The 72,089-nt window shown below is 42.1% G+C and overlaps 2 protein-coding genes across 3 annotated transcripts; one reads left to right on the forward strand and one right to left on the reverse strand.

Moving 5' to 3' along the window:
- Nucleotides 1–11,245: 11,245 nt before the first annotated feature.
- timm29 (translocase of inner mitochondrial membrane 29) lies at nucleotides 11,246–19,180 on the reverse strand. The gene is made up of 3 exons (XM_080447348.1): nucleotides 18,844–19,180; nucleotides 13,446–13,859; nucleotides 11,246–12,214 (listed from the first exon to the last, which is right to left on the reverse strand). Exons 1-3 carry the CDS (start codon nucleotides 18,956–18,958, stop codon nucleotides 11,952–11,954), a joined length of 792 nt encoding a protein of 263 aa, XP_080303474.1. The 5' UTR covers nucleotides 18,959–19,180; the 3' UTR covers nucleotides 11,246–11,951.
- Nucleotides 19,181–21,878: 2,698 nt separating this feature from the next.
- yipf2 (Yip1 domain family, member 2) lies at nucleotides 21,879–53,401 on the forward strand. 2 transcript variants are annotated; one of them, XM_080447759.1, is made up of 10 exons: nucleotides 21,879–21,936; nucleotides 27,855–27,920; nucleotides 32,918–33,078; nucleotides 33,830–33,910; nucleotides 34,512–34,599; nucleotides 39,975–40,091; nucleotides 42,648–42,814; nucleotides 48,463–48,645; nucleotides 50,155–50,210; nucleotides 50,250–53,401. In XM_080447759.1, exons 2-10 carry the CDS (start codon nucleotides 27,890–27,892, stop codon nucleotides 50,269–50,271), a joined length of 906 nt encoding a protein of 301 aa, XP_080303885.1. In that variant the 5' UTR covers nucleotides 21,879–21,936; nucleotides 27,855–27,889; the 3' UTR covers nucleotides 50,272–53,401. The 2 variants fall into 2 exon arrangements, with proteins under 2 accessions (XP_080303885.1, XP_080303884.1); XM_080447758.1 differs by having other exon boundaries at nucleotides 50,155–53,401.
- Nucleotides 53,402–72,089: the final 18,688 nt, after the last annotated feature.

The raw sequence follows: 72,089 nt of genomic DNA on the forward strand, positions 1-72,089 counted from the left end.
TGCAAACGTATTGTCATCAAAGTGGTACTTAAAGTACTAAAAGTAAACATACTCATTGTGCAGAATGTCCCGTTCAAGTTTTAAAAATGTATAAAAGTCTTTTGAAAATAGCAGATCTATAAGTTCACAATAGATCTCGATGCCACCCGTTGTGAGCTTGTAGATCTGCTATTTTCAAATAGCCAAGTATAGTATACTGTATAGTGGTTAATGAATGTTTTGTAATAATAATCTATAAAGTAACTGTAACTAAAGTTTTCAAATTGTAGTGGAGTAAAAAGTACAATATTTGCCTCTGACATGTTATGGAGTAGAAGTAAAAGTATTGAAAATCGGAATTACTCCACTAAAGTCAAAATACCTCAAAATTGTACTTCAGTACAGTACTTGACTACACATACTTAGTTACTTTACACCACTGGATACTGTGTAAATTAACATCCAAATAGATAAAATATGCAACACAGTTAAAGTGTTCATAATCGGATGTTAATGACGTGAAGTAAAGGCCTTTGCAGACAGGGTCCGATTTTTATCGTTGCGTCCTTTTCGTTTGCCGCATGATTAAAACATCATCGGATTTGGTGTGCAATGCTGTGCATATTCCGAAAAAATATATCTCACTTTAAATAACAACAGTCACCCCCCCCCCATATTATAATTTTTTTAATTGTATGGCATATACATACACTGAATAATGTCTGACACTTTCCCTGGCGTGGCTTGTACAGTAGAGTGCCGTGCTCGAAGCAGTGAAGCAGCCCAAAGACGTTCCACCGTGGTCTGTGCGTATTTGGCCACCACCTGCATTTCTGCATTGTTTGCCAGTGGATTGCCATGTATTCAGTGATGGGGTAGGCTTATCTTTATCATGCACACCAAAATGTTTGTCATGATTGGAATATAGCCTACCGATATGCATTTAACAAGTAGTTAATTTCACTGAGGACATTTCCTACTCCAGGGGTTCCCACTCCAGAAGCTTGCCACTTCTACAATTGAATTATACAAAATTACTGTAAGTAACCCCTTTGTGTAAAAACAAAACAAAAACCAAATAGCTTTATAGGCTCCACAAAGAAATGGACTTAGGTTAGCTTAGCTGCTATGGTATCCAGGACTATATCATTTATTAAGGGTTAATAACAGTGTGGGAATTTGCAAGTGAGGCTCTGACCTTTTGGAGTCAAGAGGATGAGACAGCAGGATGGCAAATCTATTCAAGAATGACATTGTTTCAGTAGAGTGGGGAGGAGGCCGGAAAAGTACTAGGGTTGAGAAATAGACTGTGAGACCATATAGGGTAAGAAAAGAAGCAGTGAGACCTTTTGAACAGGTGTCCCTATAGGAAGATCCCCCTTGAAGCTGCAAGGTAAATAGGGAATGCCCAGAGTCACGAGGACAGCTGAATTTGGGGGGAGCAAAACCAGATGCTCTTGAATCTAAGAATAATGTCACATCTCTTTTTGTCTAAATCATTCATACAAGGTTGAATACATATATGTGTGGTCTTATATTGAAGCTAATAAGATGTTAAACAATGATTTCATAATATGAGCTTGTGTAAAAGTGCAGTTTGATAGATAAATGTTCTGTGTTAAAACCAAGACAGATTGTGTGATCCATTATGCTGACTGAGAAGGTCCACCCCAAGAAGCCTGTTGTTTCTAAAAGCTTGTTTGTGAGTGGTCAGGAAGGAGGACTGGGAGGATGGTCCTATTTCAAATGTCCGTCTGTATAAAGTGCAATGATGTTGTGATTTAAGTTACACTCTGTGGATTGGCAATGCAGGTGTCACGTCTGTGGAAATAAATACATTTCTATGGACAAACCCTCTTTCAAACTGGATTCTTGTGTATTCTTGCACTCGGGAATAGTGTTGTTACCGCCTGATCATGGCCAATTTACGACACTGCCTTAGTGCGTTTATATTTCTGAGAACATGCCACTTCCAAAAATAAAATTAAACAAATACAAATATACTGTCATTTCTATTTTTTCTTAACAGCAAATCACAAAAATTCTTGACACAACTTTGTCAATGTGGGATAGGATTTTTTTTCCATCATTCAGTAATCTGTAGGTTTTTCTGCAGGAAAATAAGCTGATCTACATGTTCTGAAGCAAGACAGCTCCGCTGCGCTGTCACTACATCTCCAGCAGTGGAGAATACTCTCTCTGCCGCAACACTTGTACCAGGGATACATAGATAGTGTTTAGCTAATCTGGCTAGTAGAGGGAAATCTCTCTCATTAGACTTCCACCACTGAAGTGGGTCTTCTGTGAGAGAGAGTGCCGGTTCCTCCAAATACTTTTTCATCTCTTCCTCTGCCCTGGTGCTGGCAGATTTTTGAGCAACTCTGACCTCAGTGAAAGTCTTGCCCAGCAGTTTCACCAGTGCAGCAGATGTTGTTCTTCTTTTAGGGGCAGGGCCTCTCCTGACCTCACCTTGTCCTGCAGGAAACAACATGTTTGGTTTTATTTTTGGTCCCTAAGATTCTGTTATTTGTCTGTTTTATTTCAAAGATACAAAGTATTTATTCTTCTTATTTTCTATTCTCTTAAGATTTTTTTTTTCCCCATTTCCTTTCAATGTGTTTCTTTACACTTGTTTTGTGTTATTACTAATAATAGGCATGACATCACACATTATACACAGTGTAGGTTAACATAGAAATATAATATACTGTACACACACACACAGGTAATATGTTTTAAAAATGTGTTGTGTATTAATAATAAATAGTAGGTTAATACAATTTTACCTCAAGTGCTGCAGCCTCTTTTCACTCCGGCATGGATGTCCAGTTGGTCTTCTCCAGCAAGGAAAGGCAGTGCTTTAAACCTGGGATCGAGTGCAGAGGCCTTGTGGAGAAGGGTTTTGGTCTTCTTAGCGCTGTATCTCTTAGTCAGATCCTCATGGATCACTCGTTTGATGTCCCTGACAAATGTTGAGTCATCAGGAGAGACCCCCTCTGTGTCCTCAAGCAGCGTGGCAAGCAATGGAGCGATGAGAGACAGTGTAGGTGATGAATCCTCTGACATGATGTTGGTGGCGTCTTTCATTGGCCTGAGTGACATGGCTAATTCTTCAGCACTCTTGATTTCTGCGTCACTTAGTGTGGACGTGTCGGGTGTATTATTTTTTCGCACCCCAGGAGAGACGAGAGCTGCGCATATAGCAGGCTGCTGCTCCAGAAAGCGTTCGATCATATCGTGCGCGCTATTCCATCTGGTCGCGACGTCAATGGTTAACTTGTGCTCGTCCAAATCCGGAGCCTTCTGACTCACTTTCAGGGCATCAGACGCATTGGTGTTCCTATGGAAGTATCCAGTGATTCGTCTAATCCTCCCTAGCACCCGTGACGCAGTATTGAGCTTCAGAGCTCGCTGAGCTGCGAGGTTGATTGTGTGTGCAAAACATGTTACCTGCAGCAGTCATGTTAGATGCGTTATCAGTTACAATCACCAAGTCCGCGAGCGATAGGTTCCATTCTTTTGCGACCGAGTGAAACGTTTGATTAATGTTGACAGCAGTATGACTTTCATGCATCACCCTCGTTTATAAGACTTTAGACTCGAGCTGCCATTCATCTGTGATGTAGTGGGCGGTGAATGTACCGAAGGACTCTGTTGCCCTAGATGTCCAATGATCACACGTAAGAGCTACTCTGGTGGCTTTGGTCACTGCTTCCCCGACTTTAAGCTTAGTCTCTCTGTAAAGTTGAGGTACAGCAGTATCCGTAAAGTAAGTGCGACCTGGTATGACATACCGTGGCTCCATCGTCTTCATCAGGAACCTAAAGCCTTCTCTCTCCATTACGCTGTATGGGCGCAGATCTTTTGCAATGAAACAAGCGATGGATCTACTTATCTTCTTTGACCGTTCAGAATTGTGTGGTAACTTTGAACAATCCTCGATTGTGCGTTGACCAGCTGCTGTTGTTGGTGCCGGATCCGATTCCTCTGTCAACAACTCTTTGTGATGTCTTTCCAGATGAGCTTTTTGATTGGAAGTATTCCTGAAATACTTTACCCTACCGTTGCAAACTTTGCAAATCGCATGAGTCATGTCAAGCTCTTTCTTGCCCGGTTGATGGTAAAATCCAAAGTGTTTCCAAATGGCTGCTCTCAAAGACCGCGGAGGCGGCTGTATTACTTTTTCCTCGCCCATTTTTAGCCGCGGCCAACAACAACAGCAACATGTGTTACAAACACACTACACGCGCACGCCCCTTTGTAGCGCGCACTGTCGCGCAGTAGCTACGGGGGCCGACAAAGCACAATAAACATAGCCAGCATGCCCAGCGGCGGATTATTATTATCTTTTTTAATCGATTCTTGGGAAATGAGAATCGATTCTGAATCGTCCAACATGAGAATCGCAATTCGTATTCGAATCGATTTTTTCCGACACCCCTAGTAGTCGCGCATTAGGTGTGATACCAGCCGTACCAAAACACAGAAGTTGTCTAGGCCTGCTATATTTTGTATTTTATTCTATCACTGCATCATGTTATATCATTGACCTATATATAGTGTTATATTCACAAGGATAGGATGATTGCTAAAGGTTACTTATGTCCGTAGGCTATCAGAAATGACTTTGGACAGGTGGAAAACCTTAGTTAAACTTGAGTGACACATTACTTTACCTGGGTTACATCTTCTGATAGTTGTACTTGAATGTTGACATGAAATAATAATCCCTTTTAGTGTTTCAGTGGCACGAGCGTGACAAAATACAGGTTGTAATAATAATAATAATAATCTTTATTTATAGCACCTTTTTAAAAAATGTTACAAAGCACTTAACAACTTAAAATCAAACAGTTAACAATAAAACAATTACAGCAATAAGAACAACACACAACAGTATCAGTCCCAGTGAGTATACAGGAGATGCACCAAATTCTGCTGTTAGGAGGATAAAAAGGCCTTTCTATAAAAATTGGTCTTTAATTTGGATTTAAAAATGGCAATGGAACTAGCTACTACTAGCTATTGAGGTCCAATCGGAGGCTGTTCCACAGTCTAGGGGCCCTGACGGAAAGGCCCGATCACCCTTGGTCACCAGCCTAGACGTAGGAACATCTAGTAGGGCCGAATCAGAGGACCTTAGGCGGTGGACAGGCACATGGGGTTCTAGCATGTCAGCTAGCTTGTGGTGCCAGGCCATTAAGAGCTTTAAAAGTTAACAATAAAATCTTAAAATCTATTCTAAAAGTTACTGGCAGCCAGTGCAGTGCAGCCAGTAATGGGGTTATGCACTCTGATCTCCTAGTCCCAGTAATAAGTCTGGCGGCGGCATTCTGTACTAACTGCAGGCGGTGTATGGATCCTTTGCTGAGAGTGGAATATAGGGCATTACAATAGTCCAGGCGAGATGAAATTAGGGCATTAATGACTTTGTGAAGGTTAGGGGTGGAAAGGATTGGTCTAATTCTGTGTATGTTCCTTATGTTGGGAACCTCTGACCTAGGCTACCCCATCCTTTCTTGCACCCTGAATACGTGCTCAGCTGTTTTCCAAAATCACTTTTGCCCAAATAAGTTGTGCACCCCTCCTTGCCCCACCACCTTTAGGATAGATACTGGAAAGGCTGGCATGACAAATTACCTGAACATTTATGGAGTGATAGTTTTTATTGACAATGTGTAAACAATAATGGAGGTGGCTGGTGGATGTGACCTACTACAACCCAATCTCTCGCAGTCCGCTCAAGTCCAGTAAACCCCCAACGAGAACACCTGTGCTGGCAAAGGTATGGCATTTGAGCATTGGGTTTCTCTCTGAGGTTCCTAATTATGACAGTTGATGCCAAGTTGGGAGACGTCACTCTCCAGGAAAATATTCCAGCGGTCCCGAATATCTCACGTGTGCAGCCGAGTCTACACGCTGTTTTATGCCAGAGGAGCCAGATGCCATTATATTTGGCTACAGAGATCTAAACGATTGTCAATGCTCTTGTTTAAATGTGATGGGGATATATATTGTAAATGTTGTCTTTGTATTCGCTATGCTGTCATACTGTAGAGCAGCATATCTATGGGTGCTCAGATATAAATGTCAGATCATTACGGGGCCAGCCTGCCGCACCCGATACGTATGTTCTCATCCCATTGAATGGGGCCGTTATCACCGTTCTCATGCCATAGCTAGGGTCCAGTAGGTCCCTACTGGCCTACCAGGAGGCTCTGGTAGGCTGTTATCAGCCATTCTATGGGTGATTCAATGTTGTGATAGTAGCCAACTCTTTACTATGGAGTGTTTGTTCAGTAACAGTGTTAAATATCTCTATATTCTGATCGTACTCATTGTTTGTTCAGTAAAGGACCTTTTACTGAACAAACCAGCATGGCAGCGGGCCCTGTTTTAAGATTTGCATTATTCTGTCGAGTCTGCCACTTTTCGCAGTTCTGGCTGAACCGCCATATGGTAGATGGTCATGAAAAACTATCAAGAAATAATTCTCACAATCTTTCGTCCAAAGGTGGCGTTATAGCACTCAATTGAAAATGCCAACTTTGAACAGGTACAACTCATGCCCTGTTTGACGTAGAGCCATGAAACTTTTGACCTCTGACCTTTAGATCTCCCACCATTTTGAATTATATGAAAAACAGTCATTGGCTCCTAACTTCTCTCTCTCGCTCTCTCTCTCTCTCTGGCCCCGTATTATCGCTGCTTGCAGCTATATTTACGGGGCCAGAGCTCAGCTCTGGACCTGTTTTAAGATTGGCAGTATTCTTCTGTTTCTGCCACTTTTCGCAGTTCTGGGTGAACCGTGCAGTCGCTTTTTACGAAACTCGGCCATATGGTAGATGGTCATGAAAAACGATCAAGAAATAATTCTCACAATCTTTCGTGAAAAGGTGGCGCTATAGCACTCAATTGAAAATGCCAACTTTGAACAGGTACAACTCATGCCCTGTTTGACCTACATCCATAAAACTTCAATACACACATGCGTCTTCTCATGATGAACAACTTTTACCCTCTGACTTTTGACCTCTGACCTTTAGATCTCCCACCATTTTGAATTATATGAAAAGCAGCTAAAACCTATCTCCTCCTGGGATTTTGGAGCAATCTGCACGAAACTTTTTACACATGAACTTTGGACCTATGCCGACTCAACAAAAAATGAAGCTTTAATGAGCCAATGAATATTGCAGTTTTATGACAATTATTCATCTGCCCCTACCACATAGGCTACATGCAGACTCACATTTCTTTGAAACTTTGCGGTAATGTTGAGGGTCATTCCAAATATCACTGAAACCGATTTTACTCCAATTGGTCAAAGGGGGGCGCTATAGCGATTTTTTGAAAATGCAAACCTTAAACAGGCCTCACAACACCAAGGTTGCCAGTTCAAACCTCACTTGATGCAGGCTTCATTAAAGTTGCATTGCACACAACATGACTGTATCAGTGAATACTTGTGCAATTATATTTGTTTGTCAATTTTCTGACATAATTATGTTCTTGTAGAAAGTGAGCAACAGCAACAGTCCACCTGGCCTATTCCCATGGATTGGATCTACCCACCTCACCTGCTGTCATTCCCTCTCAATCCATAATCACACCTTGTTGCATTGCACACAACATGATTGAGTCAATTAATGCAAGTGCAATTGTTAAAGATAACCTGAAATGCTTATTTGAGAGTATGTCTTTTCAATGTATGACATACTTCATTCTGAAAATAGCCGATCTACAATCTCAAAACTTTTCAGATAGCAACGTGTTTCTGAGCTTGTAGATCGGCTGCTTTCACTGGTTCAATTTCATCTTCAACAGACAACCTCAGCCTAGACAAAGCTATAGCACTATAGGTAGTGTTGCAGCCTGTCAATCCGAAGGTTGAGGGTTCGATTTCTGTTCATGGCAATAGCTTGAGACGTCCAATCAATCCATTCTGCTTCCATCTTTCTCTCTCTTCAATCTATTATGTTTCCATGTCTCTCTCTCTTCAATCTATTCCGTTTCCATGTCTCTCTCTCCGCCCTTAGATTGTCCGCAATTTTGAGCAGTTTGAAAAACACTTAAACCCAGGATTTTTCAGTTATTTGCGTGAAATGGTATCATCAATCCTCCGTTTTCACTGGATCAGGTCTGTTGGTCCAATGGCTTCCCGCTTAAGTGAATGTTTCACAACATCAAGGTTGCCGGTTCAAGCCTCACTTGGTGGAGACTTCATTTAAAGTGCATTGCAAACAACAAGACTGTATTAATGAATACATATGCAATTGATAAAGATAACATGAAATGCTTATCTGAGAAGGTATGTTTTTGCAATGTATGACACTTCATTCTGAAAATAGCCGATCTACAATCTCAAAACTTTTCAGATAGCAACGTGTTTCTGAGCTTGTAGATCGGCTGCTTTCACTGGTTCACTTTTATCTTCAACAGACAACCTTAGCCTGGACAAAGCTATAGCACTATAGGTAGTATTGCAGCCTGTCAATCCGAAGGTTGAGGGTTTGATTCCTGTTAATGGCAATAGGTTGAGATGTCCAATCAATCCATTCTGCTTCCATCTCTCTCTCTCTCTTCAATCTATTATGTTTCCATGTCTCTCTCTCTCTTCAATCTATTCTGTTTCCATGTCTCTCTCTCTCTCTCTCTTCAATCTATTCCGTTTCCATGTCTCTCTCTTCAATCTATTCCGTTTCCATGTCTCTCTCTCTCTCTCTCTCTCTTGAGGGGCGGCCATAGCTGAGTGGTTAGTGAGCCAGCCTAGGGAGCCAGATGCCCTAGTTGCCCCAGGTACGATTCCAGGCCAGGCCAGCAAATGAAATTTGTCCCTGAGCAAGACTCTTAACCCCTAATTGCTCACAGGCCCTCATTGGAAACAAGACCGCAAGGACTTTCATGAACGGACCTGTTAAAGGAATTATCCTTATCTCTTCAATCTATTCCGTTTCCATGTCTCTCTCTCTCTCTCTCTCTCTCCGATCTACAATCTCACAACTTTTCAGATAGCAACGTTTTGTGAGCTTGTAGATCGGCTACTTTCACTAGTTTTCGTTCCGAGGAGACACAAAAATGCCTTTATTGGTAAATGGTATGTGAACCAGTGATCTAGAGTAGTTCGGGACACAGAGGCTTGGTTCATAATGGACGGAAATACTTATAAATATCAACAGACACTACCAGGGAGGCCATATATCTAGCTCAATGAGAAGAGAGGTAACCTCGGAGTCCGTAGATCGCTGGTTCGATCCCTGTCCACGACAATGTATTGAGGTGATCATGATTTGGCATTCTTGGGTTTACACATAGTATTTCTTGAGGATAGGCTTTGGCGTTGTTTTAGTGAGGGTTTAAAATGCTCATTTGTTAATTGCATGGTCTTCTTTCTCTCAAGTTCATTCTTCTATGTTTCAATGGCTTATTGTGAATATTACTTATCATTGCTTCTTTCTGTTTTCTTTCTGCATTCCCTGGCCCCGCTTATCGCTGCTTGCAGCTATATTCTTATTTATAATTGTATTGATATGACACAAGAGTCATATTTGTATAGTGTTTTTGATATGGCATTGGTCAAATAGCATGTAAATGAACTGATTTGTTATTGGTCAGTTTTAAAAAAAAACACATGTGAAAAGACACACGAGGGGGTCCCTGGCATAAAATATTTTCAGATGGGGGTCCGTGTCCAAATACATTATTAATTGGGGGGTCCTTGACATGAAAAGGGCAAGGTGCAAATGCAAGTGCAAATGCCTCCACCTAGATAGCATGTTATGTTGTAGACAGATGCCAGGTCATTGTTGACCTGGCATCCTATAGTGTGTATAGTTTCAATGTACAGATTATAGACATTTTTGGATATTCTACTGTTAGATGATAGGTTCTTGGTTTACTTATGATCCTAGATTACCATTTCTATGCATTTGATGTATTACCTTGTGTTGTCTTTGCTTACTGTAAATCGCTCTGGATTAAGAACGTCTGCTAAATGCCTGAATTGTAAATTGTCCAACTCCAATTGTGCTAGTTAAAATGGCACTTTACCTGAAAAATAAATAAACACATTTCTATATAGTCCTTTAAAGGGAAGAGGGTAGACTAAGTGGAGTAGATAATGCCAGAATAACTTTATGAGTAAAATGCCATTTCAAATGCTTATATTTCAATGTCACCATGACAAACAACTCAGAAGTCACAGTGCCCTCTATTGGCGAAGGGTAGATACTGCATTTTGAGAGTACAGAGGTGTTAACAGTGAATTAATGAATTAATGAAGGTGTCATTACTGTAGCAAGTGAATGGCAGAGCCTTTCTGGTCGTTCCAAAGTCTAAATCAGTGATACTCAAACTTTTCAATTTCAAGGACCTCCAGTTTGATATGCATTCAACCACCGACACCCGTCCCGTTCCCTCAGGTCCAGTGATGCTGGCCTCCTGGAGCCTGGAGGTCCCCAAGACCAGGCTCCGAACCTGGGGTGACAGGGCTTTCTCTGTTAATTTGAATCAGCTGTGTGGAGGGAGATCTTATAGGTTAAGTAGGCAGACTAATAATATGACCCTTTTTTATTTCTGTCAGGTTGTGTTCCCACATTATTGTTGACTGACACAACAATATTGACTGATCACTCAAATTAATTGAATGACTGATAACAGGAAGTGGTGCCCATAATTGACACAACCCCTTTTCCAGAGTAATCTCCTTTATTGGTATTTGACCATCGTACTATGTTCCATGCACTCTCATATATGCTTTTTTTTGGTGTATCCTTTAATGCTCTTTTCATGTTTCTCGCAATTCTTTTTTTTTTTTAATGCTCCATGAAGCAAGTTGTAACTCTGTTGTATAGTGTTTTTAAAAATAAATTGCATTATCATTAGTGTATATGAATGTATTAACAGACAACACTTCATAAAGAAATGCACCTGTTGACATAGTAACTGCCATATTCCCAACCTCGTAAAACTACCCCTACTACTATACTATTACTACTAATAATAGTAACTAATAATTTAGTCCCCTCTCCTTTGATATACGTTTTCTCACTGTACATTTGCAGAAACCTTGTATCTCCACATTTCAACTTTTTTCATCACTTCCAACGCCCTACATCGTCATACAAGGGTGTCAAGCAAAAATTTGGCAAATAGTCGATCTACAAGCTCACAATGCTTCACGTTGTGAGCTTGCTTGTAGATCGGCTATTTTCACTATTTAAGTAAGTATTAAAAAAAGGGTTTCCACCGACAGCAACAATATGTGAAATGTGTCCTTTGCATTTATAGTTAGTAGTGTAGTATTATTTTTATTTAGCAAATTCATGACTTTCACTCTGCTAGATTTCACATAGAAATATTCTACTTTTGTCGCCACTCATTTCTAGGACGGGACTCTTGAGACCCAAACTTACAAAAAATATGAAATAACACCCATTTCAAATATAGCAAAAATAATATCTACAAGCTATTTTCACTATTTTTGAACATTTCTGAAAATGTTGGACATGTTTTGTTTGTTTTTAAGTTTTTGGGGGAAATGTTCTAAATGTCAATACAGTGATGCATTGATATTAAAAGGAAAATGTACTTTGTAATTTGTACTTTTGAATACTTAATTGACTATTTACTAGGAGTATATACCTCGTCCACCACTAGCTGTAACACAAATAGAGGTCCACCCTGCATTGTCCTTGATTACTATGTTCTTTTACTTATGATCAAGTAGCCAAAATCACAAGTTGAAATATATCACAAATATACATGATGCAGATAGTCATGATAAATATATGAGTCCGGTACCAAAGTATTTGTGGAGATCTCACACACCCAGTGGGACGAGAGCCCTGATTGGTCAATTCACCACATGGACCCTAGCCTCCCCGTTCTGGCCACGCCATGATAGGCAAACATTCGCCGAAAATAACAACGCGGCACTTTAATGTTTGTTTGTTTTAGATTTTTTTTTCTTGTCACTGTGCTGTGCTTTCTTTTTGCTCCTCTTCCTCTACTATTTCCGGGACTACAGCAGCATCCTGACGGCTCTCTTTTAGCTCCACCTCTTCCTCCTCCTCTATCTTCAGAGGCAGCCAGGACGCCTTATGCAAGCTCTCGTTGCGTTCCACCTCCTGGACAGTGGGGGGCAGTGTGGCTTGCATGTGCGTCGGCAGGCTCTTGAACTCTTCCTCGTTTATGTCGTAGTCCTTCATCTTGGTGTCCAGTACCCACCAGTGTCCTGCGAATAGAATATGTATTTTTTTCATTTATATCAGTGTTAATTTCGTCGACTAAAAATATGACAAAAAAACGTTTTTCCCTCACGAAAACTAAGTAAGAACTAAGCTATGATGACTAAAACTATGACTAAATATACTGACAATTTCATCCAAAAAAAATAAACTAGGGAGGGACTAGTGGAGAAGCGATCCAGTAGAACTAGAAGTCATTTTATGCTTGGTTGCACTCCGGAAATATCCGTTCTACACGCTCACAACACGTCGTGAGCTTGTAGATCGGCTATTTTCAGCAGATAGCCAACAGCCAAGTAAAAATCAGGAATTACGACGCCATCACGGCCCGCCAAAATATTTTTTTGTCAACTAACTCAACTGTAGATTTAGTCGACTAAAATCTTATATTTAGTAACTAAAACTAGACTGGAACCAAAACATTTCAAATGACTAAAATGTCATCTAAATCTAAATTTGCGGTACAAATTAACACTGATTTATACGTTTCAATGTTCATGGTCAAATAAAAGTAAAAACATAGGCTAATTGTTCTCATGACAATTAGTCAACCGATTTTTCATGATCATGACAGTTGCCTTTTAGGCTTTGTAAACAAAAAATGCTAAATACTTAAATGACAAATAACTTAAAAACATACAAATAAATGACTGACAATTAATGTATTTCTTTTAGTTTTTGGCCATGGCCTTTTAAAAAGTGATAATCTTATCCTGTTCTTCTCTGCCATGTAATTATTAAGAATGCATTAAAATAAATGTATAAATAAAGCTGCATTTAATTGCTGATCTAGGACCAGTGTCAATTACCCTAAATGTAACTTTTAAAAGGACCAGCTCAACATAATCTACCATTCAGCAAAAAAAAAATATCCCATTGCTGAAAATACTTTAAATGTTAAATAAAAACAATAAAGCTACCCTTGCAAAGTCAAAGAATACAGTTGAGCTGCAAAGCTACCTTCAAGAGAAATCGCTGATAGATTATTGCATAATATTCTAACCCTAATCTCTCCTCCTGTGTGGGGAGAGACCACACGTGCGTTCAGACACAAACACAAACGCACACACACAAATGACCTATTTTGGATTCAAAACAGCGATTTTCACCAAAAAGCAATACGTTTGCACGCATGTGGTAACTATAATGAAAATAGGCCAGAACAAGCCATGCATTTAATCATTTTATACCTTCACAAATAGCCGATCTCAACCCTACCTGCGAAGCCCACGTCCAGCACGCGCTGATGCAGCTCCCGCCACGGTACCGTCAGGTATGTGCAGCTGGACTCGTACAGACTGACGCCCGGGTCGTAATCGGCGCGCCACGCCAGCGAGGCCACGCCCAGGCTGAGGTGACGCAGTCGTCCCTCGTTGTGCAGCTTGGCCAGGCTCTGCACGTGCCCGTCGGAGGTGCCACTGCGCGTCCACGGAGACAGGAGCCCCAGCTGATTCGAGGATTCGAGGAGCGCGCCGCGGAGGGAGTCCTCGCCGGGATTGGCGTAAGCACAGGCGGAGGCTCCGCCCAGCAGGCCCAGGTAGGTCAACGCTTTGAGCGGTCGCTCCCAGGCGCCGACCACCACCTCCCTGCACGCCTCCTTGTAGTCCGACACCAGGGTGCGACACCACACACCTACCAATACACACAAATGGCACAGAGACACGCGGGCAGGTGAAAACCACACTCCTACCACCCCGTAGCGGACAATAGACACACACATGTAGAGGTCGCTTTGATTGCGTGGCGCTCTGACTGGTTCTCACAGGTTTCATTTGAGAAGCAGTCAGTTCATTATAGTACATACCACTATGACGTCAGTGATCTATGATGTCACTACCATGATGACACTCACTACTACGATGATGTCAGTCATCTCCATATTTGGGCATATGTGGTACACAGGTCAGTAAAGCCGGACAAAGCCAGATGTTTGGGTCTGATGCTAATCCCGATTTTGGTGAGTCCTCGACCAGTGATTCTGAACGTGTGGGCCCGGGACCACTGGTGGCCCATGAGGGTATTGCACGTGGGCCCCCAAATAATTGGCAAAATACTAAGATTGTAATGATAATGTAACATTATAACATACCTAAAATATGTAAAAACAATGACGATTCTTTAAAACCTGGAAAAATGACGTCATTGTGATACTAATAAATTGAATATGAATACTGGGTTAGTTCCATAGATTCAAGGAACACGATCAATTGTTTTAACCTTAAAATAAACAGGATCTGAAAATGCACGCGGCCCACCCATCTGACCACTCAGCACAGCCGCGCTGAATGGTCAGATGGGTGGGCCGCCATCGCTTTTGAGATTTTAAAGTGAGCCCTGATCCAGAAAAGGTTGAGAACCACTGATCTAGACTAGCCTGGTAAACCCTCCCTCCGGAAATCTCATTTCCATTTGATTTCAGGAGTGAGTCTGGCCTGATACGCCTTTCTGCAATATTGGCTGTGTATGCCAAACGGACGAGCCTATCAGCGTCGTCGCTCATTGTTCTGTGATTGACAGCTTACGTCGGCCAATCAGGTGGCGAGTTCGAGTGAGCCCAAAACACGAACGGCAGCCATCTTTTTCTTGTCCGCTATATTCTCCGCTATTTTTTTACTTCAAAAAGCTCTCTAACTTCTATTTTGAGGCACGGAATTTACTTATAAGATATCGTTTGGATAGAATGTAGTTGTTTAACTTCATATGTGGTCAATTAATCATGACAAAGCCTATTTAAAAATAAAAATTTAGAGAACCGGTAGGGGCAGGCAGTGACACCCATGTATCCGAATAAGGCAACCCATTTTGGGCACGGCCGTCTCAAAAGTCCCGTTGCGTCACATTAGACTGGTGAACTGCTGATTGGCTGAAGGGGAAAAATTATCATTGGCTGAAGGGGTTGTCAGTCAACGGTATTACTCCCGCCCAACTCCAGCACAGCCAATATTGCAGAAAGGCGTATCAGGCCAGACTCACTCCTGAAATCAAATGGAAATGAGATTTCCGGAGGGAGGGTTTACCAGGCTAGATCTAGACCACCATTACTGATTTCCTGACCCAGGTTTCTAGTTTAGAACATTACATTTATTTACAAAAGAATAAACAATGAACACATAATAAAACAAAAATAATAAACTAACCATTTATGCCCTATTCAAAGTTTTTCCAAAAATTGCACATCTACAAGGATAGAACGTATGAGCTTGTAAATCAGAAATGTAGATCACCTATACATGGCCAAATTGGGTAAACCAGGTTGAAAGTGGTTAGAAATCAGGACACATGGGCTGCCTAAATTCCGATACCGATTAGGGCTGTCATGATTACAACATTTAAGTTGACGATCCATTGTCATACAAATAATTGCAATTAACTATTTTATTGTGTTTTTGGCATTGAACATTGGAACATAATATGATTAACATAACATTTGCCTTTTAAGCTTTGATAATAAAAAAATCCACTGGGCATATCTGACGAATCCTATATAAAATTTGCCTAGTATTTTTTTTTTACTTTCGGATTATCTGAAAAGGGGCGGAGTTTGGGTGTTATCGTTTTGTCTTATTCTTTGTCTCTGCTACGTTGTAGCTATGTTCTAGCAGACCATGCATACTCAAGTTCCCTCGGCCTTATGTTCCCTCAGCCCTATGTTACCCCCATTCCAAATTAGACCCTACGTTCCCTCAGCCCCATGTTCCCTCAGCCCTATGTTTTCTCAGCCCTATGTTCCCTCAGATTGGTAAAATGGGGTAAAGTTTTTGCTCCCGTCTGTCATGAGATCTTTTTTTTAGCAAGACACCTAAAAAAGTGATACAGATTTTTAAGATGGGCCATGGTATGGAACTGTTTAAAATCCTACGATATTTGTCAAAAGGAGTGTGGCAATAGACATGGCATGTCACAAAAGGGTACATTTTTGATATCTCAAAATGGACAGGTTTATACATAAAGGTGCTCTAAGTTACATTTGTTCGCAAAAACATTTTTTTTTGGTTAAAGGTTAAAGCACTATTGAGTGTTTGTTCAGTCTCTCCAGCTCTTTAATAAACAGAAAATACAATTTCAGGTGGGCTACCAATTTCACCTTATACCAGGAGAGAGAACCCATTTATCAGCTTCAATTTTATATTGTGTTCTGATTCCAATTTGTGTTCTGCTCAATGTTTATCCTGTACGTATCCTGTGTGAGTTCTCTTTCATAATTGGATGACATTGGTATCTCAACATGAAAATGTATTTCCTGTTTGCTAACGAGCTGGAGAGACGGGGAGACCCGTGTTACTGAACAAACACACTACACCAATGATAACTATCAGAATATAGTGCCCAAGTTAACACTTATTTTAACAAAGAATTATAATAATATATTTCAAAAACTCACGATTTTAAAAAAAATAGCAGATCTACAAGCTCATGGCGCGGCACTCGGTGCCGCGCTATGAGCTTGTATATCTGCTATTTTTGAATAGCCAAAGAAATCTTAAAATTAAACAGACGCGTTCCCGGTCTTAACACATTCCCTGCAATATACGGAGATCTCCGTCATTTCAAATCCAACCGTTGACCGCTATTGACGGAGATCTTTATTTGTTTTGGAAAATTCCATAAGAGGGCGCTCTAACACAACTTAGGAATGATCCCTTGACTCTGAGAGAAGGAATGGACGGATGTGACGTCATCCCAAATAACGTCACTTCCGTCACTTGTTGTGAGTTGTAGAAAAACACATCTAGCTCGGATTTCTTCTTTTTTGCCAGACCCAAGGGGTCGGGCTTACATGAGGCTTTGTACCCGTTTCGTCCATACATGGGCATGGTCACTTTGTCCTCCGGCCCCAGCCAAAAAAAATTCTGTCCCCCAAAAAAGTCTGTCCATACATGGGCATACACGTCGTGCAAAGCACGACGTGTGTCCCAGCCATAAAAGTCTGTCCCCCTTTCATCCATACATGGGCATAGACACAGGCTGACACGTCATGTGAAGTCTGGGTCTGGCAGAACCAGGTCTCCTGGTATTGTTTGGTGAAAACAAGCATTGTTCAACGGCTGATAGCAACAAAATGGCCAATCGCGGTAAACACATTTTTGTTCTGGTGGATAGACGAGACCCTCCCCCACCCCCCAGACACCCTTTATTTACATCTGCGTGCACATTGTGGCTTAACGTCAACATAAGGTAAAAAATCACACCCAGTGTGAAGTGGGCGGTGTGGTCACGGGTCATCACAGTGATGGAAGTTCACTTAAAGAAAGAAAGTAATATTGTGGACCAACCATTGTACACCCCTAACTTCAAAAAAAAACATAAATATGTTTTTTTTTAAGTGCATAGTCCTATAGAGCATCGCAGTTCCCGCCCACTTCCTGGTTTTTCGTGGTGCCGGAAGGAACAACTCAATGCATTTTTCCCATTGACATTTCCAAAAATATTTATATCTATTAATTTAAGCCTTGAATCAAGCCATCATGACATGACATGAATCATGACCATAAAACGTTTTTTTCTGTGATTTATTTTATTTTTATATTTAATTATATGATATACTATATTTAATAAATACCCTTTGTTTTGCCGTTTTCAAAAAAAAATAATCACAGAAAAAATCAGGGATGCCGGTGCCCACATAACAAACACATTGGGTGCATTCGGAAATTGCGCACCGGAGCGCACTCGCCCATTAGTTTGTATTGGCCAGTGCGCTCAGTGCTGTATTTCCGAACGCACCCATTGTCTCAGGGGCGGCCATAGCTGAGTGGTTAGTGAGCCCGCCTAGGGAGCCAGAGGCCCTGGTTGCCCCAGGTTCGATTCCAGGCCAGCCCAGCATATGTGTCGATGAAATTAGTCCCTGAGCAAGACTCTTAACCCCTAATTGCTCACAGGTTCTCATTGGAAACAAGACCGCAAGGACTTTCATGAACGACCTGTTAAAAGGAATTATCCTTATCAGTAACACAAATGTGCCGCGAATCTCTCCCTCACGGATTAAAAGGACAATATCAGTCACCAGAACCAAGTACGGGTGTTTTAGATGATTCTATCATGATTAAAATGGAGTTTGAAGTTACGAGTTTGAAAAGGGGGTCTGACTAAATTAATATCAAATATCTTTGCAACTGAAAAACTGTCTGGGGTGCTCACCAAAGCCTGAGTAGACGACCAGTCGGCACACCCGTAAGGAGCCATTTGGAAACCTCTTAAGGAACCACTGGGAAACACTGCTACTGGTGTAGCAGTGTTTCCAGTGAGTCAACATGCATAATATCAACACCCTGACTCTGTTTGACCAGAATGGAACAGAGCCTTCATTAGTATCATTGGTAACACCTGTTAATTACTTCACAATATGGCTGCTGTGCATAGATAGAGCCTATGACCCAAGAAGTAAATTAATGTACTGTGCTTTCCAACTGCTCACTCACTCACTGACTCTCTCTCTCTCTCACACACACACACACACACACACACACACACACACACACACACACACACACACACACACACACACACACACACACACACACACACACACACACACACACACACACACACACACACACACACACACACACACACACACACACACACACACACACACACACACACCTCTCTCTCTCACCTGCTCTGCTGTTTTTAACCCTTTCCCAGCGTGTGGCTGTGACCTCCGCGGTGACAGCGGTACACAACGACCTCCTCTTCATCATCATCACCTTTATCACCCATGAGCTGCTCATTGTGACACAAACACAGTGAACTACATCAATGTCAGCTCATGTGCAGCCAGGCAAGATGGCGCATGATGCAGTGTGACTGACGAAGATGGTGGAGGAATGGAAAGATGTGCTACTTGCTACCAGTGTTGCCAGGTTTTGCGAGAGATATAAGCAACCATGTCTATGAAAACGAGCCCAAAAGAAGCGACCACATGGGCGCTTAATTAAACCTAACATGTCATGCATTGGCTATTTTTTAAATATCAGATCTACAAGCTCACAACACGTCGCAATGTGATGCGCTTGTAGATCTGATATTTTAAAAAATATATTGGACAAAGATTTGAAAAAATGAGTCCCTGGCATAACATATTTTCAGATGGGGGTCCGCAGACAAATACATATTAATTTGGGGGTCCTTGACTTGAAAATATTTTAGAACCACTGGTTTAAACAACATTAAGAAACAAGCCCCAAATAAGCAAGCCCAAAAAACTACCAATAATTGACAAGCAACTTGACAGAAAAACAAGCCCTAAGTCGCTCATAATAAGCAGACATGGCAACACTGGCTACGACCTCTCCGCCGCAGTTACTCGCTGTCAGAGCCTTAAAGAGAGTTCTGACACTAGCGTCGACTCCCATTGTAAGAATGGAAAAAGGAAGTGCTCTGTCTATCTCAATGAGATAGTTCCAATGTTTGGAACTATAGCATAGGAGCCCGCTTTGCGGCGAGATCAAAGCGTGTCGTTACTCTCTTTTCTACACTCTGCTCGCTCGCTGTTACCCCATAAATCAGTGTTGCCAGATTTTGCGAGAGATATAAGCAACCGGGTCTTACGAAAACAAGCACAAAAGAAGTAATCTCTCAAGAACAGATTCTGCTCTGCGTTTGTCAAAAACAGCAGAGGGCGCTGTTTTTCCTTTTCATTTGGCGATGGGTTCTCAGATTGCAAAAGAAGTGATTATAATTATGCATCGGCTGTCGCTTGTAGATCTGATTTTTTTTTTCTTTTTTACGTTAAAACATTTTTTTTTTTTAACATTAATTTGGGTATCAAAATTAACACTCATTTGCGTGTCAAAATTGACGACTTCATTTGGGTGTCGATCCGTGCTTGACATGAAAATGTTTGAGAGCCTCTGGTTTAAACAACATTTAGGAAGCACGCCCAAATAAGCAACTACACTTTTGAAAAAAATGAAAAAGAAACTGATACAAAGAAAAAAACGCACATTCCAATGACCTATTTACAAGCGACTTTACAGAAAGCAGACATGGCAACGCTGAACCTGTTCTACCCACTGGTAGCCTCGATCTCCAGGCTTTTATTTTTTTGTTTTTCTCAAAAATAAAAGCCTGGACCAGCGTGTTGACGTCCCTGGAATAGGAAGTGTTTCATTTCCCCAACCACCAGAGTGCAGTGGGCGTCGCTCCAAATGTTGTGACGTCAGAGCTCTCATGCTGCACATTGAGGGAGGAGGCGGGGCGGGGGCTGACGGACAGATCGGTGAACCAATGGGATCAAGGAGATTTTGAACCCGCCCCTCTAGACCCGATATCAGACACGCTAGGGCAGTTTAACCCACTGGGAGTTTTAGAATCCCCAAATTTGACATTACTTTTCATCTCTGGGACTCCAACTACATTTGAAATATCACATAAGTGATATATTATGATATCACTTAGGCTATACATAATATACAGTGTAGCCTACAAAATGGAACCAAATGGACCTGTGAGGGTTCTTTTGGTTACACTTGTATACTGTCTCAAAGTTACAGACAGTCCATTTCGTTTCTAACTATCAACCATTTAGCTGGGGACCCCCTGGAACCCCCTCAAGGACCCCTGGGGGTCCCTGAACCTCACGTTGAGAACCAAAGTTCAACCTGCTGGCAATAAAAAGCGGTGAATGGAGCTTAATGCTCAGACATCCCACCTCTCCCTTAAGTTGCAGGAGTCTCCCGGAAATGGAGCCCACCTACTAAATATATGAACATGTGCCAATATATGGCAATTACATTCAAAATATATGCTGCATATATGCCATATTCTGGTTCATGTGCATGTGGATTTATAGGAAACATATGTGTCATATATAGATCATATATATCCACATATATGTTAAACACATATGTGGCATATATAAAAAATATATATATATTTATATGTTCATATATTTTCTTGAACTCCCTCAAAATGATTTGTTCCAGGGTGGAATGTCTGAATGCTAGAAAAGATTACTATCACAATATAGAGCTTTAACCTTTTTAACAAAAATTGAAAGAAATGAAATGAAATAAAGAAAATAATAATGAAATCAAATAAGCTGCTCTCACTGATACATAAGCTGTTCAACCAAATGGCATACACATGTATTTATTATTATTTCATTGTACATGTGATTTTACTTAGCTGTCTCATCTCTTCTTGGTTATCTGCTATCTCTCTCTCTCTCTCTCTCTCTCTCTCTCTCTCTCTCTCTCTCTCTCTCTCTCTCCTCTCTCTCCCTCTCTCGTGCTCTCGGTTACCACCTGCTGGTAAGAGCAGGATGCCGTCCAAGTGTCACATCTCTACACATGTGCACCAGCTTTGATACAAATCCCATCGCTGATTGGACCGTGGGATGTAAGCATTAAATGGTTTCTATTTGCTGTTCATCGCTCATGTCCGGTATAGAACCCGCCTACTGTATCCGGTAATTTACAACCACACATTTATTGTCGCACACTGACCTTTTCCGTATCCGCTCTAAGCCGGATGTGCAACCTGCAAAGTAGATTGATCTCGCACTACAAAAAAGTTCATACGCATGCGCAATGAAGAATTAGGATAACGTCAGAAAAATAGCTTATTTTTGTTGCGACACATTGCGCATGCGCCACGAAGACAGCAGCCAATCACGGTTCGCCTCGAGAGCCCTTTTCGACGTGTCCAGATCACGTGACCGCGTTGTGTACATCCGCGTTGAGCTGCTGTTACCCGTGATGTGAAGGTAACCTGTCAATAATATTATATATCATATCATAACATTATACATGTTAACAGCTTGATAGCGTTTAGTTCCTGTATTAACGCTAGTTTGTCATTGTTGTAGCCGTAGAATACGACTCTCGTAGATGTATTTTATGATTCTGACATTATCTAGGATAGTCGTAGGGAATATCCCCCATGACCAACTGGACTTTCAGCTCCTAGCCCGTACGGTCTCCAAACATGTACAAACGTAAAAAGAAAAAAGTGCTTACTCATTACCCCAAATGTTAACTCATTTTACGGCGTAGTAGTGCAATGTAATAATCCATATTGTTCAATAAAGAAGTGTTTTAATGCCGTCTGTGGCCGATTCTGTCGGAAATTCACAATGGGCGGTAGTGACGAAGCAGCATCCGGAATTACGAAAAATGTACACAGGAAGTAAACGAGGGGGGAAAAAGACAGACGGGATTAAAACTCTTCTTTATTGAAAAATATGGATAAATACATTGCACTACTACGCCGTAGAATGAGGAAACATTTGGGGCAAAGAGGTAAGCACCGTTTTCTTTGCATTTGTACATGTTTGGAGACCGTACAGGCTAGGAGCTGAAAGTCCAGTTGGCCATGAGGGATGTTCCCTACGACTCTCGTAGATTGAAAATGTCAGTATCATAAAATACATCTACGAGAGTCCTATTCGACGGCTATCATTGTTGTGTGGAAGTCCAGTGGTTGAAATGTGAATGAACTTTAACGTTAACACTCACATTTTTAACCGGTGGTTCTCAAGTGGGGTCCGGGGACACCCAGGGGTCCTTGGGGGGTTCCATTAATATAGGATCACAATCATTTTAACCACTTTAACCTTTTATACTTTGGCTATTCAATAGCCCCTTTCGGGACCCTGTTTACCTTTTTTGTATTTGGGAAGGCGGTATCCAGGGTCCCTTGTTGGTTAGAACACGCTCTCTCGTACCGGCGGCTACCACTGTCTGGTCTCGGGCGTACAGCTCGTCGCTTAGAAGTTGCAGAGATTTCTCAAAGGTACCAACAAGAGCAATACTAACACGCGAGAAAGCGGCATCAAAAAGCGGGGATCGGCGATGCCGTTTAACATTTTTAATAATTTAGTAAACCTTAAGCTCATTTCTCACACTCTGCTCCACTGCCCATGTTCCGCCTCCCCGCGGTGACTGACAAGCTGCGCGTCCTACGTTACTGCCTCTGATTGGCGAGCTCCTACACGCTTGCATGACAATCACAACGCGGGGAGGCGGGACATGGGAAGTGGAGCTGCAGGAGCAGAGTGTGAGAAAGGAGCTTAAGGTTTACTAAATTATTAAAAATGTTAAACGGCATCGCCGATCCCCGCTTTTTGATGCCGCTTTCTCGCGTGTTAGTATTGCTCTTGTTGGTACCTTTGAGAAATCTCTGCAACTTCTAAGCGACGAGCTGTACGCCCGAGACCAGACAGTGGTAGCCGCCGGTACGAGAGAGCGTGTTCTAACCAACAAGGGACCCTGGATACCGCCTTCCCAAATACAAAAAAGGTAAACAGGGTCCCGAAAGGGGCTAGCTATTCAAGAATAGCAGATCTACAAGCTCATGGCGCGGCACCGAGTGCTAGATCTGCTATTTTTCAAAAATCGTGAACATTATTGAACATTCTTTAACACAAATCTTTGCTTCTGGGGGTCCCTGGCACAAGATATTTTCAGATGGGGGTCGGCGGCCAAATATTTATCAATTTGGGGGTCCACATGAAAACCACTGATGTAAACATTTGAAACAAGCTGTTTTTCAGCTCAGACTGTAGTGTTTGGATTCTAATTCTAATATTTCAAAGAAAAAGCAAGGGACACCCAGAAAATTGATCTGTACATATAATACTAATCACTGGAACTCCAGCATCCTTAGTCTGGGGGGGACATTAGCCAAACATAGCAGATCTACAAGCTCTATTTCTTATTTTTCATACCAGTGACCTTAAAGCTGATTGTATGACGGTCTGCATTGTAGTGTATATCAGTCTGTTTTCATAAATGTCATCATGATTTGAGTGCGTGGGGATCTCATTTTAAATAAGCCTTTGTGCTTTTTTGAGCGATCCAGGAGGACCGCCAACATGATATGTATTTGACCACGATTTGTTCAAATATTTAAAAATAAATAGCAGATATACAAGCTCGCAGCAGGGCACGAAGTGACGCACTGAGATAATAATGCAGTGCCGGCTCCAGAGAATTGTGATTGGGGGAGCTATGGAGGGGTTGGATTGTTTAGAGAGACATTACACTAATAGAGATTCAATGATCCTAGTTTAACCCATTAAGACCTGAAGCCGATTCTACAAATGTCTTCTAAATCCCAACAGTATTCTGAAAAACCTATGTTTGCCAGACCCAAGGGGTCGGGCTTACATGAGGCTTTGTATCTGTTTTCTCCATACATGGGCATGGTCACTTTGTCCCCCGGCCCCAGCCAAAAAAGTCTGTCCCCCTTTCGTCCCCTTTCGTCACGAACTATTCATGACATCATTATTATGTCACAAAAATGATAAAATGATTTATGCTTTTCAGTTATAGGCCTAGGCTACACGTACATGGATCTTTTTCTAAACGCACATTTTTGTGTGCGTTTGGGCCCAGCCACATGCAAACGGTGTTTTTGGTCGCTAAAACTGATATTTTTGTAAACGGATAAATAAGTGAAGGTTTTCCAAAACATGCGTTTCAGTGGATCTGTGTGGACATGTAATCCGGAAATTTTGAGAAACGATGACGTCATCGCGCATTCGCACATGGTCATTATAATAATAAATAATATAATGATACATAAACACCAGACCGCTCATGGTCATTATAATAATAAATGAAGAGAGAGAGAGAGAGCAACACTTACAGTCTATGAAACAAGGCACGCTCATTTATGGCAAAATAATGTCATAATTAATAATAAGACATTGGTGGGAAAAGTAGCTCATTCACTGTGTGACGAAAACCCTCTTTCTCTGCGCCGAGTAGCGCACACGGCACGCACACGGGTTGAATGTGGGGTCTGTCGTCCTAAAACACAATCGCCCCGGGTCAAAATCCAGCGACCATGGAGCGGCCGCGGGTGGCCCGCTCAAAAGGTGCGTGGGGCGGGGAGTTTTGGGACGATGGAATGAATTGATGAAGTAAAACTCATCTGTTTGCGTAGCCCCTACGGAACCTCTCCCTCCGCTGTATAGCTCATCTCGGAGCTACTGTATACAGCGGAGGGAGAGGTTCCGTCGGAGCTACTGTTTGCGTAGCCCTGAAACATGACTGTCATACCATGACAGTCATGGTGCTTAGAGTCCCTGCTTTATGGTGGTGTTCGATTTTTTTTTACATTGCCAACTCTCACATGTACATAAACGTTCAGATTTCAAATATAAAGTGCTTACCCCTGAGCCACGGACGTTACAAGGCGATCCGGACCGCGATAAGTACCCGTATCTCCCGTAGTGTGCAATAAAAAGCATTTTAATCCGATCGCCGGACATTTTCTCAAAATTTTCTCCGACGCTTTCAACCATGCGACACTAATGGTTGGGGGGTGTATTGCACTCCGATACATTACAAAAAAAAGGAAAAAAAGAAAAGAAAATGTCCGGCGATGGGATTAAAATGCTTTTTATTGAACAATACGGGAGATACGGGTACTTATCGTGGTCCGGATCACCTTGTAACATCCGTGGCTCAGGGGTAAGCACTTTATATTTGAAATCTGAACGTTTATGTACATGTGAGAGTTGGCAATGTAAAAAAAATTGAACACCACTATAAACCAAGGACTCAGCGTCATGTGAACCATGGCTACTGTTTGCGCTGCAGCTGCGCCCTAATAATGTTGTTTTCGTTTATGTTCACGTATGCTCAGTGGTGATGCTATTAAAATAATGCAGCTATTGCAGTATTGGGCCTTAACATGTGATTAAAAATATGTATAGGCTATATGTATTTGGCCCCTCATATATAAAATAAATGTAGATATAAAATCTGATATAAAATTGAAACTTGCAGCTGATCAATGCGTTTCTGCGTCTACGTGTGGACAGGGATTTATTTAAATCTTTGTCATGTGGCCAGGGATTCTTTTTAAAAACGGAGGACTAAAATATCCGTTTAGTAAAAGATCCATATACGTGTAGCCTAGGCTATAAAGTGGTTTGTAGGTGTGTTACATACTAGGACTTCATTCTGGGTCTGGCAGAACCAGGTCTCCTGGTCTTGTTCTATAATCAGTGGTGCTCAAACTTTTTCATGTCAAGGACCCCCAAAATGATATGTATTTGGCTGCCGACCCCCTTCTCAAAATATTTGGTTCCAGGGACCCCCCAGAAGCAAAGATTTGAGTTAAAGATTTTGCTTTAAAAGAATATATATATTCAAAGATTTTCACACATTTTCAAGATAAAAAAACGAGCTTTAGCTTTTGCTTTTTTTTTTTGCTTTTGCTTTTTTTTTTTTGCTAAAAAGCTTTTTTAGTGTGGTTGCCCTAACAACTTTATTTTGCCGTGCTACTCCTCCCACAGTTTATTTTTGCCAATTTAGTGCCATATGTCAAAACATGCCACAAATGCTCAAAACGTAACCATTCGATGCAAAAACATGATTTTTTGGGGGATCAATCCTCTCAAAATGAAACGCGAGTGATCTCAGGAGTGACGTGACAATACAATTGAACCTAAGAAGTGACGTGACTATATAATTGGCCCGCTACATTTGTGGGAGGGGCCTGTTTCTTTAGTGGGAGGGGCCTATTTCCTCAAATCAAAAAGGCACGTGTCACGAACGCGGGATCCGACCGGCACCGAATTCGAATCGCACGTCGCGCGGCCTCCGTCAGTATTCCTCCAGGCGTATTCCTCGAGTCCCAGCGGCCGCGACCGGCGTCGGCGCAACCACACTTTGCAATTACCCAGAATTGTGACGCGTCTAGTTTTATAATGCTTTTTAGCTCAAATAAAAAAATGACACAGATGCGTTCCAGTCTTAATGGGTTAATAGGGCACATAACATAAATACACATATTATTAAATGTTAAGTGTCACCCAACGAGGCAAACACATAACATAAATACACATATTGCTAGATGTGTAGTGTTACACAACGATGCAAACCATTCTGTGAAGCAGAAAAAACATTATTTCATAGTTTAGTTTGTTACTTAGAAGTCAGTCATTTGTGAAGTGACAGTGTAGGATATGTTGAAAAATGTGAGAGCTTGTAAACTTGAGTTGAGCACTCGTAGAAAAGTATTCACAGTTCAACTTGCAATTTACAATGTAGGCATTTAACAGACACTCTTTATCCAGAGCGACTTACATTAAGCATAAATATATTGAGATTGACAGTTACAGCCTTGTATTCCATCATTTACATGTATTGTTTTTTTTATTACGAATGCTCGAATGTGTTCTGCGCTTAAAGTTTTGCTACACTGTAACCATAGGACCTGTAGAACAGTGGTTCTCAAAGTGGGGTCCTTGGTGGGTGGGGTTGCAGGGTGTCCCCAGCTAAAGTAGTTAATGTAGCATCACAATCATTTTAAACACGTTATCCATTTATATGGTGGGCATTGGTGGCTATTTAAAAAAAAGCAGATCTACAAGCTCACGTGACGCGCTGTGAGCTTGTACATCTGCTATTTTTTTAAATATCGAAATGGTTTGGAAAAGTTAGAATTTTACATACATCTTCTCTTCTTGGGGTCCCTGGCACAAAACCATTTCAGATGGGGGTCCACGGCCACATATACATATCAATTTGGGGGTCCTTGTTTGAGAGCCACAGCTGTAGAATCCGCAATGATTTTATTTCCCCCTTCATCAGAAGGGGCGCTGTTCCGTTCATATGACATAATATTATGAATATTGAATCTAATCCTTCAAATTGTTCCCTATAGGTCTTGCATGAGGTTGCAGTTATTCCACAATCACAATGGCAAGTCCAGATGATCTGAAATTCCAAGGTAGGCTTTCCACAAATACTCCCTGATTAAAGTATTCGTATTATCGTCTCTTGTCGGGTGGAAAGCTTGCATGTCCAAAACCGTTAATTTTCAGCAGTGGAGGAAAAAGAGCCAAATGTTTTACTTAAGTAAAAGTATCATTACTGCAATGTAGAAGTACTCTGTTACAATTTTACTTGAGACACAAGTATTGGTATCAAAATGTACTTAAAGTACCAAAAGTAAAAGTACTAAAATGTTTAAAAATAGCAGATCTACAAGCTCACAACGCGTCGCGTTGTGAGCTTGTAGATCGGCTATTTTCAAATAGCCTAGATATAAAATAGGGCTAAAGTGGTGTATGCTTTATAATGTAATTATTATAATCTTCAAAGTAACTTTTTACTCGTATTTTCTTACTAGTATTTGCCTAGCCTGGGCAGCATTCCTTTTCGGGTATATGATCCGGTCGGGAGCGGAAGTAGCCCTACGTCACAGCTGACCGGATCGCGACAAACCGGAAAGACGTCTCACCCCAAAACAGGTCCGTCCTAATAAAATCCTTGATGCGGCGTAGTTTAGCTTATTTTTTAAATATAAATGTGAGTGTACTTTCCGGAGACTATTTAGCGTCTGTATTAGGGCTGCCAACCAATATTCCATATTCGAATATTAATTCGAATATAAAAAATAAAAGAATGTTCGACTATACAAAATTAAGGTTCGAATTATAATAATAAATTAAAAAAAGTCGCGTCGGGAGTTCTCGCGAGACTTGGGCCGCCTGTAACGTTACTCAGCAGATGTTGTCGCGAGATCACAGGTTCCTGCTTCTGTGTCAGGTGGTCACATGACTTAAACAGGCACAGCACACGTTGTTGTTGTCGTGCACACACAAGGTACAAACTAAATCTCAGCCTGGAGTCAGGAGTCATCAGTCACGCATTATTTAATTGAAAACCAAGCGACCAATGCATAAATGATGGCAGAGGCAGACAGTTCACATGAGGAGGAAGGAGGAGGAGAGAACCGAGTGATTTTAACTCCGTAATTTAAAAAGCACTGTATGGAAGTACTTTGGGTTTTGGTCTGTAAACGGCGAAGTTTAGGGGGAAAAAAAAGTTGTGTGCAAGCTATGTAAGGTAGAGCTAGCCTACCATAGCACAACAAGCAACATGAAGAACCACCTTGAAAGTACACATCAGAAAGAGAACAACGCGTTGACGGGGACTCCAGCAAAACAACCAAAATTGGACGCATACTTTCCACCGCCTGAAGTTTCTGCAGCAAGACAAGAGGTTTGCACAAAAAAACTTGCTATGTTTATAGCCAAGGACATGAGGCCAATCTGTATGGTTGAAGGGACAGCGTTCAGGGCGTTCTGTCGGGAACTGGACCCTCGGTACCGTGTACCTTGCCGTACAACAATCACCAGTAGAATTGTCAAGCTGTACGACAGCACCGTGGAGAAGATCAAGGGCTCAGTTAAAGACAAGGATGTGGCTCTTACAACTGACGGTTGGACCTCGCTTGCAACAACAGCATATGTAACTGTAACAGCCCATTGGATTTCAGACGAGTGGGAGATGCAGGACATCGTTCTGAAAACAGCTGAGCTTAAGGAAAGCCACACTGCAGAAAATGTTGCACGATGCATTCAAGGCATTTTGGACACATTCGGCATAAAGGCATTGAAAGCCATTGAAATCCCCGTGGCCAGGCTAAAATTGGCAGCAGCCCATTTTAATAGGTCTCCCACCGACGGCTACCTACTCGAGGCCAAACAACAAATGTTCGAGTTGCCCAAAGAGAAATTGATCAACGACCGTCCGACGCGTTGGAACAGTACATACGAGATGATCAAGAGGGCTGCTGAGCAGCAAGCGGCTGTGTCAGCTGTAGTCTTTGATAAGAAACTGTCCAGAATGGAGCTGTCCACAAGTGAATGGACCCTCATGGAAAAGGTGAGCACAGTGTGTATATTCTGAAATCTTTTTAAAATAGGTACAATTGTATATTCTTTCCGTGAATGTTAATGGAATGTATAAATACAAACCTGCTTTAATAATGACGCATAATGTTATTTATTTACAACAGGTGGAAAAGGCCCTAAAACCATTCAAAACGGCAACAGAAGCATTGTCGACGGACAACTATCCAACTGCTTCGGCTGTACTGCCGACACGACACGTCCTGCTCTCCCAGCTAAAGAAGACGCCAAACGACGATGACGAACCAGAACCTGCCGCACTGAAAGAGATGAAATCAAAGATCATCACAGACCTCGACGATCGGTATAATCGAGTGGAAAAGCCCGGATTTAAGCTGCTGATCAAAGCCAGTTACCTGGATCCACGCTTCCATCGCTTCGTTCACTTAAACGTGGGACAAAAGCGGGAGGTAGGCCTTGCTATATCTACGTTTTTATTTTTTATTTTGTATCCGTCCTGTCTCCTTTTATTGTTGTAATTGTCTGCCAATGCCATTGACACTGAATCCCCCCCCCCCCCCCCGATCTGTCTTGTCTTGTCTTGATCTATATAGGTGCAGGCGGCTATAATGGAGGAGATGAGACAGAACCTGGAAGGCGGCACAAACAGTGAGAACGAGCCCGGTACCGGAACCGGACAACCCTGTGATGATCAACAAGCCACTCGGAAAACCGCTCTGTCTGCAATGGGGGATCTCTTCGGGGGCACTTATTGCATCGATCTGCCAGACCAGGACAACGCTCAGCTGCTTCAAAATGAAATGATGTTGTATGAGCAAGAGGCCTGCTCAACAAAATCCTCTGATGTGGTGGGGAAAGTGCTCTGCGAGATACCCTAACATCGCCAAGCTGGCTAAAAAATATCTGGCCGTCCCTGGATCCTCAGTGCGTTCCGAACGAGTCTTTTCCTCCGCTGGTAATATAGTGAATAAAAAGAGATCGGCGCTGTCTTCTGAAAATGTGGACTACCTCGTGTTTCTGTCAAATAACCTGTAGGCCTAATGGCCTGACAGTGAGTGGATTAAAAGGCCTTGCACTTTCAATAGGAAATATGCTTTTGCTTTACCAGTTTCTGCTCACGTTTTTGCACTGATATTGTAAGTACTAGCCTAATTATTTTACGTTTTTATAGTCATACCTCTGGGTTAAAAGGCAAAACTACCTCTAGAGTATCTATATAGTTCTCGAATTGTCTTTAATTTTATTTAAACAAAGAAAGCATAGACTAGGCATATTTGTTTGTTTGTTATCTTTCCTTAATTTTATTTAAAACGAATGTTACATTGTAAGCAGTAAAGCACTAGTAGGCTCAGGCTGAATGAGAGAGAGAGAGAGAGAGAGAGAGAGAGAGAGAGGAATAAAAGTGTTATGGCATGCAATATATATTAATGTTAACTAAATAAAAAAATGTTTACAAAACATTTGTGTTGAATGTCTATTTTTGAAGACATGTTTGTGTTGAATAAATTGTATCTACACAATTGGTTCGGTCTCCTGTTGCATTGGTGTAAATATAATGTACAAAAGAATATGGGTTCGACGTTCGACTGGATCGAATCCAAAAATATGGGTTCGTCGCTCGAATGCATTCGATCCATTCGAACGTCGAACATATCGAGCCGACGTTCGAATGGATCGAATCCAAAAAATATGCGTTCGACGTTTGATAGGTTCGAATGGATCGAATGCACGTGGGTTTTTGAAAGGAATATTCAAACGTTATTTTTGGCATTCGTTGGCAGCACTACAGTTGTCTGTATTATCCGTATTATCCCACGGGGAAATTCTATTCCATTTAAATAGGGATTGGGGAACCAAAACAAAGCGGCACTGCAAAACCGGATCGCGACCATCCGGAAAGAGGATTCTTTTTTCTTTTTTTGTTTTCAGTAGGCGTGGCCTAGACCGGTTCATATGGGTCTTTAGTAACGCATACCAGGCTTTCCTCCGAGGTGGAAAGACTGGTGACGCGAGGTTAGTATTTGCCTGATATGTAGTGGAATAGAAGTAAAAGTATAGACAATTGGAAATACTCCAGTAAAGTAAAATACCTCAAAATGTAACTTAAGTACAGTACTTGAGTAAATGTACTTAGTTACTTTACACCACTGCTTTTCAGGAAATGGAAAAGTAACTGTCAGTAACTCTGAGAGTATACAAACGGAACCAAACCCTTAAAGGAGCACTTCACCTATTTTTAACCTTATCTTCATATAATTGGTCCTCACTAATGCTCATTATGAGCTGGCACCATTTCTGTCAACTCACTCTGTGTCTCATTGGTGGGCTGTGGACAGTTCAGAAACCTGCCTAGTAGTACCCATAGATATATATAAAGGCTAGATGGCTCAAGGGGGCGTCGCGAGCGTAGCTCAACCGCGGCCATCTTGGGACGGTCATTCATAACATTATGTCTATGGTGCATATACTTTGAAATAACCATAGCGTGCTCAATTTTCATCCGATTTTCAAATGGTTTGGTGTGTTGTAAACACCAAATATGTAGTTATGATACTGCATACTTATAATTATAATCATGTTTTATTTTTATTTTATAAAATTAAGTATGAAGTATCATAACTACATCTTTGGTGTTTACAACACACCAAACCGTTTGAAAATCGGATGAAAATTGAGCACGCTATGGTTATTTCAAAGTACATGCACCATAGACATAATGTTATGAATGACCGTCGCAAGATGGCCGCCATGTGGCAACGTCGTACTCCATTGGCCAGCAGCGCGGGTGAGTCATCTAGCCTTTATATATATCTATGGTAGTACCTACCACTGACATCATCGATGGGGATTCCAAGCTAATAGATACTACAGCCTTTAACTTCCTGGTATGAAATTTCAACACAGCATAGCATTAATATTAAAAAGAAAATATACTTTTTAATTTGTTCTTTTGAATACTATTTACTCGAGTGTATACTATGTGTCCACCACTTGGTTGTCAACTTGTGTGTGTGTGTGTGTGTGTGTGTGTGTGTGTGTGTGTGTGCGTGTGCGCACGCGTGCGCAGACTTTGAGGAGGTGGCGGGCCTGCTGGCAGCAGCACCAGGAGCCTCCACGGTTCCTCTGGTCATCTCCCCTCCTGCAGGGGAAGACAGAGGAGGCGCCGCTGGTGGAGACGTGAAAGTGGAGCTGTCTGAAGATGAGGAGGGACAGGAGGAGAGCTCCGAGGTCAGTCCACTAGTCGTGTGCTGCAGCGTTGACTACTGAGGTGTTAGAGTTATGTCATTATCTGTCCTGTGCAATGTTTGTTTTCAAATCGTGACGTCTTTAAAATAGCGTCCCACCACTAACAAAATCACCAATACAACAATGCTTAAAGTCCAACAGAAATGTAATTTCGATTCATATGTTCCGATGTTCAATGCCACAATGACATAGTTAACCCTTGAAGACTGGGAACGCATCTGTGTCATATTAGATTTCTTTGGCTATTCAAAAATATCAGATATACAAGCTCATAGCTCTATGAGCTTGTAGATCTACTATTTTTGAAAAATCGTGATTGTTTTTGCAAATCTTTGAATATAAATATTTTTTAACAAAAAAAATATACGTCTTTTTTTAAAACTGAGTATTTAGAAGACATTTGTAGAATCCCCAGAGGCAAAGATTTGAGTTACAAATGTTCGCTTTAAGAAAAATATATAGAAAGATTTGCACACATTTTCACGATACATTTCTTTTTGCAGATCTACAAGCGCATAGCCGCGCTATGAGCTTGTATAGCTGCTATTTTTTTGAATAGCCAAAGTACAAGATAACGGTTAAAGTGGTTCAAATCTAAAATGACAGATGCTTTGCCAGTCTTGATGGGTTAATTGCAACTATTTGTATGACGATTCATCTTAAACCAGCAGCATTCAGGCAGGCAGCGCTTTCACTGGTTTAGTTGTCATCAACACACTGTTGTCTGTTCCAGCTCCTAGGAGGCCAACAGCCAACCAGTGGTTTCTGGACCTTTGAATACTACCAGTCCTTCTTCAATGTAGACACTATGCAGGTACGTAGGAGACGTCACATCTGTGCTACGCTGTGCTAATGGCCTTTCAAACACCATATCATTACATACCGTACAGCGTTGGTTCTCAATGTGGGGTCCTTGGGGTGGTTCCAGGGGGTTCCAAGCAAAGGTAGTTAACATAGCATTAAAAACTTTTTTTAACCACTTTATCCATTGATATGTTGGCTATTCAAAAATAGCAGATGTACAATCTCGCAGCTCGCCACTTCGTGCCACGCTGCGAGCTTGTACATCTGCTATTTTTTAAGAAATTTTGAAAAAAACTCAAAAAAGTGGTTAAAAACTTTTTTTAACCACTTTATCCATTGATATGTTGGCTATTCAAAAATAGCAGATGTACAATCTCGCAGCTCGCCACTTCGTGCCACGCTGCGAGCTTGTACATCTGCTATTTTTGAAGACATTTTGAAAAAAACTCAAAACATTTTGAAACATTTTGAAATTTTTAACAGATTCTGAGGGTTCCTGGCAGAAAACATTTTCAGATGGGGGTCTTCGGCCAAATACATATTTATTTAGGGGTCGTACAGCATGATCTCATTATAAACCAGTTGGTTTTCACTCTTTTGACACGTTGCAGGTACTGGACAGAGTCAAAGGGTCGGTGATGCCATTACCTGGGAGGAACTTTGTCAAACATTACCTCAGGAACAACCCAGATCTATATGGTAAGCACTGTTTGATATTGTGTAGAAATCTGCCCCCTTCATACCCCTGAGGAAGACTTTGTTTGTCCAAATGCTGGTCTCTCTTTTAACCTGTTAAGACCGGGAACGCATCGGTGTCATTTTAAGATTTCTTTGGCTTTTCAAAAAATCTCCGGTCTTAATGGGTTAACCACTTAACTCATTCAGTGCCTAACTTATTTCTGGCTTTATCACCCCTGTGCCAAGGCCAAAAATACATTGTAAAAAAAAGTGCTTAGGAGCCGAGATACAGCCTTTTTCAATAAGAAGTTAAACAAGAAGTGAATGGAGCAGCACATGCCAATGACGTCGGCGACGTCATTGGCACTCTGGGCTTATGAAAAACGTGACGTCGGCGACGTCAATTGCACTGAATGAGTATGCGCCCGTCAGAACAACTTCTGGATCCAAGTGTGTGTTTTCCCAATATGCGCAGTGCTGTGTCCCTCACTGTTTTAACAGATCTGAGACTAAAATAACAACCCATTCTACCGCTTTCCTGCAATATTAATCATATATAATAAATATGTATATAAATATATATACTATTATATTAGCCTACTTTTTACTGTTTATGATATTAGCATTAAGACCCTTTTTAACCCCTCAATGGTTCATTTCTGAAAAAGGAGGTTAATGTAAAAAGATTTACGGGTTCCGACATGTTTGTTTACAATAAGAGTGGACGGCGTTGGTGCCTCTTGAACCCGGAAGTGACGTCGGACTACAAAATGGCGTCAGACTTAAAAACCGAATACCCCAAAATCTCGATCTATAAGCACACATGTGTCGCAACGTAGCATGTAGGGCTGTCATGATTATGAGATTTTACTTGATGTTTAATTGACGCTATATATATCTGCAAAGTAACTAGTAACTAAAGTGTTCAAATAATTGTAGTGGAGTAAAAGTACAATATTTGCCTCTGAGATGTAGTGGAGTAGAAGTAAAAGTACAGAAAATTGGAAATACTCCAGTAAAGTAAAAATACCTCAACATTGTACTTAAGTACAGTACTTAATAATAATTGGGATTAATGATTTCATTGTGTTTGTGTCGTTGAACGTTGGTACTTTATGAATAAAAATTAAATTCTGTTTGGGTTCCGGGCTTTGTAAACACAGTGCGGATATGACGAATAACTTGCACATCGTCGCCGTCAGGTGCATGAAAGCCTTGCCCAAAACCGTTCCATTTTTATTATTATATACAAAAAAATATATTGAAAATAGCAGATCTACAAGCAGATTTAAAGTGAAATAAATGGGATACAAGGTTTCTGCCTGACGAAACTTTATACTTTATACTATATTTAATCCTATATAAAAATTGTCTAGAGGGTGGGCGAGTGGACTTCGCAAACGTAACATGCGGACAGTGGTGTAAAGTAACTACAGTAAGTACATTTACTCAAGTACTGTACTTAAGTACAATGTATTATTACTTTACTGGAGTATTTCCAATTTTCAATACTTTTACTTCTACTCCACTACATCTCAGAGGCCAATATTGTACTTTTACTCCACTACTACTTTAGTTACTAGTTACTTTGTAGGTTTTGATTATTATTACAAAACATGCATTAACCACTTTATCCATATATACTTTGGCTATTTGAAAATAGCCGATCTACAAGCTCACAACGCGTCGCTTTGGGTCGCGTTGTGAGCGCGTTGTGATGTGCTATTTTCAAAAGAGTTTTATACATTTTGGACATTCTGCATAATGAGTACTTTTACTTTTATAATAATAATAATAATACCTGGGATTTATATAGCGCTTTTCTGAATACTCAAAGACGCTTTACATGTTGAACTAAGTAGAGCAAAATAAAAACAAAACAAAAACAAAACAACTTTAATAAGAGAATCTAGAGAATACAAAGTTAAAAAGTTAAAAGGCTGCAGAAGGCCAGGGAATAAAACAAAAGTTGAATGGCAGTTGAAAAGGTGACAGTAGGAGATCAGGCTAGGTGGGAAAAGCAGTTCTGAAGAGGTGGGTTTTGAGGGAGGTTTTGAACACGGCAAGGGTGGGGGCGGTTTTGATGTGAGGTGGGAGTGGGTTCCAGAGGGTGGGTGCTTTTGGTACTTAAGTACATTTTGATGCCAATACTTGTACTTTTACCCAAGTCAATTTTGAATACTTGGACTTTTACATGTAACAGAGTATTTCTGCATTGCAGTATTGATACTTTAACTTAAGTAAAACATTTGAGTACTTTTTCCACCACTGCATGCAGACCTGCGCAGTGCACCGTTGCTCCGATCCGCAGCAAACTGGGCACAAACACTGTTCAGGGGTCTGCCATCACAATAGCCACACCAGGGGCCCCTAACGTGATTTGCGCAACATAGGACTAGGTTTGAAGGCCGCGTAGCAGCCTAAAAATCTAGTAACTTTATACTTTCAAATCGCGACGCGTTTTGAAATTGTAGATCTGCTACTTCCTCTATTATTATTTATTTATTGAAAACATTTTCAACATGGATAATATTATGACGATTATGCAAAGCAAATAATTGCAACCATCTCAAATAATTGCGATTATGTAATAATCGTGACATGGCTAGTAGCTTGTACTGTAGATTTGCTATTTTTGCTGTACTGTATGTTTGCCACAGATTAGGGACCCTGGGGTCCATGTGGTTAATCACTGTTACAAGGCCCCGTCCTTAGAGACCCTCACACTTGGCAGGAAAAGAAAGAAACAAACCCCCAGGAAAGATCCCCCCCCCCCCCCCCCCCCCCCCCTCCCTCCGTTCCTTCCACATGGGACAGGTGCAGCACATGCCAAGTGGGAGATATTCAAATGCAAAGCTAACAAAGGAACAAAACGTGTCAATAGTGTTTGATGTATTTGGCAGAAGCCTTGTAGTGGTTCCCCAACCTGGGGGTCTTGGCCCCCTTTTTTACGCTTTTCTTTTGGGGGTGGGGGGGAGTTGCTTTCATACATTGTCTGCCTGTACTGTTCTCAATGTGATGTCAGCAGTGGTGGAGAAAGTACTCAAACCTTTTACTTAAGTAAAAGTATCAATACTGCAATGTAGAAGCACTCTGTTACAAGTAAAAGTCCGGAATTCAAAATGTACTTGAGTAAAAGTACAAAAGTTATCGAAGGTATCGAAATTTACTTAAAGTAACAAAAGTAAAAGTACTAAAATGTTTCAAAATAGCAGATCTACAAGCTCACAACGCGTCGTGATGCGGGGCTAAAGTGGTTAATGTATGTTTTATAATGTAATAATTTATATCTGCAAAGTAACTAGTAACTAAAGTGTTCAAATAATTGTAGTGGAGTAAAAGTACAATATTTGCCTCTGAGATGTAGTGGAGTAGAAGTAAAAGTACGGAAAATTGGAAATACTCCAGTAAAGTAAAAATACCTCAACATTGTACTTAAGTACAGTACTTGAGTAAAAGTGCTTAGTTACTTTACACCACTGGATATCAGTGATATCAAGCCAACTTGTCATATACAGAAAACATTTTTACAAAATCTTTGTGAACTTTGCAAAAGTTTGATACAACGTCTTGTCAGCTTGTAGGTCAGCTTTTTTTTTGGAGGTAGTCCACAATGTCAGACATGTTTCACAAAATCTAAATCAAAAGTTGCTTTCATCCACTGTCTGCCTTTACAGTTCTCAATGTGACAGCAGTCCAACTTGTCATACAGTACAATTATTCTTTTTTTTTAAACAAAAAAAACATTTAAAAGTTTCTAAAATAGCAGTAAATAGCAGATCTACAAGCTCAAAATGCGTCACCAAGTGCTTGTAGGTCAGCATTGTTTTTTGCTATTCGTCATACCAGAAGTATATAGCAGTGGTTCACAAACCTTTTCATGTCAAGGACCCCCAAAATGATATGTATTTGGCCGCGGACCCCCATCTCAAAATGTTTTGTTCCAGGGACCCCCCAGAAGCAAAGATTCAAGTTACATATGTTCGCTTTGAAAAATATATATTCAAAGGTTTGCAAAAATAGCAGATCTACAAGCTCATAGTGCGGCACTGGGTGCCGCGCTATGAGCTTGTATATCTGCTAATTTTGAATAACCAAAGTACTGTATAAAAGGGTAAAGTAGTTAAAATTATTGTGACACTATATTAAAACATTTAGCTTTACCCTCTCAAGGACCCCTGGGGGTCCCCGGACCCCACTTTGAGAACCAATGTATAGGACTGAAAAGGTTAAAATGTCCAGGAAAAAAAAAACGTTAGCATGTGCGCACATGCGTGCAATGTGGGGTTCTCAGCTCTCGTCAGATGTTTAGAAGGGGCACGAAAAAAGAAAAAAAGGTTGGAAAGCTGTGATTCATTGTGTATGGCAGTAGACAGGTTGGTATGGAGAAAGCGGATGTCGGGGGAAGGAAGCTAGGGAGCTTGGCTAGCCCGCCCGTCTGTCTCAACCTCGGTTTAGTTGGAAACTGTTGACAACTTAAAGTACAACAGCACTTTAGTAGACTAAGTTTGGGTTGTGTGGTTGCAGTGATGTCTTCCTCCTTCTTTCGGCCAATGGGCTCTATGCACAGCAGCCATGTTGGAAATAAATTGGGCCTCTTCCTTGCTTCCTTCACAGGTCTTATCACACCACTTACCACAAATCTAAGGGGTCATTTGGAACCATTGTAATACAAAATATTCATTGTAATAAAAATATCAGATTCTCCCCTGCCACCTTCCTCTTAGACCAACCCCCAACACGCGCGCGCACACACACACACACACACACACACACACACACACACACACACACACACACACACACACACACACACACACACACACACACACACACAGGCCCTCTTTTCCTCCAGGGTTGAACCGGTTCCTTTAATTTTTCCCGCCTAATTTGTGTTTCCACTAAGAATGATTGTTTCAGAACCCTAAAAGTTGGTTTCGGAACTAGAACCAAAAATACTAGTTTTTTCTTGCCCTGAACTGGGAACCAAAGTGGGTGTGTCACTTTTCCACAGGTTGGAAGATGCAGATGCGATATAAACAATGGCAAATGCAAGCGGGAAAAAATCAACAACAAAGAAAAGGGAAACTGTAACTGCCATTGATGATAGCCTTTCCCCCTTGAAATAGACACTTCGACCGGTCATACTCGACACCTTACTGGTCAGACCTGCAGGCCGTTTTGTGGCCGGTTCCCTGAAAGCACCAAGGTTCCAAGAATCTAGAACGGAACCAGCTCTAGAACCAAAGTTATCTTGGTGGAAAATGGTCCACAGACTCTCTCTCTCCACTCTGCCTTAAGACAAGCCATTAAAAACAAAACAAAAAACACACTCATAAAAAACACCTTTCTCTTTGTGTGTGTGTGTGTGTGTGTGTGTGTGTGTGTGTGTGTAGGGCCGTTCTGGATCTGTGTGACGCTGGTGTTCTCGGTAGCCATCAGCGGAAACCTTTCTACCTTTCTGAGCAAGATGGGAGACCCTTCATACCACTACAGACCCCAGTTCCATAGAGGTAAGACCCTTCATACCACTACAGACCCCAGTTCCATAGAGTTAAGACCCTTCATACATTGGCTAATAAACCAATAGATGTGACACAACAAATAACAACAAAACAATTGAAAATAGCCCATTAGATTATGACTGTGCCTCCGAGATGTTCCCACTAGCCGCACTAGTTTGGCTACTGTGATTGGTCAGACGCTCAAGACGGGCATCATATATTTAGTTGTTTTTCCGCATTCAGCCAGTGAAAAGCAGCGGGAGAAGAAAAAAAAAGGCGCCCTGATACAGTGGGGATATTGGGATTTTAGGCACAGGTTTCATGAAATGCGTGTTCTGTGCGCATGTTGCAAATATATTATCCTTATCACATAAACAATCCATCACCTTTAAACAATCCATATTTGAGCCCGGCGGCCCATAAGAACATAATACATGTCATGGTTCCCGGACAGTGCATTCGCGATGATAACAAAAACAAAATAGGCCCATTTTCTTTTATGCCACAACGGCCGCCCACCCAGCACCCCTAGTTCCCGCGGCCATCTCTCTCTAGTGACCACTCATAAACTCAAGCTATAGCACTAGAAAGGGCAAAACCTCCAGACCCCCGTCACAAATGTCCCACATGGCGGGGTGATATCCACTAGTAAAGTAACTATCGGTTGCAGTGCTGGCTGTACACTGCTTCAGTCTGTGGTGAGCGGCCAACACCGCATGGATTGAAGTTCTCTGTCACCACGACGGATTTCAGTCATTTGGATTCCATAGAAGTCACCATGTCTTCTATAGAAGCATGCCATGCACCCGAAAATAGGCGATCTACAAGCAGTGGTGGAAAAAGTACTCAAATGTTTTACTTAATAAAAGTATCAATACTGCAATGTTACAAGTAAAAGTCCGGAATTAGAAATGTACTTGAGTAAAAGTACAAAAGTATTGGTATCAAAATGTACTTAAAGTACCAAAAGTAAAAGTACTAAAATGTTTGAAAATAGCAGGTCTACAAGCTCACATCGCGACGCGAGCTTGTGGGGGGGGGGGTTGGGTTCGCAGAGCCCTACCCTTCCCGAACTGTTCTGGATGGAAAAGCTACCTTCATTGCAGTGGTTCTCAACCTTTTTGGGATCAGGGCCCACTTGAAAATCTTTAGTGTTCGCGACCCACCCATCATCGTCACCCATCTGACCACAGAGGTCAGATGGATGGGTTATTTTAATCAATCATCAATCAATCGATTGTGTTCCGGCTTGGATCAATGGAACTAACATAGTATAATTTATTCAATGTAATTTATCTGTATCACAATGAACCCTCGTTTTTCAAGATGTTCAAAGAAAAGATACCATGACATTTTCTTTTACAATCACTTTTTGTCACATTAAAATCTCAGTGTTTTGCCAATTATTTGGGCGCCCACCAGTGGGGCCCCGGCCCGCAGGTTGAGAATCACTGCTTTAGTGGAAATGAGGCTTTGTAATTGTTGGTGCCCTTTGCGTTTTAGCATCCATTTTTTCTGCTATTTTCTGCCATTTTCAAATGCTGTCCTAAATGTTTTACATAACTTGTATAGTAATACAAACGTGTGCAGGGCTGCCAAGTTTCAGGAAAATCTAGGAGTGAGACTGAGCGTAGACGTTTTTTTTGCATTTTTTCCCCTTTTATTTCGGGTTTTTGTTACTTTAATTCGGTTAATTCGGTACAAAAAATGTGCTCCATGAAGTGTAGATGTGTGGCAAAAAGGAAACGTCGCAGCCGACGGGCGGCGCAGAACGCATGGATGCAAATTTATAGCAGAAAGAGCTTCACATTTAACTATAGCCTATTGTTCACTATTCTGAACCGATTCGTACATTTTAAAATTCTCTATTAGCTGTGAAGGGTCTTTTTTCATGTGTATCAGTCATGATGATTGTTTCGCCATCAAACAATATTAAGCAAAAAGGAAACATCAGCGGGTCCTTCTTCTCTCCAGTCCATCGCGCAGCGCACCTTTCCATTAAGAAATGGAACCATCGTACTAAAACACCCTCGCCCCGGGTCTAATCCGGCGGCCACGGTCCGCGGAAAAAATGGGGCAGTGTGTTTTAGGACGAGCGTTCCGTTTTCCAAAAAATATTATAAAGTAGTGAGAGGAGGGAAAAAAGCGTGTGAAATGGCGCGTGGGGCATGTGAAGAGGTTAAATTGCGTGACTGTCACTCTCAAAGGGTGAGACTTGGCAGTGTGTGTGTGTGTGTATTACTACACTTATGAGGACCAAGTGTCCCCATAAGTATAGTATAAGTTCAGTAATGGACATTGTAAGGTCCATTTTCCTGGTCCTCACAAGAAAAATCATAGTTTTTTTGGTTGATATTTTTTTTTAGAGATTCAGGTTCAGACATTTAGAGGTTAGGTTTTTGAAGTTATGCCTGATTTACACTTTTATTGTGCGCTGGTGTTGTGCATCAGAAAATAGCCGATCTACAAGCTCACAACGCGTTGCAGCGCAATTAAAGTGTGTGTGTGTGTGTGTGTGTGTGTGTGTGTGTGTGTGTGCGTGTGTGCGTGCGTGCGCGCTAACAGTGTCCATAGCAGCGGTAGTGATCCTCATGTACGCCTGGCTGGTACCATTGGGCGTGTGGGGATTCCTGACCTGGAGGCAGGAAGCGGAGAGGCAGATCGGAGGATACTCCTTCCTGGAGACGGCCTGCGTCTACGGTTACTCTCTGTTCATATACATCCCTACATCTGTGAGTAGTACATACTTACGTACAGATCAGTGTTAACCATATAGTTATAATACATCTAGAGGGCGGACTGCCCTCCCCCAGCTATTCATTTCATTGAATGTTGCTCAGTGGCGTTTGAAGCACCCGGAAGTCTGCCGGAAGTACCAATATTGGGTCGAATATTTGGTCCAATAGAGCGGCCATAGAGTTGTGAGCAGGCACACTAGGGTTTCTACGGAGCCCCTGAAGGGACATTAGTAGGTTTCAACGGTAGACGCAAATCTTTGAATATATATACAGTATATGTATTTTTAAGCAACAACATTTTTCTCAAATCTTTGCTTCTGGGGGGTCCCTGGAACAACATATTTTGAGATGGGGGTCTGCGGCCAAATACATATCATTTCGGGGGTGACTTTGGCATGAAAAAGGAGAACCACTGATTATAGCAACATAAGTTTTAGTTTTTTGTTTAGTTTTTTTAATTTCCTGAAAAATTATTTCGCGAGTTAGCTGGTTTCTGCCCGACAGCAGAGATGTAATCATTGTGACAGGCCTCGTGAACACAGCTTCAGAACGATTCTTTAGCCCGATGTTCGCTGAACTAAATATTGGACCCAATCGCCATGAGCCACACAATCTTCCCAACATTTTGATACTAAAATTGCTTTTTTCAGAGAGACAAATCAAAAGAAAATCAACTTTATCGACTTTTCTCTGTCCAAGCAACAAAAGATCTTGCACCAGTAAACATAGGACATCCGTGAGATCTGCCGCCAGACGCCACCCACTTAGGAGACCATTTGTGTACCATTTGGCCTCTAGTGGCGAGGCGACAGTTGGACTATCTTCATAAATGAAGCATATTTGGTAGTCCCCCCTCTAGGCCTATTGCAGCCCTAACTGTAAGCTTTATCAAAAATAAAGGTTTTCTAATCTAGTCTTAAACATAGAGAGGGGTGTCTGCTGCTTCACGGACCAAAACTGGGAGAAGGTTGAGGTGCCTGAAACGTAATACATGTCCTTAGCCCTTTAAGACCGGGAAAGCATCATTTGTGTCATTTTAAGATTTCTTTGGCTATTCAAACATAGCAGATATGCAAGCTCATAGCGCGGCACCGAGTGCAGCGCTATGTAGATCTGCTTTTTTTTTATCGTGAAAATGTTTGCAAATCTTGGAATATATATATTTTTAAAGCTAATTTTCATGATTTTTCAAAAATAACAGATATACAAGCTGCCGCGCTATGAGTATCTGCTATTTTTGAATAGCCAAAGAAATCTAAAATGGCGGAGATGCGTTCCCGGATTTAATGGGTTAACTCATTCAGTGCCACTGGCCAAAATTCATTGTAAAAAAAAAACATTCAGTGCCACAGCCAAAATTCATTGTAAAAAAAAGTGCTTAGGAGCCGAGATACAGCCTTTTTCAGTTAGAAGTTAAACAAGAAGTGAATGGAGCAGAACATTTTCAAATCATCATATCTTGGGTTCTCACACACGTATTTTACGTCCTGTGGCACAGGGCTTATTACATTGGACGTATTTTACGTCCAGTGGCACTAAATGAGTTAATACTGATGTATCCATTCTTACATCAGTATTAACACATTGATTGCCAAGAACCAGTTAACTCGTTTTTACTCGTTTTTAAAATCCATCACTTGATTGCCAAGATCGAGTTAACTCGTTTTTAAGGAAACACGCTCCTGGAGGAGGAAAACGAAAGATGCCATGAAAAGGGCTGTTCACGCCAAGCCCACTATAACTTTAACTATAATTACGGATGCACGATATTGACATTTTGGCCGATATCTGATTCATTGCATAGCCTAATCAACAGATACCAACATTGCAGAGCTTCCAGTAGGGTTTCCCAGTTACCTTATTATACTGTTATACAGTAACTGTGATTCTGGGTGCAGTTGCAGACTTCAGTGCATCCTGAGCAAGTGCTGACGTTTTACCATCTTCATGCAGTACCACTTGTCAACCAGTAGGTGTCCTACCAGACCACAGGATGTCTCATTAGAAGAGCACGGAGACCAAAGACTGCAATAGTATTGAGTTATTATACTCAATACTATTTCTCTACCATACAGATTGGTCAAAACAATATTTTGTTCATACACAAAAAAATAAGTTACCTACCTTTCTGTTACAAATGAAAGTACTGCATTCCAAATCTGACTTAATGGTAGGTTAAGTGATTTATTGTATTTAAAGAATCAGAATCAGGATCAGGTTTATTGTCACATCACAGGTTTACAAGGTAAAAAAGTGGGTGAAATTCGTTTTTGTACATCGTTCCCATCGCAACGTTAATTCCATAGAAAGAAGAGGGGGGGGGGGAGAAGAAGAGGGGTGGGGGGCAAGTGGGAAGGAGATCAAAAACAAGATAACAACAGAAGGCCAGACAAGTTATCTACATATTTACAAAGTACCTGAGATAATAAAAAACTAAGGTGCCTGAGCATAGCAGCAATGTATGTATACTGTGCATGATATATACTTATACTGTGCATGATATACTTATGGACGTTAAGGTGCTTAGAGAAAGGAAAAAAAAGAGCACAATAAAAAAGACAAAAAAAGTCAGTGCGTTATACATGGGATTAAGGTGCAAAAGGTCAATGCGTGTCCACCTAGGGTGGACTGACCCTAGTATAATCCGCAAGTAGCTCCATGAGGGAGTGCAACAAAAAGTCATTTGTACCTGGTGTAGTTCACAGGTATGTCCGAGGGGGAGCTAAGTCCAAGTCATTTGTCCCTGGTATAATCCACAGGTGTGTTCAGGAAGAGCCAGAAAAAGTCTGCGACCAGCTGGACAGTACCGCCTGTTGTCAGGCTGCTGAACAAGGCTTATGCCTCATTCAGCATTCTGACAGCAGCCGGATTAAAACTGCACCAGGACCTGGTGGTGGAACTCTTGATACTGCGGTAGAGCCCCTTGCCCGGTCGCGGTCGTTGTAGGGGTTTGAACAGTTTGTGACTTGGGTGGTGCTTGTCCTTGATGATGCGCTTGGCTTTGACCACGCACCGCTTTTTGTACAGTTCCTGGAGCGCTGGGAGCTCGCCTCCCATTATCCGCTCTGCCGATCGCACTACTCGCTGTAGGCTGATCTTTTCTCGGGCAGTGCAGTTCCCGTACCAGGCCGTGACACAGCCTGTTAGGATGCCTTCAACAGAACTGTTGTAATACAGCCTGAGGATGCGATGTCCTACTCCGAGCTTCTTCAGGCGGCGGAGCCAGTACAGTCGCTGCTGAGCCTTTTTCCTCACGTGTGTGGTGTGCGTCTCCCATTTGAGGTCCTCCTCGATGTGTACTCCGAGGAACTTGAACTCGCTGACCCTTTCCACTGCAGCACCGTCGATGAGGATGGGCGCATGGTCTCTCCGCGGCCTCCTGAAGTCCACGATCAGTTCTTTGGTCTTGTCGACGTTAAGAGCGAGGTTGTTCTCCCGGCACCAGAGTGCCAGTGAGTTGATCTCCTCTCTATAGTCAGACTCGTCGTTGTTGACGATTCGGCCTATCACTGTCGTGCCGTCCGCGTACTTTATGATGGTGTTGGAGACATGTGTGGCTATGCAGTCATACGTGTACAGGGAGTAGAGGAGAGGGCTCAGCACGCATCCCTGGGGTGCTCCGGTGTTGAGGGTCAGGGGGTCGGATGTGATGCTGCCCATTCTCACCACCTGATGTCGGTTGGACAAGAAGTCCTGTATCCAGTCGCACATGCTTGGGTGTAGCCCTAGGTCTCTGAGCTTTTTGTCAAGTATTGCTGGGACAATGGTGTTGAATGCTGAGCTGTAGTCCACGAACAGCATACGTACATATTTGTCCTTCAGCAGCTTGTTGTCCATGTGCGAGAGGACGGTGTGGAGAGCCATGGCAATAGCGTCGTCGGTGGATCTGTTATTGCGGTATGCATACTGCCACGGATCCAGCGAGGCAGGTAGCGTGGAGCTGATGTATTCCCTCACCAGTTTCTCGAAGCACTTGCTGACGATCGGGGTGAGGCGACAGGTCTCCAGTCGTTCAGGCATGTCACTTTGGCCTTTTTGGGAATGGGCACAATGGTTGACATTTTGAACCCTGCAGGGACCACAGCCTGGGAGAGGGAGAGGTTAAAGATGTCAGCGAAGACACCCGCCAGCTGGTCTGCACATGCCTTAAGGACCCGGCCTGGAATCCCATCAGGTCCGGCTGCCTTGTGGATGTTGACCCGTGCGAAGGCTGTACGCACTTCTCTCTCCGAGATGGTTAGAGGGTTCTCCTCTGCTGGTGCTGCTGATGGCCCCGCTTGGCTGCCGCGGTTGGGGCTGATCTCAAACCGGCCGTAGAAAGTGATCAGTTCGTTGGGGAGGGAGGCAGGCGGGTTCACCTCGCTTCTGGTTCTTGTTTTGCAGTCTGTCAAGGTGTGTACCGCCTGCCATGTGCTCCTGATGTCGCCATTGCTGAGTTGGTCTTGCATCTTTTTTGTGAAGGCCTTTTTCGCCTTCCCTGTCTCTCCAGCTCTTTAATAAACAGAAAATACATACTATCAGAATATAGAGCTATTTTTTCACTTAATTCAGTTAGACACTTCAGCTCGGGATTAATCCATACAAGACTTGAGGCCGATTCTACAAAATGCCTTCTAAATCAGTAGTTCTCAAACTTTTTCGTGCCAAGGACCCCTTAATTGATATTTGGCCGTTCTGTGACTGCTCCTGTGATACTACAGATGATCTGCGCAAGCATGACACAGAATCTGAGACCACAAACCCCCCCAGAAGCAGTATTAGTATGCATTAACATTGAATCCTTCAAGGGCATAAATTAACATACAGATCAGGTAATTTTACATTTCTTTGGGCTATTCAAAAATAGCAGATCTACAAGCTCATAGCGCGGCTATGAGCTTGTAGATCTGCTATTATTTTTTTAATCGTGAAAATTAATCGTGAAATGTTTTTAATCGTGATTCTTTTTTTAAACTAAAATCTTTGCTTCTGGGACTTCTACACACGTCATCTAAATCCTAACAGTTTTTTAAAAAAACATATGTTGCTATATATATCAGTGGTTCTCAAACTTTTTCATGTCAAGGACCCCCAAAATGATATGTACTTGGTCGCGGACCCCCATCTCAAAATATTTTGTTCCAGGGACCCCCAGAAGCAAAGATTTGAGTAAAAAAAAAAGATATATATATTCAAAGATTTGCACAAATTTTCACTACTTTTTCAGCTCATAGCGCGGCACTTGGTTTTTTGGAAAGCCAAAGAAATCTTAAAATGACACAGATGCAGTACCTGAGTAAATGTACTTGGTAACTTTCCACCACGGTCTACAATACAGTCGATCTACAAGCTCAAAATGTGTTGCATCATAAAGAGTTGTGAGCTTGTAGATCGGCAACGATTTTGTTATCATTATTTCTGAGATTATTTTAAAAAAAAAATAGACTTATGTAGAGTAGAGTATGATGTAGTTATGAATTTGTTAAATTTTTAAATAATAATAATGATAACAACAACAACAATAATCATAATAATAATAATCATATTTATAATACAAATAGTAGGAAAAGTAATTTCACGACCAATACAAATGGTTGTTTTGGGGAAACGCCGGGTTAAAAGTAGTGGATTGCCGTTTTAATTGGCTGGTCGTTTTAAACCAGGTGTTGTGGATCATCCCGTTGGAGTGGCTGCGTTGGATTCTGATCGTGGTCGCCATGGTGATCTCTGGCTCGGTGTTGGCGTTGACGTTCTGGCCGGTCGTACGTAATGACACCAAGGTGACAGCCATCTCCACCCTGGTGACAATCCTGCTGCTGCACTCACTGCTGGCCGTCGGATGCAAGGTCAGTCAGTGCCTAGGACTGTGTCACCATCCTTTTAGGATTTGAACCATTCCGATTCCTTAACCCATTAAGACCGGGAACACATCTGTGTCTCATTTGAAGATTTCTTTGGGCTATTCAAAAATAGCCGATATACAAGCTCATAGCGCGGCACAGAGTGCCGCGCTATGAGCTTGTAGATCTGCTATTTTTGAAAAAATGTGGAAAATGTGGTTAAATCTTTGAATATATAATATATATTTTAAAGTGAACATTTGTCAAATATTTTGTTCCAGGGACCCCCCAGAAGCAAAGATTTGAGTTAAAAATGTTCGCTTTGAAAAAATGTGTGCAAAGATTTGCAAAAATGTCGCGCATGCGTTCCCGGTCTCATTCACTGCCAGCACTTTTTTTTTTTTGCGTTTGCCCACTGCCAGAAAATTTTCAATAAAAAAAAAAAGTACTCAGGAGCCAAGATACAAAATGTTTAAGTTTTAAGTTAACAAGGAAGTGGATGGGAGTCTAGATCTTCAAAAAATCATATCTCCTTGGTCTTTGGGTTAAAAAATAAATAAATAAATATTCTTGGCAGGGAATGAGTTAATGGGTTAACAACTCAATCTTAACAGTCTGATTCCTTAACGGTTCCTTAAGTTTGGGCCTTCGGCAGTGAGGTCACAGTCGATTAATCCCGCCCACTCTCCTCCTCGCCCCTCCCCTATCCTTTCCTTTGGGGGGGGGGGGGGGGGGGGGGCGGAGCAGAGGCGATGATTGACAGGCAAAATCCCTCACCAGCGACACCCGCAGGCAAAGATTTATTTTTTCATTGCAGTTGAAAAGGCTTTAGAAATGTGAGAGAAAAACACCTGCCATGGATCAATGGAGTGGAATTTTTTGTTAAAACTTTCTATACATGTTTGAAGGACCATGACAAAGACTTTTAATGTGTAGTAAAACTGAACGTCATGAAACCTTTAACGTCTTGCCATGTTGGATTAATTAAAAAACACGTCCCTGCATCTGGTGACTGATATTGTCCTAATTAGGGTTGTCCCGATCCGATCACGTGATCGGGATCGGGGCCCTATCACGTGATTTTCAAAAGATCGGGAGAAAAAGATCGGGAGAAAAAGATCGGGGATTGGGATTTCTTTAATAAAATCTTTGTATTATTTTATATAACGTTACAAAACAAAAATGACCATGTTCACGTCTTAAAGTCATCCTGAGGCCTTAGTTTTGGTTTTAAATTACACAACATCATGTATGTGTTGCTTCTTTTGGGCTTGTTTTCAAAGACCTGGTTGCTTATTTCTCTCAAAATCTGGCAACACTGGTTGACGGTGATAACAAGCGGCGACGCAGAGACGCATGTAGGGAGCATGTTGTCATAAACACAACAGCAGCATGTGTGAATAATGTGTAGAATAGAATATCCCTAGTCCTAATGAATGTTAGAATCATTAAAAAGAAAACATGTCCCTGCTTCTGGTGACTGGTATTGTCCTTCTAATGCCTCTCTCCTCCCAGATGTATTTCTTCCAGACTGCGGCGCACACCACCATGACGCCGATCCCCACTCTGCAGCCCACCCAGCAAGTCCACTAACCCACTGCTTCTCAACGGCCCACCCAGCAAGTCCACTAGCCCCCTGCTTCTCAACAGCCTGTCCACCGGCGGTCCAATTGCACCTTTTTAGGGACTTTGTCCACACAAAACTTGTTTTCCTTTCTTTTTTTTTTGCTGGCATTTAATTGGTGCTGTCATTTAATTGGTTGATTGATTTGTTTGTTTCCTTTGTGGTCCATGTAAACATTCAACATCTTGACCAGTGGTTCCCAAACAGTTTAAGCTCGAGACCCAAAAGAGACATTTGATGTCTCACCGGGAAAAAAATATGTTTAAGAAGAAGTGAAAATAGCCGATCTACAAGCTCACAACGCGTCGTATCTGCTATTTCCACTTCTTCTTAAACATTTTATTTTTACATTTAAGGAATTTCTATGATTTTTTAAATTATTTTTTTATGAAATTATTTAGAAAATGGTTAGATTTTTTAATGAAAAACTGTTCCTTTTTTTTCTCTCTCTCTCTCTCTCTCGAAATATGTATTTATTTATTTTTAATGTCGAAACAAAACAAATTGGTCCCGACTGTTTGGGAAACACAAATCTAGACCAAGCAACAATACAAGAAACAAACTGTTCAAAAAGATGACATATCAGAAATAAGCCTTTATGCCATGATACACTATAGTTGCCCTCTATAACTACAATTAAAACACCTTAACTATTTTCTTTATTTTATAAATAGTTCATCTTTTACTCAAGGGGGACGTCGCACGTTGATGATGTCATTTGTCCATGTGTGGTCCAGCCCTATGGAATGTATGTAATGCATGTGCATTATTTAAAATATTTCTTTGACACTCATATTAATTACGGAAGTGTTACGTTTTTTGTTGTTGTTGTTTAGGTTTTTTTGCTGGAACACACTTGGACAAATGTCAGCATAAACTTGTGGACGGGGTTGTCCCCCTTGAGTAAAATATGAACAATTTCAAAAAAAAAAAAAGTATTTAAATATTTAAGTGTCTTTATTTTTATAGAGGGCAATCGTAATTTTGTCTCTGTCGGGTGGAAACCTCATATGCCAAAACGTACTTTTTCAGGCTTCAAATAAAACAAATTGCAAAAGTAGCACAGGTCGACAAGCTAAAAACGCGGTGCTTCTTGTAGATCTGCTACTTTTGCAAGTAGGGCGTTAATTTACGAAAAAACACAAAAAGTTAGAATATGGATATAGGAGGTTTCTGCCCGACAGCAACGATATATTAAACATTTAAGACTGGGGGAACGCATCTGTGTAATTTTTTTAATTTCTTTGGCTATTAAAAAATTACAAGCTCATAGCGCGGCACTAGATCTGCTATTTTAAAAAAAAGGAATCATGAAAATGTGTGCAAATCTTTGAATATATACATTTTTAACTAAAACTTTACTTCTGACAAAATATTTTGAGATGGAGGGGGTCCGCAGACAAATACATTTTGACTTTGACATGAAAAAGTTTGGATTTAGAAGACATTTGTAGAATCCCCAGAAGCAAAGATTTGAGTTTCAAATGTTCGCTTTAAAAATATATATATCCAAAGATTTGCACACATTTTAAAGATAAAAAAAAATAGCAGATCTACAAGCTCATAGAGCGGCACTCAGTGCCGCGCTATGAGCTTGTATATCTGCTATTTTTGAATAGCCAAAGAAATCTAACAAATGACACAGACGTTCTCGGTCTTAATAGGTTATATGGCATATAAGGCTTATTAGCCACGGATCCTTTTAATTTCTGGAGAGGCATGCCATGTCAGTTTGATCCCCCTGCCTTTGTGTAACAACCCGGTAATTCACAACCCAACTGGTATCGTTACCACAACCACATGAAAGTCCACGTTTCAGCCATGCTACTTGTGCTAATAACGCCGATGACGAGACATTCGTGCACAGCAACAGTTGATAGATTTTGAAGGTTGCGGTTGTCGATAGACGCTGTGTGCGAGCGCTATGGATATATATCGTAGCTGTCGGGGCGGAAATCTCTTATCTCCGTATTCAAAGTTTTTGTGTTTTTTCATAAATTAACGCCCTACTAGATAATACTACAGCGTCACACAAAAGCATCAATTGTGGATCAGCTACTTTTGAATTTGAATCCTGAAAAGTTTTGAACATAGAATGAGATTTCCACCCGACAGAGATAATATTTAAAGCGCCTCTCACCAAAAAAAATACAAAAAAAAAAAGACTTTCTGTGGACTTCTGTGGATTTTTTCTGATAACTGGATTAACTCCGGGACCCCGATCTGCACTGTAAAATCTGCAGTGGTACTTAAACTCTCAGAGTTACAGACCTGTAAGGGTCCATTTGGTTCCATTTGTACACTCTCAGAGTTACAGACCGGTGAGTGTCCATTTGGACCCCCTGGTGGCCCCCGGACCACACATTGAGAAACGGTGCACTAGCCAATAGGAGGCAGGGTGGGCGGGGCGGGGCAGGGATGACGAACTGACAACGTGACGAACGAGGAGTCGAGCCCCATTTATACAGCGGCGGAAATAGCCGATCTACAAGCTCATAACGTGCCGCGATGGCGCTGTGAGCTTGTAGATCGGCTAAGTATAATGAAAGTTACTGTATGTGATATTTGTTTGTTAAGCGTGAAATCGCTGTATATTGGGACACTATCGTTGCTATAGTTTGAGTGTTTGTTCAGTAACGGGAGTCTCCCTGTCTCTCCAGCTCTTAAATAAACAAAACATTGTCAAGTTGGGATACCAATTTTATCCAATCAGGAGAGAGAATTCATACAGAAAAAGCAAGTGAAATTGGAAGTGATGACACAAATAAATGAGCAGACAACATTTTTAATTGGAACTATAAAATGTAAGGTCATAAATTGGTACTCTTTCTCTTGATTGGATGAAATTCCTGACCCACCTGAAAATGTATTTTCTGTTTATTTAAGAGCTGGAGAGACAGGGAGACCTCTGTTACTGAACAAACACTATACACATTTAACTTTTTAACAAAAACAAAACATTTAGTTTTCACTAATGTATCACTTACAGCACTGAACTTGTGCTGATCTGCTGAACACTGGATAGTTCTATAATATAATAACATGACCATGTTGAGTGTGGTGTGGAATGGTTGCTTGCTCAATTTATTTAAAGATGAACTTATGCTTGCATATGTCAATAAATCTACTCTTACTGTATGTCATTTGATTGATTGATTGACATTTTTATTAGGCAAAAGAATGTAAAACAACACAGTTACATTTATAATGCTTTTGTCTAAAAGGTCCGGCCAAAAAAGTCCTTGCGGACTTGTTTCCGTTGGGGTCCTTGAGTTAATTTCATAGACATATATAGTAGCAACCAAACAGTTCAAAAATCAACATGAAAATACAGATAATACATAAAAAATACCACTATGTACAAAAAAAGCATTTCAAAAATATATGTAAAAAAAAAAGGGGGGGGGGAAGCATGGAAAAATAAAAATTATATACAAAAAAAAGCATGAGGAAATACAAAATATGTACAAAAAGAGGAGGGGGGGGGGGTCGTCTGTCTACAGGGAAACTGGTACTAGCTCCTCTTTCGGCCTCCAGAAAGATGGGTTTTTAGGGCTGTTTTGAATGAGCCCAGCGAACTGCATTTTTTGAGGGATGGGGTTAGACTATTCCATTCCTTAGTGGCTGTGCTATAGAAGGAGAATTTGCCCATGTTTGTTTTATGGGTGGGTGGTACCAGATTGTTGTTTACGCTCCCTCTAGTTTCGTGGCTGTGGGTGTCACTAACTTTTTCGAGGTATTTATACAGATATGCGGGTATAGGGGGCATATCGGGCAAATCTGCATTTACAATTTTGAAGACCAGACCCATTTTTAGTTGTTTAACCCTGTCTTCCACCCTGAGCCAGCCTAGGCTGGCAAAGTGAGTGGGAGAGAGGTGGGTCATGGGCCCCAGTCCGAGAAGTAGTCGGATCAGTTTGTTTTGGGAGGTTTGAAGCTTAGTCTGCAGTGACACTGAGGTGTTGGAGTACCAAGAGGAGCTAGCATAGTCAAAAAGACTATGAGAGGGTCCTGAGGGCCTGAGGGTTGACAAAAGAGGAAACTCTGCCCATAAATCTGGTTCTCTGGTTTACTCCTTTGACCACCTTTGTTGCCATGCTTTCACCTGTCAGGTATTTGTCAAGAATACATCCCAAATAGGTAATCTCTTCTTTGCTAGTGATGATTGTGTCATCGACTTTGACCTTGAAGTCATTTACCTTCATTTTACTGAGGGAATGTCTGGTCCCAAATAGGATGGATTCAGTTTTCCCAAGGTGTAGAGACAGTTTGTTATCGGTCAGCCAGGTACGGATTTTTGAGAGTTCAGAGCTGAGAGCTTCCTCAAATTGCAACTTGTCCTCACCCGAGATCAGGAGTGCCGAGTCATCAGCGAACAGGGACAGTTTGCAGTTACAGGCAGCATTCATGTCGTTAATGTATAGAAGGAACAGTAACGGCCCTAGAATGCTGCCTTGAGGAACCCCGCAGCTCACCGGGAGGGATGAGGACATGGTTCCGTTGATGTCAACCACTTGTTCTCTACCCTCCAAGTAAGATCTCATCCAATTTAGTGATGTGCAATCAAAACCAATCGCCCTCAGCTTATCAAGTAGAATTGCGTGGTTTACAGTGTCAAACGCCTTTTGGAGGTCCAGCATGACCATGCCACAGTATTTGCCCGAGTCTACCTCACGTTTGATGTAGTCGGTCAAATATAGTAGGCATGTGTCAGTGGAGTGGGATGTTCTGAAGCCTGATTGGAATTCAAACAACAGTTTACGCTCGCTGAGGTAGCTGTTGATTTGTTCTTGGATTGATCGCTCTATAACCTTTGAGATGGAACAAAGGATGGAAACAGGCCTATAGTTGCCAGGATCTAGTTTGCTTCCTTTTTTAAATAGAGGGATTACTCTTGCCAACTTGAATTCTTGTGGGACGTGACACTGACTGATGGATAAGTTTGTAATGTGGGCTACTATGGGAGCAATGGAGACCGCTGCGTCTCTGAGGAATCTGGTGGGGATGTTGTCAAGGCCGGTGGCCTTGTTTGGCTGTAGGGCGAGGAGTTTGTTTTGCACATCCTCAGTCAATACAGGTTTGAAAAAAAAGGAATATTTTTTAGCCCCTAGTTTCTCATAGTGAGCTTGAATGTGGTCGGGCCGTACAGACCTGAATGCTGAGGGAGTTTGCTTACCAACTGGGTTGCAACTGTGGTGAAGAAACTGTTAAAACAGTCCGCTACCAATTGCTTGTCGGTAGTGAGTGAGCCACTTGAAATAATGCAAATGTTTGTAGATTTAGTCTGAATTTTTCCGTTGCAGCCTAATTGTTTTAGTGCCTCCCACAGTTTTTGTGGGTGGCTTTTGTTTGCCTCTATGTTCTCATTTAAGAAATTCTTTTTGGCATTTCTGATCAATTTAGTAACTACATTTCGTAGATTTCTGCACTTTTCAAGTAGCTGCTCACTTTTGTTTTTCCTGAGCTCAGAGTAGCTTTTGTTCCTGAGTTTGATGGCATTCAAAATGTCACCCTTCATCCAAGGTTCTGTGCTAGCTTTGACCCTCACCACCTTTGTGGGTGCGATGTTATCAAGTACACACAAAAAAGCTTTTTTGAAACAGGACCAGGACTCCTCCACAGAGGTGCAATTTAGGACATGGGACCAGTCCATTTTTCCAAGAGCTGTTGTTAGAAGATCACTTGAGTAGTGTTTCATAGACCTGCAGCTGATTGTCCTGTGACAATAAGCTCCAGGTCCGTGAATCTTCCGAGTGCAGAAAATGATATTGTGATCACTTAAACTACACTCAATCACTCCACTCTTGGAAATTCTGGATTGGTCCATTGTCAACACTAGGTCTATGATTGATTGAGAAGCAATGCCTACCCTTGTAAAATGCTTTATCAGCTGGGTAAAGCTGTGCAGGTCACAGAACTTTCTGAGGGACTTAAAGGTAGCTGCGTCTTTCTTCAGAACACAGGTGTTAAAGTCACCAATTAGTACCGTCTCAGAGTTTCCTAAACCCGCCACATGATCCTCAATCAAGTCATAAAAAGCATTTTGATCTGGGGGTCTGTAGATGGCGCCAATTATCAGTGGTTTTGCATGTGGGTATAAAATTTTGACCCAGACCGATTCAGTGGGGTTGTTATCCATATCTGGGATCACATCGTAAATAATGTCTGATCTCACATAGATGCAAACCCCACCCCCAGAGAGATTTCTGTCTTTTCTGATGACATTGTAGCCCTTTATTTCAATCTCAAAGTCTTTGATGGAATTATCCAACTTAGTTTCTGAGAATGAAATAATGTCTACCTTGCCACTTCCAAACATGGATCTCAGCTCAGACATTTTTTCAGGGTTTTTAAGACTGTTTACATTCAAGTGAACAATGTGGGTACCTCTAGTAGAAAACAGGGCATCCATGTCTTCAGTTGAGTAGTAACCATTGTCCCTTTCAGGCTCTGGGGGGTCGGTGGGGGGGGTCGGAGGTGTGGGTGGGGGAGGGGGGGGCTTTGTGATGTCCGCGGGGGGGGTGTGGAGGTGATTTGAGGCCGCATAACCTTCCTTAGATCTGCCCTGGGGGAGGGGGGGTGGGGGTGGTGGATGTGGGGGGGGGTGATGTGGGGAAACCCTTGTGTCGACCTCGGCCAAATTCCCCCAGGCAATGGACTGTTTGGGAAAATGGAAAACTCTCTGTTTCCACGCCGATCCCACAGGGGAAAACCATGTGGTTGTCCAGTGACCGCTTGGAAAACAGGGAAAGGAACTCCGTTTCCCAGCATTCCTCTCGGTGGGATAATATGCGGTTGTCCTGGTATCGACTGGTGGTGGTGGAGGAGGAGGAGGAGGGGGGGGTGGGGGTGGGGGTGGGGGAGGGGTGAAGCTATTGTCCCGCGTCGACGCCAAGCGGTGGTGCCAGGAGATGGTAGAAACAGGGGAAAAAACAACGTTTTCTTGTGCTTTTCTCTGAGAGAAACCTTGTGGTTGTCTTGGGCCCGTGTGGCGCATGAGGGAATCCTCTTGGTGACACTGCTGTTGGGGAATCCCTTGTCTCGTCACTGGCCTCATTCCTTCAGGCGGTGGTCGTCTGCTTGAGAATGCAGGCACGGATGTTAACCGGGACAAATAATCCATCCTTGTTTCTCCAGCTCTTTGCTGGGGTTCGTTCTTATCAGGTGAGGTGGGCCGTTGCCAAACAAAGTTATTTGTCTGCATGTTGTGGACCGGACCTTGTCGGGCGCTTCCGTCGCGTTTGAAATCAGCTGTTGTTAAGTTGCTTAAGCCATTGTAGTTGTGATCATAGCGAGTCTCCGTGCTCTTCACGGTCGGTGGGCCGGGATTAGGGTGTACATTTCCCGACAGCAATAAACTCAACCAAATAATCTTTCTTACTGTAAGGCCGTCTAGCTGGTTTGGTGTCCTTCTCCGTGTTTGTACCGATTTACTCGCGCCGAACACTTTAAAAAGTAACGTTGTCGCGTCTTGCGGTAAATCTCCGTTTGGACTCGCTCTCCGTTGAAGCTGCACATTGTGGGATTCAATGAATATTAATCCTTGCAAAATAGCAGCGTAGAACAGCACCAGATTGTTGCTGGCAGTGATGATCTTTTTGAGGCGAAGGTGTTGTTTCCGCCGTTGAAGAATAGAGCGCGGGGTAGAATCCAGGAGCGGATAAAAGATGCGACCGTCCTCGTTCGAAGCCATGTCCTCCTGAAGTACTCATTGTTATCCATTGGGCAAGTAAGCTAAGTAAGTAAGCAAGCTGATGTCGGGCAGAAACCTTGTATCTCCATGTTTTACTTCATCATACAAGAGTGTCACGCAACAGGAGTGAAAATAGCAGATCGAGGTGTTGTGTGCTTGTAGATCGGCTATTGTCACGATTTTAAATAAAGAAAAAGGAACGGTTTTAGACATGAGGTTTTCCACCTGTCATTGGCGATATTTATTAATATATCGCCACTGTCAGGCAGAAACATGTCAAGTTTCGACTTTATTTTATTTTACTATGAATGCCGTATTGTATACTTCTTGAGCTTGTTGATCGGCTGTTTGAGGTTGATCCAGTCTGTGAGTTTTATATAAATATTTAACCAATGAAAAAGGTTTCCACCTGATATACAGTTTCACAGGAACTCTACAGGCATGCAATACTTAGTTTAAAGGTATTCTCTCATTTGGTGTTCAGATGATTGTGGCGGAGAGTGCTGTCTACCATGTAGGTCCAATATATCCCATAGGCAGGGACGGGGTGGCCATTGGGAAATTCTCCCGAATGACCGGTCCATTTCGGGCCGACCGTTTCTTTTTTCATTCTTATTTAATATTTATATTAAATATATATTTATATTAATATTTAATATTTCATTCTTTTTAAATAGACCTACATAATATCCAAATATTATATTTAAAGCAGCACTATGTAACATTTTTAACAACTATATAGCATATTAGCATGCATAGCACAAAATGATAAAGTTACATGTTTAAGCAATAACAATCATCCTTCCATAAATGTGTTGACTTGGGGTGGGGGGGTCCCTGCTGGGGGCTTGACTGTATTACTATGTATAGGAGAGACCATGAGCTGTCTTACCATGTAGGTCCAATATATCCCATAGGCAGGGACGGGGTGGCCATTGGGAAATTCTCCCGAATGGCCGGTCCATTTCGGGCCGAACATTAGTCCTACATAATATCCAAATATTATATTTAAAGCAGCACTATGTTACATTTTGAACAACTATAGGGGAGAACGGGGTAAGATGAACCACTTTTTTTGTTTTCATTTTACCCCGTTCTCCCTATAGCATATTATGTACCACACAATTATAAAGTTACATGTTTAATCAATAACAATGAATCATCCTTCCATAAATGTATAGACTCAGGGGGGTCCCTGCTGGGGGCTTGACTGTATTACTATGTATAGGGGAGACCATGAGTTTCATCCTGGCATTTGCCAATTAAGGCAACAAGGCAGAACTGCCAGTCAAAGCAAAGACTGGACAATTACAGCACGTCTTCTTGGGTAATGAAGTCAAAGACGTTGGCTGCCAAGCTATTTGTGTCCAAAGTGGCCACTGATACCCCTACACTACAGTGCTGCTTTAAACATAACATACTATAATTATAACCTACTATTTGACAAAAATCACTGATGGCTAGTATATTTTTCCCAAGGTGACACTACACCAAAGATTAAGCCAATAACGCATGTTATCACACTAGTTTATTTTGATAGGCCCTGCCCTAGGCTATAGTCATTCATTTGTGAAAGACAGACATAACTAATGGCTGTCACGGTGCGAGGCAGGGAGGTGTAGGACCCAAGTGCGAGATGAGAGGCAGAGGCAATGCAGCTCGAATTAAAGTGTTTATTAACACCGTCACAAAAGGAGTAGGCAGCAAACAACGTCAGGTACAGGCAAAGTCAGTCACCGGGTAATCAGTTAGAACATGAAATAGACAATACAGGAGTAAAGGGAAAACTAGACTGGGAAAGCTAGGGGAATATAACACAAGGCAACAATAAGTCAGGAGACAAAGACTAGCATGAACTCACACGACTACAATCAACGAACCAACAGGGAACTGAAGCAAACACAGGACTTAAATAGACAGGGGATTAACAGGACGCAGGTGAACACAACAGACAATCAACACAGGATAGGCTAACGGGTAACGAGCACAGGTGACTAGGTTTACAATGATTACAGGGAGGTGAGACAAGACAGGAAACAGTAAACAAGGCAGACAGGAAACACTACTTCAAAACAAGAGTACGGAAAACCAAGGCAAAGGCAACAGAGCTACAATACAGACAAATGCAGAACATAACAAACAGCCTAAACAGGCCTAAAGAACAGCCCTTAAGAGTCCAACACCATATAAGGGCATTCAAGGTCCACATAATAAGGTCACCGTCCACGGCCCGAGGAGCGGACCGTGACAATGGCTTGAGCAAAAATTATGATTAAGTAGGCTACTACACCTTTTTGTACTTATTGGCTAATAATAAAATGCTGCTGTAGCCTTTATTATCCATATTCACTACAATAATAACAGACAAAGCGGTTTTGTTTTATAAATTAGGTTATATATTATGTTTACAATCTACATAAGTATTTTGATATGAAAACCAGCATTCTTAATCCTGTATCATATAAACCAAACCGTGTGTAAATCGGTTGAGAACTCAGGGAGCTGTGGTGCTTTTAATCATGCCTCAATAAGCTTGGTTTATACTTTGACGCACGACGGTATCGCGCGTCGATGCCCACAATGTGTCGCATCCGTGACACCTTGTGTACATCGACGATACCGTCGCACGTCGAAGCATAATTCAGCTTATAGACGTAACAGGCATTGAAAGTGAAGCTCACCAGTTGGAACGAGCAGAAGCAGTCAGTGTATGGATATCTATGTGATGGGCGCTGCAAACCTGCGCACATGGCAGCCCCATTCAGTTGCATTGAAGAGTGAGCTATGCATGTGCAAAACTTAATTGGTAAGTCCAAAAATAACGATTTTTAGCAACCTCTGCTAGTGACTACTGTCATTGCAGGTCTTTTGCGGATTCCTGCATTACCCAGAATTCCATTTGTTTTCACTGGAAGGCGGAAGCGTATCAAAAAGCGTTCTTTTTGTTGTTTTATACTATCTGCAGATCTTTTCTCTTAGCCAGTGGAGCTATTTACCGTGAGCTGTGTTTTCTTTTGCTGTTGTTTTTCCATCTTCAAATCATATAGCCTAATGCCATTAAAACAGCGTGAAATTCCTTTTTGTTACTAGCGCGTTAGTTCCGGGACAAACAGGAAACAAAATTCATGGAATGGGTGTTGTGAAACATTTGCCACTCACAAAAGATATAAAATGTAATGTTTTTTTGAGAAAGTTACCTAGTGTTACTTTAACATTGCGAGTCAGCGGTAAAGATTTCTGCGCTCACAACATTAAGTTTAGACAACGTAGAACGTTTTTTATGGTGCACCGCTCTAGCGCCCTCAATAAGATACTCAACATACTACAGTATCGAGTATAATGATGTCAACAAAGCAACAATATTGTGGCATGGACCAGTCTGCCTCACACTCGGATCTGTGCATGTTTGCACTTCGTCGTACTGCGTGTCGCACGGGCAACATGACAGATCTACGAGCCCACAATGGGCTTGTATGTTTTTATGTTCACCGCGTGACACTGTTGTACGACGAAGCATACATCAGGCAGTGTACACTGCTGCCCTGCCCATTGCCGTTCAACTGGGTTGAGAAGGTCATCAGTGTTGCCAGATTTAGCTAAATAAGCAACCAGGTTTTATGAAAACATGAGAAGAAGGCGGTTGAAGGCTATAGGCCACATGATCACTTTAAACCTACAATATATACTGTATACATCGGCTATTTGAAAATTGCCGATCTACAACCTCACAACATGTCGCGATGTGGCGTGTTGTTAGCTTATAGATCTGCTTTTTTTTAAAATCTTGAATTCTTGAATGAAATACATGCTATAGAGCAGGGGTCAGCAACAGACGGCCCGGGGGCCAAATTGGCCCCTTGGAAATAGATTATTTTGAGAATTATGTTGACTCTGGCGCCACCTCTTGATATAAAAACTTAATAGCTTGCTTCCCATGAAAGATATTTGGCTCCATACAGTTAGTTATCTGTGCTCTTTAGATACTTCAATACAATTATAATGTATATTGTATTATAAATATAATATATACATTTCGCACACAGAACCAGGAGATAACGTGATCCAAAGATGTACTGCTCCATTCACTTCCTGGTTAAAGTATTTGGGAAATATTCTGTATCTCGGCTCCTGTGTTTTACTATGTATTTTTGGCGAGACATGCTATTTTCAACGGCGTATGACAAGCGAACAGGAGGTTGCGATGATTTTCAAAATATACGATGGGAGAGCATTTTCGGGAGTCGGGACTGGCCACGGGCCGCCACACCGCTGTAATCTTTTCATGGACAGTGAAATCACTATAACGATGGACAGCAATAAATCAAAAATGTCCACTCATCTTTTAATTATCATTACAAACTAATAAAAGAACCCTTGCATATGTATGGGCATAAAACGGTCCCGGACACAGACAAGGACACGTGTGGCACGTACAGAGCGTTGCAGCTGCTGCTACAGAGCTGTGTGACTTGTGACAGCAGGGACAATTTAGACTTCATCACATGTGACGTCACATCATCACATCAGCTGAAAGGAATGCATGACAACACTTTGTGTTCTGTGTGACGTAGTCACACGGAACCTGGGTCCTGCGACCTTTGTCAGTGCTGTCATATAACACTGACGAAGGTCCCAGGACCGAAACGTTTGCTTTCTTAAATTCACCCCTCACTATGAGCACAGAGCACATTATGAGCATTTAGAATAAATAAATTATATTTTCTCTGTCTAAGGAGTTTTCCTTAACATTTATGCAGCGAGCAGTCTTTTTCTGCCAGTTTTCCTGTGTGATGTAGGACCAGACCTGTGGAAACCTTTATAACTTTATAACTTCATGTAGGCTGTTTACATGCAGGCTGTTTACATGCAACACTAGTGTCAGAGAGACGGAGAGACGGAGGGACAAAGGAACGGGTTACACAGAGGAGAGGATAAATAGAAGGGAGAGAAAACAGAGAATAGAAAGATAGACATCAAAGGACAGAGAGAGTGCTATGTTGTGCTGAACATTGACCAAAAAGAAGGTAGATGTGGTCTTGCTGCTGTAGCAGTAGGAGACTATGTGTATTCATTTGGATGATACATGTACAACAACAGTGATCAGATTGATGTTCACGTCTTCAACACAGTGTCTTTATTCTCGATGAAGTTGCCTCCATTGACAACTGGAAGAGGAGAAGGTTCCCACCAAGCGCCCAGGGGCACACAGCTGTGCTGATAGAACATATCATCTACATCTGGGGTGGGATTCTGTCCGACACAAAATGCATACTGCAAAGCATTTGATGTCGACACCCACAGATCGTTGACGCCTAAGGTTTCAGGGACTTTTCCAAAGGGGAGGTGCGACCACTCAGCCTGTGTCTTGTAGCCTGAAGCTGCGTGGAGATTCAGTCTGAAATTGGCTGCAGTGTCGGCGATCCCACCCCCACCTCCGACCTCATTGGATGGTACTGGAGGGTATCCTAGGCTCACATTTCAACACCAGACCAAGAGGCAGTCCACTCAGAGAGTGGGCGGGGTCTATGGTTTGGAACCAGGCTATGTGTCTTGGGGAAGGTCATGTACGTCTATGGAGGATACAACCAGCTGACTGGATACATTAATGACATCTACAAGTTGGACACCACCACCATGGTCTGGTCTTTAATTAACGCCCAAAGAACTGCAGCACCTGTTTCATCAAGACACTCTGTCACCATCATTGGGACAAAGATGTTTGTGTTTGGCGGCTGGGGGGTCCACAATGACATTGGAGTGTTTGACACAGAGACCAACTGCTGGCTGAACACACCTTCTGCACAGCTTCTTTCAGATAGACGCTAGCTTGCACAACGTGTGCAAGCTAGCAGTTATTCAGCCATCTAGAAGAGGGTCTGCCTGTCGATAAACTGCAAAGCAAATTGACCTCAGTCTAGGTATGAGGAAGTTCAGGGGTTCCCAAATACTTCCATGCCAAGGACCCTCAAATAGGCAACCCCCATATTGTGAAATATTGTGTGTGGGGAGTTGCGTCATGAACCAAGGACTCCAGGGGGGATGTTGACTGTTTTGGATGTTTTTCTCCAGCCTATAAAGAAATGTTTCATGACCACTGTTACGGCCACTACACTTGGCTCGAACACCAGTGACCATAACATAATAACAGGACAAAAATCAGGTCTCAATTGCAATAAAATGTATTTTATATTCAGAAAAAACATGTGCAAAGGGTTCTTGTGAGCAACCATGTCAATAAATATACCAGGAGGGTAGAGGTATAATAAATTAACCAAAACAAAGACCTAAATAAATGTCCTAACCAAACAAAAGTATTAATGGGCTGGCCAAACTAAAAAGTGGAGAGTCTGGTGAGCCAGGCAATATGTGCCCGTCGTCTCACCAGACTCCCATAAACTACCAAAACATACAATAAGCTAAACTAACCGGAAACCGAAAATCATAACAAACAATACTTACAACCAGCCCATTGGAACTGAAATAAAGAACTATAACTAAACAAATGCAAGGTATCAAATACACAGGTGTGCTCTGCTGGGGTGCTGGGGGGGATCCTACAAACTGGCTACAGCTCCTGTTTTATAGACCTGGCCCTAATTACAAATGAAGCACAGCTGGGAAAAGGGAGGGGCAGCCAGAGCACTCCCAGGTGAGTGACAGGTGTCTAGCCAGACCAGGACAGCAGAGCCAGCAAGGCAGGATAGACACTAAACACAGGACAAATAAGCATTAGAACACATAAGCAAAGGAAGACTATAGACTGAGGTGTGAATATGTGCTAGCACATAACACCCCCACCCTAAGTTATTGAATGGTGGGTTCTGACTCCGGCAACACCGCACACCAGTGCCAGAAACACACCACTCAATAACACATAGGATTTAGGTTAATACATGAAATCAATTTCCAAATTTTAACTCTGCATAAAAACACTCCAACTCTTTCATGGTTTTTGTTTTGCATCCAAAGTACAAAAGACTAACAATATTGTGGTCGGTATAAAGTTGTGAAAACACTCAAGCGTAGTCACCTTTTCAGGCTGATAAGCACACAACAATGACATACAACTGCTCGACCACCTGGGTCGAACACCCGTGACCTAACGTTGGACTCCTGGTCCATCTGAACTACTGGCAAGCCAAATGATGACACAAAGTGAGAGCACTGACAATAACTGTCGCTGTAATTTTGATCCCCTCAAATTGCTCCCCCACCGGAATTGGGTAAAAAGGGGCAGAAGCAATAGTTTGGTTTGGTTTCCCAACCATTTGGCATATGTGAGCCAGATTCACATGCCTATACTGACGTGGTTCTACAATTTGCCTCACCACACTCCAGTCATCCTGACCAGATGCATTAAGTGGAGACCACTTTCGCACAAGCAGGTTGTCAGTCAGAAAATACCCCTTTGACATGGTTTCCACCTCCTCCTCAGTGACAGCACGCTCAACCAGCTCTGTCAACTCCACATCATGTCTCTGCTCCGCAATGGGCTTTTCTTTGGACAGGGCCACGTCTCCTGTCTCAATGGACAGGGACACCTCTGTCTCACAAGGGGTACTGACCTGCTGCGACTCCACTGACACCACGTCAGTCCCACCCACAACAGCACCATCAGTCCCACCCTCATCCCACTCTACAAGAAAGCTCTCACTCAGGTCAATCTCATCATTATAGCTTGCCAGCTTCTCTACAGACCAGGTGACAGAAGAGGCAATAACTGTTGGAACAGTCATGTTTACATCATGTTGACATTTTCTGCTCACATCAACATCAGATTGAGGAGGAGCCTGACCAAGCTCCATTTCACGCAAGTGAATGGCCTTCTTAGTCTCCTCCTCAAGCCGGACTATCTCATGCCTGGCATTTGCTCGGAATCTCTCAAGATTACGACGCTTCATTTCGAGCTCCATCTCCTTCAGCCGAATGAGATTCTCCACAGACAGTTCAACCACATACTTGAATGATTCAGGACTAGAAGGACCAGGAAGCACCCCCCTTTCACTTAAGCCCACCCACAACATCTGTTTGAGTACCTGCTTTCTCTCTTGTGCATTCACAGTGATTTTATAGTGATCTGCAATCACCCACAAATGCGCTTTGGCACAGCGATGGAAGGTTTCTAGGCTAGGGTCCCTCACAAACTCATCAAGCTTAAACTCCATGATTCAAACAGCCCACGCACACCACCCAACAAAAAAAAAGTTACTGCAACTGAAGATAACCGCCCAACTAGGTTACCCCAACACCAAAACAGTACACTTTACACCTCACTTTTAAGTAGACACTTGCAAAAAACAATGGGACTCCACTCCACAGGTAACTGCACACACACTCACAGGGTTACCAAAAAACACAAACACAGTACCTAGCAAGTCCCCCTCACTCTAACGAGCCCTACCACCACTACTAGTTATCAGTTTAAGCAAATGCCCACTTACTACACAAACATAATAGTTTTAGACAAACCCCCAAATCATTATGTTTGTGACCCGAATTACTTTTGTAACGAGCCCCCAATTAACTCACCTAATACAGAGTTACTGGCAAGGACGAGCCTCCAATTAACTCACCTAATAGGGAGTTACTGGCAAGGACGAGCCCCCAATTATGTTACGGCCACTACACTTGGCTCGAACACCAGTGACCATAACATAATAACAGGACAAAAATCAGGTCTCAATTGCAATAAAATGTATTTTATATTCAGAAAAAACATGTGCAAAGGGTTCTTGTGAGCAACCATGTCAATAAATATACCAGGAGGGTAGAGGTATAATAAATTAACCAAAACAAAGACCTAAATTAATGTCCTAACCAAACAAAAGTATTAATGGGCTGGCCAAACTAAAAAGTGGGGAGTCTGGTGAGCCAGGCAATATGTGCCCGTTGTCTCACCAGACTCCCATAAACTACCAAAACATACAATAAGCTAAACTAACCGGAAACCGAAAATCATAACAAACAATACTTACAACCAGCCCATTTGAACTGAAACTAGAAAAAGTGCTCCTCGGAGCACAAGTCTCCGCCAGGTCAGGTAGGTTATTATGGCCTCCTGGTGGCGCTATAATAGGCCAATGTGAAAAGGGTGCCATTTATTCCTAGGCTGTGCACGGCAATCGGACACTGCATGCATGATTTGAGGCATTTTGTTCTAAAAATGTGTTTTGCTAATTTTGACCTGCTGGTGGCGCTATAACATGCCAATGTTAAAAGGTTCCTCAACGTAGTGCAAATGTGCATTCAAAGTTTCACCACAATCGGACGCTGCGTTCATGATTTGCGGCATTTTGTTCAAAACGGGCCACTCCTGCAAACATTACATGTCAATGTTAGCCAATCAGGATGGAATATGAAAAATCAAACAGATCCGTCTTGATCACATGACTATAGAGATCATGTGTACCTATTTGCGTGAAATTTGGATCAAATCTGAAGGCTTAAAGGGATACTTCACTTTCGGGCCGGGGACACATTTAAAAAAAATATTAAAAATAAATGAAAAAAGTTATGGAAAATTCATGGCCCCCTCACACATTAGTAGGACACTGCGTGTCGTGAGGGGGCCATGAATTTTCCATAACTTTTTTCATTTATTTTTAATATTTTTTTTAAATGTGTCCCCGGCCCGAAAGTGAAGTATCCCTTTAATATCCAATTTTTTTTTTTACATAAGTCTGCCTCCTGGTGGCGCTATAAAAGGCAAATGTGAAAAATGCAGGGCAAAGGTTTTTCCTTGGCCTCTAGAGAGTGTGCATACAAAGTTTTACACTGATCGGTGTAGTTATAGGTAAAAACACGAATCGGCCTGTTACAGCGCCACCATGAGGCTGATTTGAACATTTTCAAATGGCATTTCTTCCTCGGCCTAATGGGAATGTGTGAGCAAAATTTCACGGAAATTGCATGCTGTGTTCATGATTTGAGGCATTTTGTTCGAAACGGAGTACTCCTGCAAACTTTGAAAGCCAATTTTTGCCAATCAGGATGGAATATGAAAAATCTGAAATTAGCCGTTTCTTTTAATGACTATAGAGATACTGTGTACCGATTTGGGGGATTTTTGGCCAAAATCTGTAGGAGTACTGTCCTAAAATTTGTTTTGCAAAAAGCGGCCTCCTGGTGGCGCTATAACAGGCACATGTGAAACATTTGGGGCAGAGGTTCTGCTCTGGCATCCAGGGAGTGTGTGTGCACAGTTTCTCTGCGATCAAGCCAACGGTGCCAGAGATTAGCTGTACACAAAATGACAGAATGACGGACGGACGGACACACACACGGACGGACAGGGGCGAAAACATACTCTCTCGCCATGCCTTTCGGCCTGGCGGAGACAATAAAGAACTAACTAAACAAATGCAATGGATCAAATACACAGGTGTGCTCTGCTGGGGTGCTGGGGGGGTTCCTTCAAGCTGGGTACAGCTCCTGTTTTATAGACCTGGCCCTAATTACAAATGAAGCACAGCTGGGGAAAAGGGAGGGGCAGCCAGAGCACTCCCAGGTGAGTGACAGGTGTCTAGCCAGACCAGGACAGCAGAGCCAGCAAGGCAGGATAGACACTAAACACAGGACAAATAAGCATTAGAACACATAAGCAAAGGAAGACTATAGACTGAGGTGTGAATATGTGCTAGCACACAAGTAAGACGCGCGAACGCTGGAAGCGAACGCAGCTCGAAAATATTGTGTATTTACGGACTTGTAATCCGTGTTATTTCACTGTGATGGGGATGGGGAGAGAACGTGTGTGTGTGTGTGTGTGTGTGTGTGTGTGTGTGTGTGTGTGTGTGTGTGTGTGTGTGTGTGTGTGTGTGTGTGTGTGTGTGTGTGTGTGTGTGTGTGTGTGTGTGTGTGTGTGTGTGTGTGTGTGGTGTTGCATTTAAATCAGAGCATTGTCTAAATTCCTGCACTCTGGCGCCCTCTACATAGGTAGTGCATGCACACAGACAGACAGACAGACAGACACACACACACACAACCTGAGCAGGGTTACATAGTAAGCTCCACTTGCGCCTCCTTCCGCGTTCGCAATAACAACCACTGTCACTTTCGTCATGACTAAAACAAAAGAACAAAACAAAAAAAACAACAACAACCAATACATACACAGTAGACTGCAATACTGAAACAACCATAACAAAAAGAAACAAACAGTATATATAGAGTATCTATATTGCTACAGTACACGTGGGAAATGCGTCCTCGGGGCTAGCCCTGGTCCAGAGCGTTAGTGAGTTCTCTCTAACAGTGCGCTTGGCGCTTTGCTCTGCTTATAGACAAAGAATTCCACTGCCCTGCAAGGGCTCCAACTGTAGTAAAAATAAACAAAACCTGCTCACTGCTCACTGAAACAAAGGCTGTTTTGTGTTGTTGAGAGTCTATTCTCCAGGGTGGGAAGCCTCTCAGCACCCCACCTTCTCTGTATAGTACACTTTTTGGGCAGAGAATAAAATATGTCCAGTGCGCCCTCTACTGATCTGGTCAATACAAATTACCATTGACCATCTCTGTAGAGGCCGCAGTGGAGTAAATAGAATAATAGCGGCGATTGGCGGGCCAGGTTGGCCTCCCGTTCGCCGTAGTTTTTGGGACAGCCAATTGTAATTTGAGGACAGGTATGTTTTTAGGTCAGTTTTCAGTGTGGATAGGGAATTGAGACCTTTAATGGCTGTAGGGCATTCCGCATTTTGGTGGCAGTAGTAGAATGCATTTTCCCCCCATGTTTGAGCCACATCTAGGGGCAACTAGGTCAGAGGAGCTCCCTCTGGTGTTGTGCCCATGGGCATCTCACTCTAGAGAAGTAGTTTGACATGTTTGTACATGGGCGCTGTTCCTCTGAGTACTGTGGTGAACTGAGCCCATTTTGGAAGACGGAAGCAGACATGTTTCTCTGGGCGGTAATAAATCACAATCCTTTAAAGTCCGAGGTAGTCATTTCCAACAATTCCATTTTATTGTCAGAGTTCTCAGCATCCCATACATACAAGTCAATTCGACGTACAGTGCATAGTCCATAGATCCATTTTATCCTGTTGGACGCGACATCTGTGTGTAGCCCAAAAACACAGAGTCCTGTTTGCTTCCACTGCGAGCCATTATATACAGACAGTTTAGTATAAATAAACTACCTGCTGTCTGTGACCGTCAATCACAAATAGGCTCCTGTCTAAGCAATAGGTTCGGCCCGCCTTCTCCTCCCAGGACACTGAAAATAGCGTCTGCCTTGATCTGAACACATGACATCATTCCCTTAAACCTTATCTATAAGACTGTACTTTCCCATATGCTCACATTATGACATTATTATACAACATTTTACTAGCTTTGAAATAAGTCTAAACAGTGATATGTCCGACGTTGTATGAATGGCCTTTATAGTTAAAGTTATTTAAAAGAAAGGCGCTCTGCTCCAACTGTCGGAGCTCTCTGGAAAGAGCGTCAAAATCCCTTTAACAATGATGCCGTCATTAACCTCGGATTTAGACACAGAGTGATCATTCTATCCCACTAAAGGGTTTTCCCTCGGCCCTATTTTACTAAAACTTAGTCCTATCTAACTGTGAATTTAGAAAAGATTAGTATACGTTGACTGAAAAGGGCAACTGTTCTAGTGTCAAACAGGCACTCTTGCCTAATATTAGAATGCGCTTTGTGAGAACCAAGAGTTCAGCCGATCCTATTAATATATTAATATCATAATAATTTCATATTCATCAGTCTTGAATACTGATACACCACAGTACCTTAAAGACCAGGCCCATTGCAAGTTGCTGTACTCTGTCTTCCATCTTGGGCCATCCCAGTCTTGCAAAGTGAGCTGGGGTTAGGTGAGGGGTAGTAGTAGTCTTATGAGTTTTTTCTGAGGTTTGAATTTTAGTTTGTAGTGAAATGGGGGTGTTAGTGAACCATGAGGTGCAAGCACAGAAAACAGGACTTTGGATGATGGCTCCGGCTAGCGTCGTCAGTGCACCCATTTTTGACAGACGAGGAAATTCTGCCCCATAATCTTGTTCTTTGTTTAACTTGTGAAAAATGCAATTTTTTCACCGGAAAGTTTGCAATCCAAAATACAATCCCAATAGGTAACCTTTTTGCTTGCGACCATAAAGCCCGGGGACTTACTGAGTTTGGTACTGGACCCAAAAAGAATGGATTCTGTTTTTCCCAGGTGTAATGACAGTTTGTTATCTGAAAGAAAGTTGCTGAGCTCAGTGCTGAGGGCTTGGGTTACGCACCGCCAGTTAGACACATCAGCATTCCGATCATAGACTTCCATTGTTCGGACTAGCGGGGTTTTCAATTTATTTTTAAGACGTCGCCAGTCCGACAGTCAAACATCACTATTCAGATTAACTTCCATTCCGATTATTAAAAAGACCCACTATTTTGAATATTAATAATATATTATTATTATTATTATTATTATTATTATTATTATTATTACATTTATCGCGTTTTGTGTCCACGAGCAATAGTACCTATGCCCTGTGGACACGGCCAATTTCTAGGTTCCACTGTAAAGTCTGTGGGGGCGTGAAAATTCACCGGGGGGACTCTAAATGTCTTCTGGGCACCCCTCTGCGTGTGGACACCACTTGTTCGCCCATAAGTCCCACGGATGATTTTTGTTTCCTTTTTTTGTATTTAGGGTCCTTTTCTGCAGTTCAAGCATAATTCCACAGGGTGGCAGGCTATTTTCCAAAACTATTGGAAGTGGACATGTGTACACAGCCAGCATTAACTATTACCGATGGACACAAACTCATGTAAAACTATTGCCCGTGGACACAGTGGTTAATCTCAAGTGCAAAGGGGCTACAGGGCTGACAAGAGCCTAATACAGCCTAATAGAGCCTATTCTAGTCTAGTAAGGCCTAGAACATTCTAGTCTAGCCTATTCCAGCTGGACCCAGCCCTGTATAGCCTAGTACAGTCATCTAACTACCCCCATACCCTATGCTATTCTCCCACTGGGCTGAACTTGGGTGTGCTTGAATGTGCTGGGCTGTGCTGGGCTGTGCTGGGCTCTGGTGGGCTGTAATGGGCTCTGGTGGGCTGTGCTGGGCTCTGTTAGGTTGTACGGGGCAGTACTGCACTATAGCTTAGACATTTTCATGTAAAACTATT

The sequence above is a fragment of the Gymnoscopelus braueri genome (assembly GCF_963280865.1).
Source record: "Gymnoscopelus braueri genome assembly, chromosome: 13".
Taxonomy (NCBI): domain Eukaryota; kingdom Metazoa; phylum Chordata; class Actinopteri; order Myctophiformes; family Myctophidae; genus Gymnoscopelus; species Gymnoscopelus braueri.

Coding starts and splice junctions, on each gene's coding strand:
- yipf2 (XM_080447758.1), top strand. CDS start 27,890: ATGGCAAGTCCAGATGATCTGAAATTCCAAG. Junction 33,911..34,511: donor TCAATGTAGACACTATGCAG/GTACGTAGGAGA, acceptor GACACGTTGCAG/GTACTGGACAGAGTCAAAGG. Junction 48,646..50,154: donor TGCTGGCCGTCGGATGCAAG/GTCAGTCAGTGC, acceptor CTCTCCTCCCAG/ATGTATTTCTTCCAGACTGC.
- timm29 (XM_080447348.1), bottom strand. CDS start 18,958: ATGAGCAGCTCATGGGTGATAAAGGTGATGATGATGAAGAGGAGGTCG. Junction 13,860..18,843: donor GGTTAAAAACAGCAGAGCAG/GTGAGAGAGAGA, acceptor GTGTATTGGTAG/GTGTGTGGTGTCGCACCCTG. Junction 12,215..13,445: donor GCTGGACGTGGGCTTCGCAG/GTAGGGTTGAGA, acceptor TTCTATTCGCAG/GACACTGGTGGGTACTGGAC.